At 44.8% G+C, this 72,089-nt stretch overlaps 1 protein-coding gene across 1 annotated transcript; it reads right to left on the reverse strand.

Annotated features, from left to right (window-relative positions):
- Window positions 1–32,087: 32,087 nt before the first annotated feature.
- On the reverse strand, window positions 32,088–60,128 carry LOC147093043 (NACHT, LRR and PYD domains-containing protein 3-like). Its single transcript, XM_085976368.1, is given in 14 exon segments — window positions 32,088–32,174; window positions 32,347–32,390; window positions 32,393–32,505; window positions 32,647–32,817; window positions 32,959–33,137; window positions 33,268–33,430; window positions 33,572–33,742; window positions 33,884–33,970; window positions 36,099–36,459; window positions 36,462–37,835; window positions 52,052–52,117; window positions 52,218–52,389; window positions 55,522–55,688; window positions 60,083–60,128. Coding segments are annotated over 14 exon segments (3,165 nt in total). The 5' UTR covers window positions 60,093–60,128.
- Between the last annotated feature and the right edge of the window lie 11,961 nt (window positions 60,129–72,089).

Raw genomic sequence — 72,089 nt, forward strand, 5'->3', positions numbered from 1 at the left:
AACCCGGGCGTGTCGAAGTTTATTACATCTGGGCTTACTTTCTGTTCCTTAATTTTAATGGACGGATGTTAGTGGATTTAGGCGCATTACTTCCCGTTCATGTTCCTAGGCAAGTTGAAGCGAAAAATCTCACCTTGCTGTCAAGTGACTTTAATTAATGCCAGTAGTGTATAACTTGATTTTCTCACTGTGGCACCGACTGTTCTATAAAGGCGTAATATTTACAGGACTCAGCTGCACCCCAGTCGAAACAATAAAATGCGGTCAGATTTTAACTTTTCTTCTAAAACTAGTGCAACCAATAATTCTACAGACTGTTCCAGCAATCCTTTGTGTTCCCGATAAATCGAGTAAACGGCTATTTAATAGGTGCAGAATATCGTTCCATGTTGATCTCTGTTATATACTGTAATATATTAACGATTTAATATTTTCTTAGCTTTTTAACAATAATTTATATCTTACTCTAAAGTCTGTCTCACTAGTTCTCCAGTGTCATGGAGAGAAGTGCTTGATATCCTCATGCAGTTAATGTAACAGACACAAACACAGGTATTCGTTCAAAATCAACGTGCAGGGGGCCACACAAAGATAAACATAGCCAGAGATACAGAGAGTATCGGGGAACACCGGGAAATAGACAAGAGATATTGACAAAATGCTTTGCTGTCTGAAAATTGCCTGAACCGCTGTGGTCACTGAATGGTTTAATGGATGACTTCCTAATACACCATGGAATTCAGGAGCACTTGGTTCGTGATTTATAGAACAAGTTGAACCCCTGGGGCGGAGACAACAGCCACCTCGCTGTAATACGCGACAAGAACACAGAATTTGATCAGGGCCAGCGAGAGTCGATAGAGCATCAGACACTTAATTTCAGATCGTTGGGTGAATGCTTTTTTAAAACTTTCATGTTGCGTTCATGGGCAACCCTTGACTCTGAATTCCTGCCGCAGTGTCACCACGCTGAAAATGGGTCTTTGCCCGCAACTTTTGCTTAATATTATATTTGGTTTAAGATTGAAAACTGGCATCCCCTTCACTTTAACTGCCAGAGACAACATTGTAGGTGCCACCTAATCAGATAATTATAGAATGATACAGCAGATGAGAATACCATTCGGTCCATCGTGTCTGTGCCGGCTCTTTGGCAGAGCTCTCCCATTAATCCCACTTCCCTGCTCTTTCCCCATAGCCCTGTATTAATTTATCTTCAAGTGATGTAAAATAAATGGTAAAACTGTATAAGCTAACAGGTAGTGCTCGTGATTCAGATGCACATACATTTCTGACGGGCCTCAGATTCTCTCAGAGGTTACAACCTCCCCTGTTATATTGTCCTTCGTGAGGCAGGTGTGATGTTCCAGTCAAAACTCTGTCCGAACAAAACTGGCTGCAGTCACAGAATTAGAATGGCCACGTCCTGGGGACCGAGAGCAGCCGGTCCACATCGAGGAAGAATAAGAGGCGATTTTTTTTATTAGCGAGTTGTTGTAATGCGGAATGCACTATCTGAAAGGGGGTGAAGGCAGATCAATAGTAACTTTCAAAGGAGAACTGGATAAAGAATTGAAGGGAAAATTTTACAGGGCTATGGGGAAAGAGCAGGGGGCTAGGATGAATGGGATAGCTCTGTTAACGATCCGGGACAGGCATGATGGGCCGAATGACCTCCTTCTGTGCTGTATCATTATATGATTCTATGATTCTGTTAAAAGGATTCCATCGAGAATTATCTGATTCACGAGATTAGGCGAAGACAATTAGCGAGCTCCTTCAAACCGATAATCACTTAAAACAATTCCTGTGTAACTTGTCTGGTTTCGATCAGTGAAAAGTCTGTAAAGTCAATGGAGGAGAAGGATTGAGAGGTTTCAGTGTGAGATAGAAGTGATGTTGTTTAAGGTCACTGAGCCTTCCGGTATTTACAGGCGGACAATGAGTGACACCTCCCCTGGGCATCTGTAGGGATATTCCGGCAAATTGAGCAGCCGTGCAGTGAGTGAGGATGGCCGAGCGGTGAAAGGCGCTTTGTTCAGGTTGCGGTCTTCTCTGGAGGTGTGCATTAGAAACCCCTTTTTAACATGGCAATTGCTTCACTTTTCCGTGTGATTGTATTTTCTGGAATTAGCTGCCTGGTCAGCCCAATGTATTTGTTGCGATCAGCATACACACTCTGGGATTGTTCTCCTTCGAGCAGAGAATGCTAAAGGAAGACCTAATAAATGTATTCACAGTTATGATAGAGCAAGTATGGAGAAACGGTTTTACTGGGAGATTGGATCGGCAACCAAAGGGCATAGATTTAAAATAATTGCCAAATGATCTACAAGCGACATTCGGGGAATTTTTTTTCACACAGAGGTTTCTAGAATCTGGAACACATTACCTGAAAAGATGGTGGAATCAGCTTCCATAGAAATATTCAAACGGCAATTGAACATGTTTTTGAAGAGAAATAATTAGCAGGGTTTGGGGAGAAAGCTGGGGTGTGGGCCTAAATTGGAGAATTCTTTCAAAGAGTCGGCACAGGCCGGATGGGCCGAATGGCCTCATTCTGTGTTTTAAATTTTATATTCCTCAGGTTCTATGATTTTATGACTCCGGCTTCTTGTGTATCCCACTTCCTCTTCACTCTACAAATCGTCTGCCATAACCTGTGCCTCACCCTCTGGAATTTGCTCCACAAGCCCTTCCGTCACGTCCTTTAAGACACTCCTTAAAACCATAAGCTTTGAGGAGATGCTTGACCACACGTCTGAATAGCTCCTTCTTTGGATTTGAGTGCCATATTTTTGACCAGACCTCTATGCAGTGCATTGGCAGATCCCCTGGAACTGGGGAGGAAAGCTGTGCGGAACTCTTTACTGAACACATGTGTTTGTGTCTGTTTGTTTCATTAACCAAATGAGGGCATCTGGCGTTTCTCTCCTTGGCACTGGGAAATGACTGAGACAGACTTTATAGCAAGGTTCTGTTTATCATTGAATAGCAAAGGTAATATTCTTCCGGAATTATCCAGGCTCCAATCAACGCTAAAAATAGTGCTGAGCCTGACCTGATTTGATTTGATACATGCAGCTTTCAGATCTGGAGTCAGACACACTATCCTTGTGCCACGAGGACTCGAGTTGGATTAACATATGAGATGTTTCTATACAGCAATGTTTCTCAAACACCGTTTCATTCTCCCACAGATCACCACATCACAGGAAAATAAACCAGGAAAAAGCTCAAAATACACAAGAGGTAGAGCAGCTTCTGAAAAATAATTAATCTTATGTCCTGTCGACATTTGTTAGAAATGCTATCAAGGCCGTGTGAAAATATACAATGTGAGTGTATATATAGAATCATAGAAACTTACAGCGCAAGAGGAGGTCATTCAGCACGCCGTGCCGGTGCTGGTTTGGAAAGAGCAGCCGTGCTCATTCGCACCCCCCCCCCGCTTTTTTCCGTAACCCTGTAAGTTTTTCATCCTCAAGTATCTGTGAAACTCCCTTTAAAATTATTGGTGGAATCAGCTTCCACCACCTTTTCAGATCGAGCGTTCCAGATCCGGACAACTTACAAAATACATTTGGAATGAATACAGATACCCCCCGATAAATGAATCAATATCACTGATAAAGGGGAACACATTTGGAATGAATACAGATACACCCCGATAAATGAATCAATATCACTGATAAAGGGGAACACATTTGGAATGAAGACAGTTGCCTAAATAAATGAAATAATATCCCAGATACAGAGAAACACATTTGGAATGAAGGCAGATGCCCCAATAAATGAATCAATATCACCGATACCGGGAAACACATTTAGAATGAAGGCAGATGCCCCAATAAATGAATCAATATCACCGATACAGGGAAACACATTTGGAATGAAGATGGATGCATCAGTTAATTAATGAATATCACTGATACAGGGAAACACATTTGGAATGAAGGCTGATGCCCCAGTAAATGAATCAATATCACCGATACAGGGAAACACATTTGGAATGAAGGCAGATGCCCCAATAAATGAATCAATATCACCGATACAGGGAAGCACATTTGCAATGAAGGCAGATGCCCCAATAAATGAATCAATATCACCGGTACAGGGAAACACATTTGGAATGAAGGCAGATGGCCCAATAAATGAATCAATATCACCGGTACATGGAAACACATTGGGAATGAAGGCAGATGCCCCAATAAATGAATCAACATCACCGGTATAGGGAAACACATTTGGAATGAAGACAGATGCTCCAATAAATGAATCAATATCACAGATACAGGGAAACACATTTGGAATGAAGACAGGTGCCCCAATGAATGAATTATTATCACAGATACAGGGGAACAAATTTTTAGCAGTTGAATCAGAAAATGTATTTACATGTACAAAAAGTCAAAATAAGTTTGCATCAAAAAGGGAGAGACCCAATTATATTTAAAATTATCGCAACGATTTGTTGCAGCGTTTCCTGATGGTCTAGTGGTTCGGATTCAGCGCTCTCACCACCGCAGCATAGGTTGGATTCCAGTTGAGGGGATTGACTCTTACAGCAGTTGTTTATTAAAATCCTTATCAAATTAATTATATATATCCAATGTGAAAAATGTTGTAATCGCCATTAATTACCTGATAATGTTCGTTTACAGAATGAAAGCAATGCTATCATGATTACTGAGGGACAATCCAAGCCTTAATAATTTATTCTGACCTTTGCATGGGATGAAGTGTTATCCCTATCATATTTTACACCTTGTATTTTGGAACCTGGTTTGAAATGCTCTGTGGTTATGACTCCAGGAATCTGGTGAAATATTTGTTAAGTTTAACAGGATTGGCTGTTTCTCAGAAAAATTCATTCTCTCACAAAATGTTTTTATAAAATACACTGACTTATCTTTCTGAGGTCCAAAGTGGATGATCTGAATGATCAACTCCATTAATCACCGTTTTGCCCACTAACGTAATCCATCGATGTCCCTTACAATCCACTGCTCCCATCTACACTGCTTACTGTGCTCTCAACTTAGTGCCATCAGAAATCTTGGATATCCGGTTCTATGTTCCTTCATCTAAGTCATTTATCAATATAGTGAAAAGCTGAGGCTGCAGTCCAGATCCCAGGGGACACCACTAGTCACATCCTGCAAATTGAAGTACATGCCCATTATCACTAATCTGTAACTCCTACTTCCTAACCAATCCCCTACCCATGTCAATACGTTGCCTCAAATTCCATGTGCTTTGGTTTTTGCTCACAGCCTCTTGTGAGGAACCTTATCAAATGCCTGCTGGAAGTCATCATATTAAATCTTGGAGGTCCCTCCGTATGCTTTCGTTTTCGTTTTCTCCATATTTCTGGTAGTTTATCCTCTCCCTCTACTTTGAAGACCGATACAATGTAATGGATTAGCATGTCTGCAATTTCATTATTTTCAATTACAATGCCGCCTGCGCCTATCCTGAAAGGGCCAGCATTATCCAGAGCCACTCTGAGACCGAGAATAATTATGTTGATTTCCATCAGTAAAACCATTACTTTCTGTTGCAGAATGAAGGAAATGCTAATAATTTGCCGAGTGACAGTGAAAATTTAATAGCTTTTCTGCTCTGCATGTCCTGAACATTTACCCTTCCCGTTATGCGCACTGTATTTTAAGGGTTTGGTTAAAAATGTTCAGTGTTTATGAAACCAGGAATCTGCTGCAGCCGTTGTTAAATTTAAAGGATTGCAGCCCACTTCACACGAGAAGCAACGTTCCTGAGGAGAAGTTTCAGCCCGGGCATAAAGAAAGTTTCCCTCACTCCGGTATCTGTAAATGCTTTTCGAAGGCTGAGTGGTCGGCATATAATCTCCCCGCCTTTTTGGAAGCCTGTGCTGGGTGTACGGGGAAATTTGGTCGTGGCAGTTTGCAATCCAAGGATGGGCAATAACCCGCTGATTGAGGCGGCATTCGCCGCTTTCCGCTGGCAACGGGTGATTGGAGAGTGCGGGACCAGAATGTTGCTGCTTGTCCCGGCCTCACTGACTCTGGAGATGGGGAACAGCGAATCATTGATGGGCTTGTTCCCGGGTCTGAAATGCGGCTTTAACTGCTGCTGTTGACCGAGGCAGCACTGCAGGATCCTTGAATCATCTCTCTCAATTCAACTGATATCAGCCGGAATGTGCAACTTTGAGAGGGGCTTTCTGCGCCGTCAGTACTGTTCACGGGAGCGAGTGAGAGAGCAACGGAACATAGGAACAGGAGGAGGCCATTCAGCCCCTCGGGCCTGTTCCGCCATTCCAAGAGGTCATGGCTTATCTGCGACCTAACTCCATATATCCTCCATTCATATCGCTTCATACCTTAAGTTAACAAAAAGCTATCGGTCTCAGATTTAAACTTAACAGCTGATCTAGCATCAAATACCATTTTCAGAAGAGAGTTCCACAATTCTACCACCCTTTGTGTGAAGAAGTGTGTCCTAATGTCACTCCTGAAATGACTGTCTCTAATTTTTAGACTATGCCCCCTCCTCTCAGAATCCCCAAGTAGCAAAAATAGGTTATCGATATCTACCCTATCTGTTCCGCTTAATATCTTGAAACTGCGATCAGGTCATCCCTTAGCCTTCTAAACTCTATTGAATACAACCCTAAATTGTGTAACCTGTCCTCATATCTTAACCATTAAAGTCCGGGTCTAATTCTGGTAAATCTACGCTGCAGTCCCTCCCAGGCCAATATATCCTTCCTAAGGTGTGGTGCCCAGAACTGCTCTCTGTACTCCAGCTGTGGTCTCACCAGGGTTTTCTATAGTTGCAGCGACACTCCATAGAGAGATATAGAGACACTGTTGAGTTTGAATGTGTACAGAACAGAATAGAGAAACAGCAAATGTAACACAGCTCTGAGATAACGTAGCTTGTTAATATCTAAACACAAATGTGAGTTATTCTATTTTCTAAATATTTAATTGGACACATTCTCAAAATACTTCTGTCCACTTCTGGAACAGAGACATTTCCTGTGTTAAGCAAACATGATAACCACTGAACTACGGAAATATGGCAGCAAGAATGGTTTTAGGAACGTGCAGCACTAAAGGAATTATTTTTACGGAAATAAAATTTCGGTGCTCTATTGAGGAAGGCTGTAGAGAATGGCAGAATTTGATCTGTTAGTAGAATCATAGAATGACACAGCACAGCAGGAGGCAAATCGTCCATTCTGCCTGTGCCGGCTCTTTGAAAGGGCTCTCCAATTAATCCCACTCCCCTGCTCTTTCCCAAAAGCCTAGCACATTTTCCCTTTCAAGTAATTATCCAATTCCATTTTGGAAACTGAGAGTTTGGGAAAACATTATTAACAGAGGTGCTGGAGCCTCTGAAGTGTCGTTGCACAGTGTGTGGTGATTGACAAAATTCCCTGATCCAATGACACTAAAACTGGATATGGGGAGTCTTAAACAGTTTCTTTAAGAAAATAATTTGTGGAATTGATTTCAAATCAAAATTTTTAAAGAATTTATTCTGGTCAAACGAGTGCTTATTTTGCCGACTTGGTATATACAATCCAATCACACGAACTGTGTAACCTGTTACAGAGGCAGGTTTACAAAGGGGAGTATTGCTACAGCTGTACAAAGTCCTGGTTGGACCACCTCTGGAGGACTCTGTACAGTTCTGGGCACGGCACCTCAGAAAGCTTTGACATTGGCCTCGGAAGCAGTGCAGCACATATCCACCAGAATGTTTCCAGGGTCCAATGGTAAGATTATGAGGGGAGATTACATAAACTAGGCTTGTGTTCCTTGGAATATAGAAGGTTCAGCGCTGATTTCATTGAGATTTTTAGAATTATGAAAGGAAATAATAGGGTTAAAATAGAAGAAACATTTTTCACTTGATCATTGTGGACACGACCCTTACTCAGAAAAATGATGGATAACCTTCAATGACGTTGAAGTATTTTGTTGTCCTATTCCACACATTATGTCATCAGTCTATATTCTGAAAGGCATTGAAAGTGTCTGGGAGCACAGGTGTTGTACAAACTCCATGTGTCATTATAGAAGTCGGTTGCTTTACACGTGGTGCATTGTCCTCTCTCTTGAAATGCGAGTCTCTTCAATATCCAATACAAAGTGAATTGCAAACTTGAAGGACAAGCATAGGAATAAAAGTTACTAGTGAATACAAACCACATGGTGCCCATTTTCAAAGTCATAGCAGTCAGTTTTTATATAAAGTGTAATAAATGTGCATTGATAAGATTTGGAAATAAATGTTACTTTTATTTATGTCTTTTGTTGTTCTTTTAATTAATCTTTCTGGCTTCTGATTCCCGTTGATTCTCTTCTTCCTCTATTTAATGAGAAAGGAGGAGTTTGACGTTGACCAGACCCACAATGCGCCTGATATTTGTGAGCTCATCTTTATATTTATTGTTTTATGCCCCTTTAATCGGCGTCAGATTTAGCTCATTCTATTATACAAATATGGAACTTGTAAGAGGGGTGACTCAAACTGCTCAACGCCTTCGGCTTTAAGGATGGTCTGCAGGGAGGTGACGATGGGGTAAATGTGGAGGGGTTTAGGCAGGGATTTCCAGATCATGACGCCTACACAAATATTGCATCATGTTCGCATGTGCCTGCTATCAGACCACAGTTTTACATTGAAAAATAAAGTTACTAGATGCAGTTAAATTATCATTAAAATAGCCCAGCCAACGTGTTTTAAATAGTTTTCCCTAATATCAGCTTTACGATAGCCACACATTCCATGTAGCCACACATGGATTGTTCCAGTTCGAAATATGTAGATACAGAATCAATTTCCATCAATTTATTTGAACCCAACTACTTAATATATTACTAACCGGTTGGAGGGAGGAACATGATCAATCCACATGTTTTTATCATTTGATTGGCAATGAGTACTCGTAAAAGTATTTGGGTGGGAACTTACTAGATAACAGCACAGCTGACAATGTGTGCGGAATATTTTCCTGCAGAAAAAGCACACATTGAAAACCTGGAACAGTGCAGCGAAGAATCATAAAGGGAGAAAACAGCTAAAATCTTCGTCCCTTAATAGAATTGGAACCAGCAACCTTTCGGTTAACAGGGGAACACGTTAACCGATTGCGCCACAGAGCCGACTGAATGCGCTTTTGTAAGATTCCCTAAACCCGGGTGTCAGCGATTAAAGTCACACATTGCTGCGACCGAGGTAGCAATTGCCCACTATCAGTTTTACATTTCCAATTAAAGAATGGGACATTCATTGTGGACACATGGACACTGTCTGGTCCACACACGCCAGACAGATACATGTCACGGTGAACCAGCTCTCCTGTGAACGATGCAGTCTCCCTTCCAGCCTGTATCAGCTGCCAGAGAGCTGACTCATAAACCTCAGCAGTATAAACAAGGGAGGTTGGAGTGCAGTTTGTCACGGAGTGCAGCTTGGTGCAGAGTGAACAACCTGGGAGTTTAGTAAGTGTTGGAGTTCGGTGTAGTGGGGGAAGGATGTGCTGCTTTGTCTTGCTTTTCCTAACTTCTCCCACAGAGCGTCGGCGGACCTGAGCGTTAGCAGACCGAGGCATGAGTGCGTGGATAAAAGCAGCAGCAGACCAGCAACAACAAGAGAAAACTACAGGTAAGGTAGGCAAGTGATATTTATTTTTAATTCGTTTTTATGGGATGTGGGCGTCGCTGGCAAGGCCTGCATTTATTGCCCATTCCTAAATGCCCTTGAGAAGGTGGCGGAGAACTGCAACTTGAACTGCTGCAGCCCGCGTGGTGAAGGTGCTCCCATAGTTCTTTGAGGGAGGGAGTTCCAGAATTTTGACACAGCGACGATGAAGGATCGGCGATATTCTTCTAATTCAGGATGCTGTGTGACTTGGAGGGACACTTGGATGTGGTGGTGTTCCCTTGCGACTGCTGCCCTTTACCTTCTAGGTGGAAGAGGTCGCAGGTTTGGGAGTTGCTGACAAAGAAGCCTTGGCAAATTGCTAAAGTGCATCTTGCACACTGCAGCCACGATACGCCGGTGGTGGAGAGATTGGATGTTTAAGATTGCAGAGGGGGTGCCAATCAAGTGGGCTGCTTTTCCTTGGATGGTGTCGAGATTTTTGAGTTTTGTTGGAGCTGCACTCATCATGACAAGTGGAGAGCATTCCATCAAACTCCTGACTTGTGCATTGTAAATGGTAGAATGGCTTTGTGGGGTCAGGAGGTGAGACACTCGCCACAGTATACCTAGCCTCTGACCTGCTCTTGTTGCCACAGTAGTTATGTGGCCGGTCCAGTTATGTTTCTGGTCAATGGGGACCCCCAGGAATTTGAAGGTGGAGGATTCGACAATGGTAATACCGTTGAATGTCAAGTGGCAGTGTTTAGACTCTCACTTGTTGGAGATAGTTATTTCGTGGCACTTCTGTGGCGCGAATGTTACCCGCCACTTAACAATGCAAGCCTGAAAGTCGTCCATGTCTTGTTGCATGCGGGTATTCACAGAATTTCACAGAAACCCCACAGTGCAGATAGAGGCCATTTGGGCCCATCGAGCCTGCACCGACACATATCCCACCCTATCCCCGTAACCCCACGTATTTAATCCCCCTAGCACTAAGGGTCAATTTTATCATAGCCAATCAACCTAACCCGCACATCTTTGGACTGTGGGAGGAAACCGTAGCACCCGGAGGAAACCCACGCAAACACGGGGAGAATGTGCAAACTCCACACAGACAGTCACCCGAGGCCGGATTCGAACCCGGCACTGAATACTGTGCAGTCATCAGCGAACATCACCATTTCTGACCATATGTTGGTGGGAAGGTCATTGATGAAGCAGCGGAAGACGATTGGGCCTGTGTGCTAAGTGGTAGTGACTGTGGGCTAAATTTTAATTGAACATATACATGTAATTAAATGTTTAAAACTTAATTTAATTTAATTAATGCAATAAACTAAAGGAGGTAAATAATTTGATTAACACGGAAACAAAATCAAATTATAAACAAAATAATGGGAGAACAGGCAATGTGTTGCTGTTGCTATTTTGTGGACATTTGTGGACATTTTGGTCCAGGGCGAATATCTTCAGTATGTGCCTGCGACTTGAGGAAGTTCGGCTCTGAGTTGAGGAGCTGGAGTCTGAACTGAAGATATTGCGAGACATCAGGGAGGGAGAAAGTTACCTGGACCTTTTGCTCCAGGAGGCAGCCACACCCATTCGATTAAATACTTGAAAAGTGGCACGTGGTCATGGACAAGAGGGTATGTCTGTGACTAAGGCTGATAAGGAGATCCAGAAGGTAGCATTGCAGGAGCCTCAGTCCCTGCAATTGTCCAATACATTCGAGGTTCTTGCAACACTTGTGGACGAGTGTGGGGACTGTGGGGAGGTCGAAAAAACTGACCATGGCACCGTGGTAAGAGAAGCCGTTCAAATGACGGGAGTAAAAAGGAAAGTGGTTGTAATAGGTGAGAGTATAGTTCAGGGGATAAACACTTGTCTCTGCAGCAAGGAGCGTGAGTCCCGAAGGCTATGTTGCCTACCTTGTGCCAGGGTAAAGAACATCTCCTCTGGGCTGGAGACAAACTTGGAGTTGGATGGGGAGGATCCAGTTGCCGTGCTCCACGTAGGTACCAACGACATAGTTAGGACTAAGGAAGGGACTCTGCTGAGAGAGCTTGACCAGCTAGGGACCAAATTGAGAAGCCGAACCACAAAGGTAATTATCTTTGTATTATTACCCGAGCCACGAGCAAATTGCCATAGGGTCAATTGGATCAGGGAGATGAATCCATGGCTCAAAGATTGGTGTGGGATAAGTGCGTTTCGATTCGTGGGGCACTGGCGCCAGTTCTGGGGAAAGAGAGATGTTCCGTTGGGACGGATTACACCTGAACCATGCTGGGAACAGAGTTCCACTGAATCTAATAACTAGGGAGGTAGACAGAAAATTAAATTAAATAAGGTCGGGGGTGGGGTGCAGAATGGTTCCGGTCGAGAGCAATCTGCAATGCTAAAGAGAAATAACAAGGAAGCATTGCAGGAAGGTGATTGGGCTAAGGATAACCAGATTGTGTCAGGAAGGGACAGACCGTACAAATAAAAGAGAGCACAAACTAACATGGTCTGGATAAGAAAAAATGGTAAGACAAACATGGCCATAGTACAAAAAATGTTAAAAAGACATATCTAAAGGCAATGTATCTGAATGCATGAAGCATTCGTAATAAGTAGACAAATTAACAGTGCACATAGATGAACATGGATACGATATAATTGCAATTATGGAAATATGGCTACAGGGTGACAAAGACGAGGAGCTGAATGTCCAAGGATATTCGATTTTTAGAAAGGACAGGCAAAAAGGAAAACATAGAAACATAGAAATGGGTAGGACATTTGGGAATGAGATGAGGAGAAATTTATTCACTCAGAGGGTGGTGAACCTATGGAATTCTTTACCACAGAAGGAAGTGGAGGCCAAATCAATGATTATACTTAAGAAGGAGATAGGTGGATTTCTAGACGCAAAGGCGTCAAGGGGTATGGGGAGAGAGCGGGGATGTGGTGTTGAGATAGAGGATCAGCCATTATCATATTGAATGGCAGAGCAGGCTCGGAGGGCCGAATGACCTATTCTTTTTCATCCCGTCCTGTGCAGCAGAACCACCCTTCTGAAAGTCCAAGTATACCACATCCACTGGTTCGCCCTTATCTATTCCCCCTCCAGAATGCCCTGCAGCCGCCCCGAGACATCATTGACCCTTGCACCAGGGAGGCAGCATACCATCCTGCAGTCTCGTTTGTGGCCACAGAAACATCTAGCTATTCCCCTTACAATAGAATCCCCTATCACTATAGCTTTCCCATTCTTTTTCATCCCGTCCTGTGCAGCAGAACCGCCCTTCTGAAAGTCCAAATGTTTCTATATTTCTTTCGGTGCCTTGTTTGTTACGAAGTATCCTGATTGTCCTGAACCCAATGTTCCATTTGATTCCTGATCTGCAGTAACGAGAATCCCTTAAATGTCTCAGAGCAGTTAATTTCAGCGATAACATCAGAGATAATGTTCCAGCTTCTTAAACCAGGGAACGGTGTCTTGACTGCCTCTGGTCAATCGGGCAGTTCGCCCTTCATTCTACTCTGATTCCGTTTACAGAAGCGGATCTAAAGTTTTGCTAAGTTGGTGACTGTTTATAGTTCTTTGGTTCCTTTCGAACTTTACCGGTCCCAACTGGCAATATTTTCCAATCCTCCGCCTTGCATCATGTCCAGGGTGGAGGGAATTCAGTAATTTTGGGAAACTATAGAAGTGGACATTGTTCTCCTTAGAGCAAAGAAGGTTAAGCGGAGATTTTATAGATGTGTTCAAAATTATGGGAGGGGGTTCGTGGGAGGGGCGCAGGAGTGGGCAGATAGAGTGAACCTGTTTCCACTGACAAGAGGGTCGGTAACCAGAGGTCAGTGATTTAAGATAATTGTTCAAGCGGGGATGGGGATGGTGGTGTGGCGAGATCTTTTTTACTCAGCGAGGTTATCTGATCTGGAATGCATTAATTCAGAGGGCGGTGAAATAGATTCAATAGTAACTTTAAATAGGGAAGGTAAAATGATAAGCATATCAGTGCTATGGGGAAAGAGCAGGGAGTGGCCTCCTCCTGTGCTGTGTGATTCTATGATTCTGTGTCCCAACCTTCACAGCAGCCTCTACCCGCGATTTCCCACCTCTGCCATGTTCCTATTCTTGCCTCAATGGAGCAACCGTGAACTCACACTCTGGAACACTCACACCATCCAGAATGCTGGAAGTGCAACTCGAAAATGTCATTCTAGAGTTCGATGCGATTTTCGGCAATAATCGAAAAAATAATGCAGAATTTCAACAAAGTCGGTCTAAAAGTTGTATATAGCAAAGATAAGAGCAAATGCCAATATGATAAAGGAACCTATGCGTGTGGATCAGTAAAGATACAGTTGAGCTGTGATCTAATTAAATGGTGGAACAGGCTCGAGGGGCTGAATGGCCTCCTCTTATATACCTAACAACAACAACTCGCATTCACAAAGCGCCTTTAACACAATGGAACCATCCAAATCGCTTTCCATGAGCTTATCAAACAAAATTTGACACTGAACCACGTGAGTAGGTATTAGGGCAGATGAGCAAAATCTTTATCGAGGAGGTAGGTTTTAAGGTGCGTCTTTAACGAGGAAAGTGACGGCTAGAGAGGCGGAGAGGTTCAGGGAGGGAATTCCGGATCTTAGGGCCTTGGCATAATGAAGGCATAGCCACCAATGGTGGAGTGATTAAACCGGGGATGCACAAGAGACCAGTATTGCAGGTGCGCAGAAATCTCAGAGTGCTGTACGGCTAGAGGAGTTTACAGCAATAGGGAGAGGCGAGGCAATGGTGGGATTTGAAAATAACGATGATAATTTTTTTATCAAGGCATTGCTTAACCGGGAGTCAATGTAGGTCAGCGAGCACAGTCGCAATGGTTGAATTCATCACTTAATCGCTCGGTCCCACGTTCCAAACAAACATTTACACCACCTGCATGTGCACAATATTACTGAAATTTAAATGTTGAGTTTCAGTGTAGCAAAATCTTAAATAATCTTCTTCACGCACAAGCCTTCAACCAAACCATTGATAAAGACCCACTCCACCTGGATTGTGATTCGATTAATCAAGTGAGAAACACTTTGATTTGAATTGCCATTAATATAAGAGCGGATGTTATATTTTTATGGCATTTAGGAAAATATTTGGGGAAAGTGGGTGTGGAAACTGAGAAGCTGTTGTGAGTCGGTAATTGAAGGTGTGTGATTATTTTATTCACAATCTGAAGGTCAGACCTTTCTTAAGTGGGAATAGAAGAAAGTAGGATAATACAAAAAACCACAAAACAATACCAGAACAGATGTCTGGTTCAGACTAGCTTTGACTCAGTTCCAGCCCTCTCCTCTCCACTTCAGAATATCATTGAGTGAATTTGGTCTATGCCAGCAGTGAAGCGGCGGTAAACATGAGGACAGATGGTGCCTGGAACCACTGAACAAGCATCACAAGTTGATGAAGTTTGTACGAGGGAATACCTGTGCTGTATTACACAATATTTACTGCAGGGAAACAGGCCATTCAGCCCAACAGGTCCATGCCCATGTTTTTATTCTGCACACGAGCCTCATCTTCACCTAACTCAGCAGCATATTCTCTACTCCTTTCCTCTCATGTTTTTGTCTAGATTCCCCTTAAATGCAGCTGTGCTATTCGCCTCAATTACTCCTTTTTGTAGCGAGTTCCAGATCCTAACCGTTCTCTGGGTTAAGACGTTTCTCCCAAATTCCCTATTTGATTTACTCGTGATGATCTTATCATTTTCGCCCCTAGTTCTGGTCCCCCCGCCCAGTAAAAACATCTTCTCTACGTCTACCCTATCAAAATATTTCAAAATCTTAAAGTCTTCTATCAGGTCACTCCACGTTCTTTTTTTTTCTAGAATAAAGAGACCTGGCCTGTTCAAAGTTCCCTGATAAGTATAACCTCCGAGTTATGGTATATTTCTAGTAAATATTTTCTGCACCTTCTTCAGGGCCTTTGTACCCTTTTAATAATAAGGAGACCTGAACACGTCACAGTGTTCCAGGTGTCGTATAACCAAAGTTCTATATGAGTTTAAGATAACTTCTCTGTTTTTCCAGTTATTACTTAGCAGCAAACTCACCATTGCCCGCAAATGCCTGTATGATGGATCAGTACGCCAGTGGGAAAGAGGATCGTGATTTCAAGTTGTTATTCGCCAGTTTATAGTTGTACAGGGCCTTGGTGAGACCACACCTTGAGTATTGTGTGCAGTTTTGGTCGCCTTACCTGAGGAAGGACGTTTTTGCCATGGAGGGAGTGCAGCGAAGATTCATCAGGCTGATACCTGGGATGGCAGGAATGACGTATGAGGAGAGATTGTGTCGATTGGGCTTACACTCACTGGAGTTTAGAAGATTGAGAGGGGATCTCATCGAAACCTATAAAATTCTGTCAGGCCTGGACAGACTAGATGCAGGAAGGATGTTTCTAATGGCCGGGGAGTCCAGAACCAGGGGTCATAGTCTAAGGATAAGGGGTAAGCCATTTAGGACTGAAATGAGGAGGAAGTTCATCACCCAGAGAGTGGTGAACCTGTGGAATTCTCTGCCACAGAGGGCGGTGGAGGCCAGTTCATTAAATAAATTCAAGAAACAGTTGGATATATTTCTTAAGGCTAAATGGATCAAGAGATATGGGGAGAAGGCAGGGACAGGGTACTGAATTTGGATGATCAGCCATGATTGCATTGAATGGCGGAGCAGGCTCGAAGGGCCGAATGGCCTACTCCTGCTCCTATCTTCTATGTTTCTATGTTTCTATGTTATTTGTCAGTAATTTTCCCCTTAGCTGAAAATAAGATGAGAAAAAATACAAGCAGATCCAACGAACAAGTCTGTAAGGCTATGCAGCAACTATAAAGTTGTCGCTTGCGCTTACACTGAAGTGAGGGCCGGTTTTTATTCTTGATCCACCAACATTACGACTAACGTGTCGGAGAAGGACTAGATCTCAGTGTGGTGACATTAAGTCACAGTAAAGTGCAGTTGATTTGATTGCCGAGTGGCTAGCTGGTGGATTTGCAATTCGTATACGGCTGCACTGTGAATTTTCATGGTTAAACGGAATAAAAAAATCGTGGCCCAGAAATTCGGGTCAGGGGCTTCCCGCGGGTGGAAGCCCCCGATCTGCAGTTAGCTTGCGCGCTGGTCGTTGAGCTCTGGGCCCCCGTGGAATTCTGATCTGGGGACCGGTCCAGCTGTCGGCATGCAGTGGTTGCGTATCCCAGGGGCGTAGTTAGTTCGATGCATCCCCTGGGATCACGGGGGCCATGGGGAGCCAACCGAGGCAGGGAATGCTCCATTCATAAGTCTGACAGGAAGTGCTTTCAAGACTTATAAATACTACAGCCCCAAAATAGCACTAAATTTTCAAATAATTTTTTTAAAAATCACATTTTTTAAGTAAACTATAAATTGCATAAAATAACTACTTTAAACAATAATTTAAATTTTGGAAAAAAATAAATTTATTTTCTAACGGGGCTAAAAACAAACTTACCTTGCTTTAAATATTTAAAAATAATAAACCTGTGGAAAAAATGTTTTAATTTTAATTAATTCACCACTTACCTTTTAAAATGCAGGCCTTACGCCAGCTTTTTATATTTCTAACTTCTGCAGGCTTACGCTCGTGGGAAAACCTGTAAAAAAAAACTAAGTTTTATGCGCACGCGCAGCCTGTCCCGCGCACGTGTTAGACCTCTGAACCTCCTCGTTCAGAGGAACGGAAGTGCCGGTTTCCCACGCATGCGCAGTGCATGCAGGAAACCGGCACTTCCATTGGGCCTACGGGTGAGTGCCCTGTATGTACTCACCCGTGGAGACCCGAATTTCTGGGCCAATATCAAGCACTGCGTCTCCGTCCTGCCTCAGCAGTGAAAAACAGTTTGAGTTCTTTGTGCTTGCATGAAGATATAATAACCACATCAGTGTTTTAAAACGAGTTTGTTCCCTAAAAACGGGAATGGGCGTCAGTGCCACACTGTAGGGGTCATCTGGGTTATCAACGGGTGGGGCCATATGAGCAATAATTGGAGGGGAAATTATCGGCAATAATAGTGAAAGCTTCGTCTACGCTATCCCATCAAGCATACGCAGTTCAGGTGCGGCACGAGTAAAACTACCTACACTGTCCCATCAAACACTCTCAGGTCAGGTACAGCATGGGTTACATACAGTGTACAGCACATTCATACAGCTGATTAAAGATGCCGATGTCAGGCCCAGCACGGGGTAGATACAGAGTAAAGCTCCCTCCAAACGGTCCCATCAAAGACTGCCAGGTCAGGAACAGTACGTGTCACATACAAAGTAAATCTCCCTCCACAGTGTTCCATCCAACACGCACAGGGCAGGTTCAGCATGGGTTAAAATAAGAGTAAAGACCCCTCAATAATGTCACATCATACAGTCCCAGGACAGGTACACAGGAGTTCGATACATTGCAAATCTAACTGTATTATCGATCCTCAAGCACAGTGGACTCAGAAACAGCATGTGGCCAATGCAGCGTACAGCTCCTCTGACTCTACCCAATGAAGCTCACCATCACACGTACAGCATGGTATGAATACAGGACAGAACCCCCCGAACATGTAATCATCACGCACTCCCAGATGAGGTATGGACTAGCTTTACATACCAGTGAATCCACCGTCAAATTACTGCATCAAAGGCCGAGCCTTCTGCCAGAAATTAAACGGCTCCCAAAAGCTTGTCAGTCTCTCAAGTTGAAAAAATCCTGTACTGGTGCGATTTTCAGCCTTTCCAATCATCGATGAAGCTTCCTCTTTTATGCCGTCTTATTCAATGGGAGTCTTGGTCATGACAGATCTGTTCTGTGAAACTAGTCCCAGTTAGTTCATAAAACCAGCGTCAGTTCTTTATATTATCGGCCCGCACCACAGAAAATACTCCTGACCCCGCAAAAGGGCACGAGAGCCCCGTTAGAGAGATCGCAATGGGTCTGGTGTGGGGAATGAAACCACGTTGTATTGGAAAGCTCTCTGGGTCTGTTGCTGAGGTCCATGTGCTGACTTTGGCCGATACTACAATGGGGCTGGTGTGTGGAATGAAACCATGTTGTACTGGGAGTCTCTCTGGGTCTGTTGCTGAGGCCCATGTGCTGCCTTTGGCCGATACTACAATGGGGCTTGTGGGGGCAATGAAACCATGTTGTACTGGGAGTCTCTCTGGGACTGTTGCTGAGGGTCATGTGCTGCCTTTGACCGATACTACAATGCTGTCCCAGCAGAGTGTTCGACTTTGAAAATGACAACCCGGGAGATGCTGGGTAGATTCTATTATTGCAGAATGACTGGAACCAATTGAACTCAGTCCACCAGTGGGTGAAAGCCCTTTCCTCCGGGCTGCGAAAGCCAATCATTCCCCTGTCGGAATCACTGGCCATGGCGGGAGTGGCTCGGCTTTGCTCAGAGCGGCCGGAGATCAGTGAATTCGGTGAAGAGGGTCTGAGGCCCATTGATGCTGGGGCTGAACTTCCATCAATCGACACTGGACCTCAAGGTCCCATTCAGCTGTGGACAGACGCCAAGAGCTGTGCCCATGGGTCGGGGATTTCTGGGAATATCCCTTTGTGTCAGGAATGGTCTGTCCAGAATGTTTCCTCTCTTTAAAGAGCCGGGAAAGAATCCTTCAGTACCTTGCACTCGCTACAGCACGATCCGCTGCTGGGATCCAATACGTCATCTCATGGGAGCAGTCACAACCATCAAGGCCTTTCTCATAGTTTTACTCCTGACCACTTAGCCCCATAGATTTAACTCTACGAATAGTAAGTTCAGGAATCTAATTCTTTTTAATCAGTAGTATTTCTCTATTTGGAGTTCCAGCTCCTACTCACTCCCCTAGTTTACAAGGAGTTCACTGATCAGGTGTCGCAGTGTTTCTTTGCGATGCTTGTTATTTTCCCCATCGGTGATCCCCTGGTCTGCAGCAGCGTTCGCGATCTGTGGTTATAATGCTTTGTGTTACAGCTGAATTTTATGTCTGAATTCATGTCTTTCCAGTAATTGATTGTAAATGATATTGAATACAGCTGACATCAGATGCCGCTCCCGAGATCCCCCTCGCCAATTTAGCCAATGAGGTTAAATGTAAAATTCCATCGATTGCTCCCTGGGGCTGCTGTAGAAACTCATCAAATTGGCTCGGTGCATCACATGGTTCCAGCCTCATAGCGGGATGGTTTCAGAACTCCACACTGCAATGGAATGTGTGTTTGGATGTATGTAAGTGAATCCCCTTCTTTATTGACTATCAAAACGAACAAATTAAAGAACCATCAAAGCTTTCGCTTTAAGTGTCTTTTATCTGTAACTGCACCATCCCTGCGAGGTACTCCGGCTTGACCTAGGCCGCACAGTTAGAGTGTGAATGGAGGCTCAGTCTAGTGTCAGGAACGATAGTGATTGAACTGACAATCGGGAGAGATGTATGACGGTCGGCTGATCCACTGTCGCCGGTTTTATATTATCGCACAAATTTAACATCCGCCTATATCAGTGCCTGGGTGTCTGTGGTGCTGGGGAGCGCTCTCCGTGTCCAATCCCGATACAGAATCCGAGCGAGCCTCCTCCCCCGCCGCTTTGACAACGTCTGACTGAAGTATGCTGGAAGGATGGTCATTCTCAATCCCTCTATGCTGAGTGTAGAATGCTATATTTTTTTGAAGAAAATGTTGACAATGCTCTCCTATATAAAAATATAATAGGAACACAGCGCAACATTTCCCCACAATAAGCTGTGAGATTTATTTGAGTGTCTCCGTTACTGACCTCTTGTCCCTTTTTCTCACAGCGAAACTACTGACAATGGTGATTCTGTTCAGACGACTCTGCGGCCTTTCCAAATGTATTTCTGTCTACATGGTGACCATGACAACAGCTGATCTACTGGTCACGATCCGCAATGTAATAGTGTATCACATTTGTACAAATCACTTACCACGTTCCTTCCTGTCCTACACTGCCGTTTTTAAGAATATTACTTACATCAGTTCTACCAGCCTGGATATGTCGGTGTGGTTTACAGTCTTGTTCATATTTGGCCGATTTCTATCCTTATGTTGTCAGAGGTTCAAAACAAGTTATTGCAGAGTGAAAATCGCGGCTGTCGCCATAACAACGGTCTCTGCCCTGATCAATTTGCAAAGCATTCCAGATTTAATTGCCTATAAACCTGATCGAATAATTAACAATATTCATTGGGGTTTTTACCCCGGACTGGACTATTTTCCATCGCCTGCAGGTGTCGTGTTCTCCTGGTTACAAGGTATTTTAACGATTTGGATTCCTTTAGTTTTGATATTACTGTTTAATTGTTTGACAATCAGACGTATTTTACTGGCGAGGAGAGACCGCAGGGGCCTCAAGAGTCACAGTAGTGAGAATCAGAGCGCTCCAGAGATGGAGAGCCGGAGCAAACCCACCGTTTCCAAGACTGTCACTGACCTCATCTCCTCTGGATATCTTCCCCCCGCTGCCACCAACCTCATAGTTCCACAACCCGGCACAGCCCGCTTCTACCTCTTTCCCAAGATCCACAAACAGGACTGCCCTGGTAGACCCATCGTTTCAGCCTGTTCTTGCCCCACGGAACTTATCTCTTCCTATCTTGACTCTATCTTTTCTCCCCTTGTCCAGTCTCTTCCCACCTGCATCCATGACTCTTCGGACGCCCTCCGCCACTTTAACAGTTTCCAGTTTCCTGGCCCCAACCGCTTCCTTTTCACCATGGACGTACAATCCCTCTACAACTCCATCCCCCACCAGGATGGTCTGAGGGCGCTCCGCTTCTTCCTTGAACAGAGGCCCGACCAGTCCCCATCCATGACCACCCTCCTCCGCCTGGCTGAACTTGTTCTCACATTGAACAACATCTCGTTTAACTCCACTCATTTCCTTCAAATCAAAGGTGTTGCCATGAGTACCTGCATGGGTCCTAGCTGTGCCTGCCTTTTCGTGGGCTATGTGGAACAATCTTTGTTCCAGTCCTACTCGGGTCCCCTCCCTCACCTCTTTTTCCCATACATTGATGACTGTATCGGTGCCATTTCCTGCTCTCACCCCGAACTTGACAATTTCATTCACTTTGCCTCGAACTTCGACCCTTCCCTCACCTTCACATGGTCCGTCTCTGATTCTTCCCTTCCCTTCCTCGATTTCTCCGTCTCCATCTCTGGGGATAGGTTATCGACCAATATTCACTACAAGCCCACTGACTCCCACAGCTACCTGGACTACACTTCCTCCCACCCCGCATCCTGTAAGGACTCTATTCCATTCTCCCAGTTTCTCCATCTCCGCCGTGTCTGCTCCGATGATGCCACCTTCCACACCAGTGCTTCAGACATGTCTTCCTTTTTCTGCAACCGAGGATTCCCCTCTACCATGGTTGACACTGCCCTCGAACGTGTCAGTTCTATCTCCCGCACTTCTGCCCTCAACCCTACCCCTCCCTCCCTACCCCTCCCTCCCGGAACCACGATAGGGTTCCCCTTGTCCTCACCTTTCACCCCACCAGCCTCCACATTCAACGGATCATCCTCCGGCATTTCCGCTACCTCCAAAATGATCCAACCACCAAATGTATCTTCCCCTCCCCTTTCAGCATTCCGTAGGGACCGCTCCCTCTGAGACACCCTAGTCCACTCCTCTATCACCCCAAACAGCCCTTCCCCTTCGCCTGGCACCTTCCCGTGCAAGCGGAGGAGATGTAACACCTGCCTCTATACCTCCCCCCTTCCCACTGTCCAGGGCCCCAAACACCCCTTCCAGGTGAAACAGCGATTTACTTGTGCTTCTCACAATCTAGTATACTGTATTCGCTGCTCACGATGCGGTCTCCTCTATATTGGGGAGACCAAACGCAGATTGGGTGACTGCTTTGCAGGACACCTCCATTCAGTCTGTAAGGGTGACCCCAAGCATCCGGTCGCCTGTCATTTTAATTCACCGCTCCATTCCCACTCGGACATCACCATCCTTGGCCTCTTGTACTGTTCCACGGAAGCTCAACATAAACTCGAGGAACAGCACCTCATCTTCCGATTAGGCACTCTGCAGCCTTCCGGACTGAATATCGAGTTCAACAATTTCAGGTCATAACCTCGGCCTCTATCATATTTTTACTTGCAATATTTCCACTCCTTTCCCCCCCCCTTTCCTTTTGTTTCTCTCTCACACCTGGCAGCTATCTCTTGCCCTGCCAATACACTTCACACCTAATCTCAGCCTATTACCATCTCGTCTAGCTTCGAATACCTTTTATTGTTTCTTTTACTAATTTTGTTTCTTTTACTTCTTTTGTCCGATCGCAGCCCTGCCTTCGATCCATTTTATTTTCGTTCTAGTTTTGAAGAAGGGTTCGACACGAAACGTCAACTCAAATTTCTCTCCACGGATGTTGCCTGACCTGCTGAGTTTTTCCGGCATTTTCTGCTGTTATTCCACCATTTTACTGTTCAGTGTATCGGGCAGTTTAATGTTGTTGTGGCTGACATCTGCCGGAAGTTTTTTAACTGACAAACACCGCTCATCAGCCACCCGATTATACATCTCCTGCACACATCGCCACAGAAAGCAGGTTTATGCTCATGCATTTGAGTTCCTGTAAAAACACGTGTATTTATGCAGCTGCAGAAACTTAATTTAGGGAAGAGCTGAAGAATATGGTGAAATCTCCTTGAACATTTATTCTGATTTTGGTTAAATTAATGTAACATTAAAGCATAGCTTCCTGTCCTAACTAGAGTTATATTACAGCCCGTCTTCCATTTTGGAATGACCGTCTTTCTGTTAGGACGAAAGCCAATTTTTTTGTGAAAATGAGCAGGAATCAGGAAACGTTTCTTCCAATTTGTGCCGGGTGTTTGATGTCCGCTGCTTTCTCAGGTTGAACATAATTGATTCCCGCTTAAAAGGCGCCCTTCCCTCTCAACATTCAAACGGATTTCATATAAATGCAAGTTGTTTTTGTAGTCTAATTGATAAGAGATTGTTTGCTGAGCTCAGCCAATAACACCATTATCAACAATAACATGGTTCACAAGAGAGGCTGGTTAATAATGCCATAAAAAACAAACCTAGCCATAGTGGTTATTTCTAGAAGAATAGAGTTGCAAAGTAGTTATATTATGTTAAACTCGTATCGAACCTTGGTTTGACCACACTTGGAGTTTTGTGCACATTTCTGGTCTCCATATTAAAAACAAGGAAATAAAGACAATGGAGGATGTGTAAATAACGATTTTCCTGGATGATACGAGAACTGAGAGAGTATACATATCAGGAAAGATTGGACAGGCTAGGGGTCTTTTCCCCAAGAAAGAAAAGGCTGAGGGGTGACCTGATAGTGTTCTTTAAGTTTATGAAAGGGTTTCATTCGTAGACGTAGGGGAAATGTTTCCACTTGCGAGGGAGACCAGAACTAGGGACCATAAATAGAAGAGTCACTAATAAATCCTACAGGGAGTTCAGGAGAAACTTCTTTACCCAGAGAGTGGTGAGAATGTGGAACTCGCTGCCACATGAAATAGTTGAAGTGAATAACATAGATGTCCAAAGGGGAAACTGGATAGGCACATATGGGAGAAAGGGATAGAAGGATATGTTGATGTGGTTAGAAGAAGAGGGGTGGAAGTAGGCTCGTGGGGAGCATTAACGGCGGAATGAACCTGTTGGGCCGTATGGCCTGTTTCTGTGCTGTAAACTCTATGTTATAATCTGAGAGAACAGGCATGATGGAGCTTCAGCAGTGGAGTAGAGCATGAGGGCATTAGCGTTAACTGCCTCACACCGCGGGTACTGGAATGAGGCGCTCAGTTTAATTAACAGATAAAGTTTCTTTTAGTGTCGAAACAATGTGTTACAATGGTGGTTATCTATAATTCTGTAATCTCAGTGTGAATGTTGCAGACGCTGGACTCCCCATCAGCCTCCGTTCTCCATTGTCTCCTGGACCAATAGAACGGGGCCCTGTCTCCTGATCAGTGTCTAATGATGGAGACAATAGGAACTTGATTCGTCAATGTGACATTAGACATCTTTGTTCACAGATATTAACTGAAAATCTCAACTGGCCAACAGAATAGAGTGCTACGACAGGAGCAAAGGCTACATGAAACAACCAGTTCTAGGTTGTGTTTATCATCTGCCCTAACAATTAATTCAAATCAATTGACCTGCCCGGTCTCAGGATCACTTCAGCCTATTTTTATTCATCCATCTTTCGTTATTGAAAAGAATGATTAAAATAATTCCCCTCATAGGAAGTTAAATACTAACTCACTATTATTATGTAATAAAGAATTGTATCGATTTGCACGCAGCGGGAGTGAGAGCAATGTATAAAACGAGCTGTTTGTAATTAGAATGACATTTTTAAAAGCCTAAGATAACAAGCTCAGAACCGTAAACATTTGAGCTGACCAATTCTATTTAAGGCACGAGTCAGACAGCAGGCCGGGATTTTAATTCCATCAGTCAGCGATGCATCTGAACCCAGCTCCAATCATGAAAAGGCAATGTGTCATCAACCACATCATCTAATATCAACAAGTAAAATAGACAGCAAAGGCATGAACAAGTTAACCATTGGTGTTCAGGAAAGACAGGGAAGGAAAGAAATGAGGTGTCGCAGCGATATTGATTAAGGAAAATGTTAAAGTGCTGGAGAGAGGATGTCTTGGAAGGGGCAAGGACAGAATCTATTTGGTTAGTGTTAAGAAACAGTAGAGGTGCCATTACAGTACTAGGTGTATTATATAGGCCATCATCCAGTAGGAAGGATATAGATGGACAAATTTGCAGGAACATTACAGAGAGTTGCAAGAACTAAATAATAGTGATAATGGGGACTTCAATTATCCTAATATAGACTGCAATAGTAATATTGAAAAGAGGGGGAAGGATTTCTGAAGTGTGTTCTTTCTTGATCAGCACGCTTCTGGCTCAACAAATTAGGAGGCATTGCTGCATCTGGTTCTGGGGAAAGAGGTGGGTCAAGTGGAGCAAATGTCATTAGGAGCATAGTTAGAGATAAGTGGTTGAGATTAGATATGGAAAAGGACAGGGAGGAATCTAGAGAGAAAATACTTAATTGGTGGGAGACCAGTTTCATTGGGTTGAGAATTGATCTGGCCCGGGTAAATTGGAATCAAAGATTGGCAGGCCAACCTGTAATTGAACAATGGGCTGCCTTTAAATAGGAGATGTTTCGGGTCTAGTCGAGGTACATTACCACAAGAGGGAGATATAGGTTAACTAAAATCAGAACTCCATGGATGATGAAAGAGATAGTGAGTAAGATGAAGCAGAAAAAGAGTGAGCATGTCAGATGTTAGGTGGAGATTACAAGTGAAAAGGTAAATAAAACGGACAAGAGAGAATGTGAGAAAGACTGGCAGCCAACATTAGAATGAATAAAAATTCTTCTATATGCGTATAAATAGTAAAGGGTTCGTATGTGGAGTGGTGGAGGCGATTAGGGACATACAAGAAGATCTACGCATGGAGGCAGATGGCATGGTTGATGTACTAAATGAGTACTTTGCATCTGTCTTCACCAAGGAAGAAGTAGCTGCCAAAGTCATCGCGAAAGATGAGGTAGTTGAGATACTGGATGGGATAAAACAAAATTGTTAAAGTGGCGGTGCTAGAAAGGCTGGCTGTACTTAAAGTAGATACATCACCATGACCGGATGGATGCATCCTAGGATGCTGAGGGAATTAATGGTGGAAATTGCAGAGCTACTGGCCACAATCTTCCAATCCTCCATAGATACGGGGGTGGTGCCAGAGGACTGGATAATTAAAATATTACACCTTGTTCAAGGAAGGGTGTAAGGATAAATCCAGCAACTACAGCCCCGTCAGTTTAACCTCAGTAGTGGGGATGATTTACGAAACGATAATCCGGGACAAACTCAACGGGACAAGTGTGGATTAACTAAGGAAAGCCAGCACGGATTTGTTAAAGGCAAATCATGTTTAACTAACTTGAATGAGTTTTTTGATGAGGTAACAGAGAGGGTTGATCAGGGCAATGCGGTTGATGTGGTGTACATGGACTTCCAAAAGGCTTTTGATATGGTACAACACAGTTGGCTTGTCAACAAAGTTGAATCCCATGGAATGAAGGGGACAGGGACAGCATGCATAAGAAATCGGCTAAGTGACAGGAAACGGAGTAGTGGTGAACGGTTGGTTTTTGGACTGGAGGAAGTTACACAGTGGTGTTCCCCAGGGGCCAGTTGTAAGATCACTGTTTCCTTGATATATATCAATGACTTGGATTTGGGTATACAGGGCACAAGTTCAAAATTTGCAGGTGACACAAAACCTGGAAGTATAGTCAACAATGAGGAGGATAGTGATAGACTTCTTGAGGAGAGCAGACAAGCTGGTGGAATGGAGGGACGCATAGCAAATGGAAATTTAATGCAGGAAAGTGTGAAGTGGTACATGTTGGTAGGAAGAACGCGGAGAGGCAATATAAACTAAAGGGTACAATTCTAAGGGACTGAAACATCCTGGGGTTATATGTGCACAAATCTTTGAAGGTGGCAGGGCTGCTTGAAAAAGCGATTAAAAAGTATTCGGGATCCTGGGCTTCATAAATAGAGGCATAGAGCACAAAAGCAAGGAAGTTGTGATGAAACTTTATAAAACACTAGTCCGAGCTCGACTGGAGTATTGTGTTCAATTCCTGGCACCACACTTTAGGAAGAATGTGGAGGCCTTAGAGAATGTTCACAGAAGATTTACAAGAATGGCTTCAGGGATGAGGGACGTCATTTATATGGATAGACCAGAGAAGCTGGGGTTGTTCTCCTTAGAGCAGGGAAATTTGAGAGAACATTTAATATAGGTGTTCATAATCATGAGGGTTCCAGACAGAGTAGGTAGAGAGTAACTGTTCTCATTATTGGAAGGTTCGAGAACCAGAGGGCTAACATTTAAGATGATTGGCAGAAGAACCAAAGGCCACATGAGGAAAAAATTTTTACGCAGTGAGTGGTTAAGATCTGGAATGCGTTGCCTGAAATGGTGGTGGAGGCAGATTCAATCATGGCATAAAAAAGGAATCGTGAAAGAAAAAAAACTGCAGGGCCAGGGGGTAAGTGCGAGGGAGTGGGTCTAGCTGAAGTGCTCTTGCAGAGAGCAAGCACGGGATCGACGGGCCGAATGGCCTCCTACTGTACTGTAACCCTTCTATGATACGATGATTCTGTGATTCAACAGCTTAATCCCAGTTTGCCGGGAAGGTTCATCACTTTCTAGGAAGAGGGGATATCCCCAGACCAGAAATACACACAGGGGAGTATGGAGCAGCTGAGGGAGGGGGGAGGTGAACTCAGGCAAGGGAAAAACACAGGGAGTTTGGAGCAGGGGAGGGAGGGAGAGGATGTCCCCCGGTTTAGAATACACTCAGGGGGGTTGGAACAGGTGACAGGGGGGGACGCAAAGTCCCCAGACAAGGAATACACATAGGGGGATTTGGGGCAGGTGAAGAGGGGTGGGGGTTGGAGGCGATGTCCCCAGACAAGGAATACATACAGGGAGATTTGGAGCAGGTGACGGGGGGTGGGGGCTGGAGGCGATGTCCCCAGACAAGGAATACACACAGGGGGATTTGGAGCAGGTGACGGGGGGTGGGGGTTGCGGAGGCGATGTCCCCAGACAAGGAATACACACAGGTGGATTTGGAGCAGGGGAGGGAGGAAGTGGAGTGGATGGGGAAGGAGTCTGTCACACATCAGAATTGCTCCGTCCAGCCCGGTCCTTGTGGTTTGGTGTGAGCTGTGATCTGTCTCACCGGGTGATGTTCTTGGGCAAGCCCTGTGTATGGCCTGCGAGTGGGATCAGTGCTTAGGATTATATCAAACTGCAGTAATATTCACAACAAATATTAAGGTTTCAAATCAAAAAACAGGTCCCTGGAAAGGTCGTGGGCAAAGCAGTCCGAAACTGGACAGCATTTGTCCGGATTAACTAGAGAATGGGCAGAAAGACAGGGCATACACGAGCGATATACCAACCTGTCAAAGGCTCAGGGGAGGAGCTCTAGCATGCAGTATAAAACTGCTCACCTGGCTGGGTGAGTCCCAGTGTGGAGGATGTCTCGGTTGGTGGGTCTTTGGATGGGTTGGTCTCTGGGTGGTGTGGTATTGGGTGGATGTGTCTCTGGGTGGGTTGTATCTCGATTAGTTGGACCTTGGGTAAGTGGATCACTGAGTGGGGCAATATTTGGGTTGGTGGGTCCCATGAAGGGTTCTGTCTTGATTGGTGAGTAGCTGGGTGGGTGAGTTTCGATGTGGGCTGATGGCTGGATGGGTGTGGTCCAGTTTGGGGGCCCCAAGGGTGGATGAGCCCCAATTCAAACCAGCCCCACTCTGGAGGAAAAACCTCTCAGTCTTGTTTCTCCTGTGTCTCGTCAACGTCTTTCTTCTCTAGCATTCATTAATTCTTCAGTTCCTCTGGTTTATAACTGGGATTGGATGGTAAATGGTGTTTCTGAGAGATTGCCAATATAACTGAGTGAGAGAGAGGGAGCCTGGACCCGTGCTGTGTCTTTACAAATTGTACTTTGTTTTACTCAATTTAGTTTTGCCATCTAGTGCAGATTATTTTTGAAAATTGCCACGAAAAGATTTAGGGAATGAAAATTTTGGGCAAGAGGAATATTGGACAAGAGCTTCCTCCAGAGGAGCCTAACCGAGGCCTCCTCCAGCAGGGACTGACCGAGATCTCCTCCAGAGGGGATTGACTGAGAACTTCTCCAGAGGTGCCTGACCGAGCCATCCTTCAGAGGGGACTGACCGAGGCTTCCTCCAGAGGGGACTGACCGAGATCTTCTCCAGAGGGGACTGACCGAGCCCTCCTCCAGAGGGGACTGACCGAGGCCTCCTCCAGAGGGGACTGACCAAGACCTCCTCCAGATGGGACTGACTGAGAGCCCCCTCCAGAGGGGACTGACCGAGACCTCCTCCAGAGGGGACTGACCGTGACCTGCTCCAGAGGGACTGACCAAGACCTCCTCCAGAGGGGACTGACCGAGAACCCCCTCCAGAGGGGATTGACTGAGACCTCCTCCAGAGGGGACTGACCGAGACCTCCTCCAGAGGGGAATGACCGGAGACCTCCTCCAGAGGGGACTGACCGAGATCTCCTCCAGAGGGAACTGGCCGAGAGCTCCTCCAGAGGGGACTGACCGAGACCTCCTGCAGAGGGGACTGACCGAGACCTCCTGCAGAGGGGGCAGACCGAGACCCCCTCCAGAGGGGGTGACTGAGACCTCCTCCAGAGGGTAGTGACTGAGACCTCCTCCAGAGGGGACTGACCGGGACCTCCTCCAGAGGAGAATGAAAGAGCTCGCATCCAGAGGAGACTGACCGAGACCTCCTCCGGAGGGGACTGACTGAGATCTCCTCCAGAGGGGACTGACTGAGTCCTCAATGAGAGGGAGCTGACCGAGACCTCCTGCAAAGGGGACTGACCGAGACCCCCTCCAGAGGAGACTGACCGAGACCTCCTCCAGAGGGGACTGACTGAGATCTCCTCCAGAGGGGACTGACTGCGTCCTCAATGAGAGGGGACTGACCGAGGCCTCCTCCAGAGCGGATTGAACGAGGCCTCCTCCACAGGTTTTAGTAAAGGGGGCCCACCTATGTTCTGGCTGTTTATGACCTGGGGTTTATTTTCCTCTCTGGGACCTGGTATTGTTACAACGGGTTAACAAGTTGCTGTTTGATTGTGGCCCTTGTGTTTTGAAGACGTTAAAGACTGGGGTTAAAGTACCCAGGCCTGCAATGTGACAAAAATATGTTAACTCGGTGCGTGATGAACAGGGGCTGAGAGTAAATTTAAATTGGAAACGTGACCCCGTGGATGGACATTTCAAAATAATGCTTGTGCTTCAGAGTGATGAGACAACTTTGAGGGGACATGGGGGTCATTTGAGTGGTTTTGATAGATTAAATAGGGAGCAACTATTTCCAGGTCAGGAGGAAGGCTAACTAAAGGATCCAGGTTAAAAATAATTGGCAAAAGAACCAGAGCAGAGATGAGGAGGATTTTTTTTTCTGCAGCGAGTTGCAGATTGTACTTGTATCCTTGTAAAGACACAGCTTGCAGAGCTACGGGGAGAGAGAGGGACTAATTGGATCACACTTTCAAAGAGCCAGCACAGGCAGGATGGGCCGAATGGCCTGTATGATTTGATGATTTATAGCAGATTGATGGGGTCCATTTTGCTGCAGGGTGATGTTGACCGTTTTGCGGCAGGTTCATGGCGGCCATTTCCCTTTGCCCATGGGGCTCCATTTTTAGAGTCCCAGCTGCGCTCTTTTGCTGACACTCAGTCTCACCATCTTGTGTAAATTGTATATCCAGCCTCCCGTGAAAGACCACCCGCTTCATTAGACCGACAGGTCGCATCCAGAGTGTCGTTTGGAGAAAGTGAGATGTACTTCAGAGGAACCCTGATTTAATAATTTGATACAATGAAACCAGTTTTTTGAAAGTAGCGATGAAACCAGGTGCGAGCTGAAGAAAGCGGTGGATTTTTATTAACAAAACACAGGGAAAACAACAATAACTTGCATTTATAGAGCGGATTTAAAGTATTGAAACGTCACAAGACAATTATCAGAAAAAAATGATTCTGAGCCATATAAAGAGATTTTAGGACAGATTAACTAAAGCTTCGTGAAAGATGTAGGTTTTTAGAAGCGTTTAAAGGAGGAGGAGAGAGAGGTAGATCTGCGAAGAGATTCTGGAGGGAATTCCAGAATTTAGGACCCTGGCAGCTGAAATCATGGCGCCAATATGGAGCGATGAAAATCGAGGATGTGCAAAAGGTCAGAGGAGTGGAGAGATCTCGGAGGCTTGTAGGGACATTTGTTACAGAGTCCGACTCCACATTGGGAGAGACACTCACTGTACGCAGGGACACTTGTTGCAGAGTGCGACACGTCACTGGGAGAGACACTCACTGTACAAATGGACACTTGTTGCCGAGTTCGACTCCTCACTGGGAGAGACACCCAGGAATATTGAGTGCAATTGTCAGTGTCCCACTTCAGCCCAGACTGAGCCCCACCGTGGGTCCTTCCTATCTGTGCATTTCCCCAGTGTCCCACTGCGGAACATTCAGCCCCAGATATCCTGCAGAAGCAGTGCTGTGGGGCCGGGCGGCTGAGTCTCCTGACCCTATGGCTGGGCCTCTGACCTCACAATGGGAGATGACGCGAGCTGAACTCCAGCTGCAAACCCTTAAAGGGGCTGATAGGATTTAAACCCAGAGCATGGCCGCTTAAAGGGGAGGGGCAGAAAACTCGCCCAAAATGGCCACATAATGAGAGCAGCGATGGTCATCAATTGAAATGTTCAGACTTCCACTCTCAGTCCACGTCTGGATCCCCGTAGTGACTCGAGGTTTCTCTCTCCATGTGAACTGAAATGATTTCTCCACAGCTTGAAACAGATTAAAGATTAAAAAGGAAATAATCAGATTGCACAACAGTGTAAATCACATGCAGACTGGGGTTAATATTTCAATAATTACAGACAAATATTACCCATAAAATTGACTGAATCCCATCTACGCATTATTTTTTGCATTAAACATTAACAGAAACACTCACACGATACGCTCCAGACTTTTGCAGGTCAGTAAGAGGTGGCGGAGACAGATTTGTCTGTGAAGGACTTTGATCTCAGATCCAGAACCATCAGTGACCGGTTTGTACTGAGAGCAGAGGCGAGATCCTCGACACAAGAATCTGTGAGACCGACATCACCCAGGCTGGGGATCAGAGAGAGAAATAACATGAATCAAATTAAATACCTTGTATTTATTAATAACAAAATTACTGATTATAATAAATATCTAAAATTTCAGACATCCAGTTACTATAAACACAATCTCACACATTTTGGTAGTTACCTCAGTTGCTGTATTTTACAGTCCCGGTTACTCAGAGCCGCAGACAGTAGCTTCACTCCAGAATCTCCCAATTTATTATGGTTCAGGTCCAGCTTGGTCAATGACCGGTTTGTACTGAGAGCGGAGGCGAGATCCTCAGCACAAGAACCTGTGAGACCGATATTATCCAGCCTAGTGATCAGAGAGAGAAATAACATGAATCAGAGTAAATCCCCAACAAGTAATACAAACACTATTACTGACACTAATACTAATATACAGTGTCAGACATCCCGTTATTATATACACAATCTCACACAGTCTGGTACTTACCCCAGTTCCTGTATTTTACAGTCCTGGTTCCTCAGAGCCGCAGACAGTAGTTTCAGTCCTGAATCTCCAAATGTATTCTTGTTCAGGTTCAGAACCGTCAATGACCAGTTTGTACTGAGAGCGAAAGTGAGATGCTCGATACAATAATCTGTGAAACCGTTATTATCCAGCCAGAGATCAGAGAGAGAAAAAATAAGAGGAATCAGGGTTTATTAATAACCCTATTACTGCTACTAATACTAATGCACAGTGTCAGGCTTTCAGTTATTATAAACACAATCTCACACAGTCTGCTACTTACCCCAGTTCCTGTATTTTACAGTCCGGGTTCCTCAGAGCCACAGACAGTAGTTTCACTCCTGAATCTCCCAGTTTATTATTACTCAGTTTCAGAACCGTCAGTGACCGGTTTGTACTGAGAGTGGAGGCGAGGTCCTCGGCACAAGAACCTGTGAGACCGACATCAACCAACCTGGGGATCAGAGAGAGAAATAACAGAAATCAGTGTAAATCCATATTGTTTATTAATAACACTATTACTGATCCTAATAATAATTTACAGTGTCAGACATCCAGTTATTATAAACACAATCTCACACTGTCTCTTGCTTACTCCAGTTCCTGTATTTTACAGTCCGGGTTCCTGAGAGCCACAGACAGTAGTTTCAGTCCTGAATCTCCCAGTTTACTAAAACTCAGTTTCAGAACCGTGACTGACCGGTTTGTACTGATAGCGGAGGCGAGATCCCCAGCACAAGAGGCTGTAAGACCGACACCCCATAGACTGGGGATCAGAGAGAGAAATAACAGGAATCAGAGTAAATACCTAATGTTTATTAATAACAATATTACTGATAGTAATAATATTGTACATTGTCAGACATCCAGTTATGATAAACACAATCTCAAACAGTCTGGTACTTACTCCAGTTGCTGTACTTTACATGCTGGGTTCCTCAGAGCCGCAGACAGCAGCTTCACTCCAGAATCTCCCAGTTTATTTTCCTTCAGTCTAAACACACAGCGGGAGAAGCAAACTGCATGAAACCCTGGATCGGATATATTTTCTCTCTCGGATATTAGAACAATCACTGAGATTTCTTCAGGAAATAAATAACCCGGTTTTCCTGTTATTGACAATGAATCTCACTCTGTCCAACTGCACATATATTCAGGGACTGTCAGTAAATGTATTTATTGGGCAGAAATTCGGCTCTCCACGGGTGAGTACGCAAGGGGTACTCACCTGTAGGCCCAATGGAAGTGCCGGTTCCCTGCATGCAATGCGCATGCGCGGGAAACCGGCACTTCCGTTCCTCTGAACGAAGGGGTTCAGAGGTCGAACGTGTGCGCGGGGGAGGCTGCGGTGCGCCTCGAACTTAAATTTTTTTTTACAGGTTTTCCCGGTAGGGTAAGCCTGCAGAAGTTAGACATGTAAAAAGCAGGCGTAAGGCCTGCTTGTTATAAGGTAAGTGGTAAATTAATTAAAATTAAAACATTTTTTCCACAGGTTTATTATTTTTAAATACTTTAAAGCAAGGTAAGTTTATTTTTAGCCCCATTAGAAAATAAAATTACTTTTATCAAAAAATTAAATTATTGTTTAAAATAGTTATTTCATGTCATTTATAGTTGATTTTAAAAATGTGGTTTAAAAAATGTATTTGAAGATTTAGTGCTATTTTGGGGCCGTAGTATTTATAAGTCTTGACAGCACTTCCTGTCAGATTTATGAATGGAGAATTCCCTGCTCCGAATGGCTCCCCATGGCCCACGTGATCCCAGGGGATGCATCAAACTAACTGCGCCCCTGGAATACACAAGCACTGCACGCCGGCAGCTGGACCAAGCCCTGGAACGGAATTCCACGGGGGCCCAGAGCTCAACGGCCGGCGCGCAAGGTAAGTGCAGATCGGGGGCTTGCACCTGCAGGAAGCCCGCGACCCGAATTTCTGGGCCTTTAAATAAAGTACTGTCTGTGTGAAGCCTTTAAATGTCCCTCAGTCCGGTTTCATTCCCTCATGATCAGAATTAGCCTCCTTTGACCGGCCCCGTCATGCTTGGGGAAATTTGTTTCATTTCTGCTGCTCCTTAAATTCCAGTGTTTATGGGAAAGGGCCAATGTTCCCGGAATTAATTGATAAAGCAGTGATTCCATATACTTTATAGTCTGTGCATTATATTACTCTATATAATAACTCGGGGTGAGTTATATTGTGAAACGGCGCTAATTGCTGCCTTATAATCGGCACCCAGGATTTTATGTAACAAGCAAAATTTATTCTGTCCCGTTACAAGTTTTAAATGTCCCTGAGCCCCTAGTTTATAGGGGAGGGGAGACTCTTACTTTATTCCCCATTACACTGACTCTACATTTATTTACAGTGTAACTGGCCCGACAGTTCTGGGGAATTTCGGAAGTTCCCCCTCCGAGTGGGGCCGAATACCAAGGGGGCGGATTATGGGGAATTCCCAGGTTTACTGCCCCTGGTTTATCCCACTGGCCGGTGTGTGTCTGTACTCCGGGCCTACTACCACACAACACATAAGATTGGAACCTTTTTCCTGGCAGATTTAATATCCTGAATGTCATTCTTTTCTTAATATTCAGGATGTGAATAATTGTAAACATTAACAGCTGAAAGAATTCTCGTTTCCCAAATACTCCCAATCCAGGAAAACTCCCCGATGACAAGACACCTCCTAGACTCTATTGGATTAAATATGTAATTGTTAGTTGTTTAAACTTGGGTTTCTGTCCTGTTTCTGGTTAAAATGATGGATGTGGAAAATATTATAATTCATTTGATCTTTACTGCTGGCTTCTATTTTGTATTTGCATTCAGGCGTCCAACATTTTCAAATAAGGCTTATTGTAATTAAATTATCAGACTCTCAGTGACCTGTAATTGCTGATCGGATAAAGACTGTAAAATCCCGACTTGTTCACAAGGATCCATTTTTGATTTAACAGTACGTTGGGAATTACTAACCGATCCTGTTATTAATAGGCATATTTGTGTTGAACCTGCTTCTCTCAGGTTTAACTGAACTGCTCGTTTCCCTTCAATACGGAGCAACAACATAATCCGTGACTGTTCTACAATCCACCCAACAGTTAGAGACAAATTAACAGTTACCTCAACACCCGGCATTTGTGCAGTATGGGTCCCAATCGCTGGAGTCCTGAACACTGAATGGAGCAGTTCTCCAGATCAAGGTGTATTATTGTATCACAGAGTCCAATAACATGTGACAGGACCGCACAGTCAATCGGGGTCAATGTCAAGCCACTAAATGTAAGTGTTCCCACAGATCCCACTGTGATCCGAGCCAGTCCTGTATTCTGAGATTCAAACAGGTAGTGCAATGTGTTCAGGAGCTTCATTTTACCAGCTTCACTCTCCGTGTTCCCAATCTGGCCTTCAATCTTCTCCTTCACCCAATCAATCACTCGGCATGTGGTTTGATGAAGAAATGGACCCAAAAACTCCTCCAGTGTTGAGCTGCCTGTGGGGAGGAGAGACCAGCAACAAAACGGAGAAATATCTCAAATCGCCCATCTTCCTTGCTGTGGGCTTCAGTGAGCAGTTTCCGGATGTCCCCGGGATCTGGAGTCAGGAATTGTGCGAGTGTGGCTACAAACTCTTGGATGGTGAGGTGTGGGAATGTGTACACCACGCTCTGGACAGAAACATCTCTCTCCAAAAGTTCCATCATGAACCCAGACAGGAACTGGGAAGGTTGCAGATTGTATTTGATCAAATCTCCATTTCTAAACACAATCTTCTTCTCAGAGACTCCTGTGAAGGCCATCTCACCCATCTTCAGTAACACATCACGGGGGCTTTCAATCTCTCGGCCGTGGTTTTTCAGAATGTTGTAAATATAGTAGGAATATAGTTGGGTGATGGTCTTGGGAACTCGCTGCTGTTTCCTGCCTCCTTGTGTAAAGAAGGGACCCAGTGAGAGCCCGAGGATCCAGCAATAGGAAGGGTTGTAGCACATGGTGTACAGGATCTTGTTCTCTTCCAGGTGTTTGAAAACAACTGCTGCCACCGTCTGATCTTCAAAAAACCTGTTGAAATATTCCTTCCGCTCTTCACCCACAAATCCCAGGATTTCAGCCCAGAAACTGATCTCAGCTTTTTCCAATAAATGTAATGCAGTGGGGCGGCTGGTCACTAGCACTGAACATCCTGGGAGCAGCTTGTGCTGTATTAAACTGTACACAATGTCAGACACTTCACACCAGTCTTCGGGATCTGTGCACATGTGCTGAAGTTCTGTATTTCTCCGATTGTCAGCAAAATCGATCCTGTCCTTGAATTCATCCAGACCATCGAATATGGAGAGCAAACCCTCTGGGCTCTTCCAGACCTCTCCCAGAATATTCCCAAAGTAAGGATACAGATCCAGGATCAGAATCCTCAGGTTTATTCTACAGTTAATAGAGTTCAAATCCCGGAATTTAAAGCTGAAAACAAATTGAAAATGTGGGTATATTTTCCCAGTGGCCCAGTCATGAACAATCTTTTGTAACATTGTTGTTTTTCCAATCCCCGGGACTCCGCTCACTGCTCCTGAACTCCCAGATTTGGATTTTCTCTGGGAAAAACTGCTGTGGAACAATTGATCAGTTCGGATTTTTTCCAGCTCTCTCCGGAGATGTTCCTCCCTCCACTCTTCATGGTCTCGGCCTCTTGCCAGCAGTTCCGGTTCTACAAGTGTCCGATCTCGAACAGTAGAAATGACCGTTAGCTCAGCGTATCGATCAACCAGCCGGAAAATCTTAACCTTCTCCTTTATTAGGATAGTCTTCACTCTCAGTGTTTCAGTTTGTACCCGCAGTGTTTCCTTGTGTTTCTGTTGAACAGCTTCAATTAAAACAGCCGTAAATTTGTTCCTAATGTTAATTGATTTGACATAAAAGGAACTGCTCAATCCGATTCCACTATTCAGTAAACTGTTGCGAAATTTAATTCAGAGCTTCAATAGAGGTTTGTTTTGAAATTAAAACTCAGCTAATGGAAACTGCGCTTGAAAATGAACAATGGCGGATAAAAGTTTCAAATCCTCATTTAATTCTATATATTTACTGAACATGGAGATTCCTATGAAGGTGATATTTTTCGTCTGATGGTTAAACTATCCGTCCTGCCCTGTACTCTAGACATCTAATTACAAATACACCTACATGCATCTTTGGTTGAGAAGCTGAGCATGCTGTTAAAAAGCGTAAGGATCTTTGGTTTTATTAAAAGAATAGGGTAAAAAAGCCACAGTGTTATGTTAGACCTTTGTAAAACACTGGTTCGGCCTCAGCTGGAGTAGTGTGTTCAATTCTGAACATCATATTCAAGGCAAGATATCAGGGAGCTGAACAGTTTTATTAGAATGGAACCTGGGATGATGGAGTTCAGTTATGTGGAGAGTCTCGAAACACTGGAGCTGCTCTCCTTACAGCAAAGAAGGTTAAGAGGAGAATTGATAGGTGTTCGAAATAATGACGTTTTTTGATAGAGTAAATAAGGAGAAACTGTTTCCACTGGCAGAAGGGTCGGTACCCAATGGACACAGATTGAAAGTGATTGGTAAAAGAACCAGAGGCGTCAATTTTTAATGCAGTGAGTTATGATGATCTGGAATGCACTGCATGAAAGGGTGGTGGTAACGGGTTCAATAGTAACACTCAAAAGGGAATTATATACCTACTTTAAGGGGAAAATACAGGGCTATGTGGAAAGAGTAGGGGACTGGGTCTAATTGGAGAGCTCTTCAAAGAGCTGGCAGAGGCACGATGGACCAAATGTCCTCCTTCTCTGCTGTATCATACTATGATACTACTATAAAAAAGTATACTATTATTGTATCAGACCGTGGGCAAGTTATCTGGGTTATTGTGTTCACTGGGAGAGGGGCAGACTGTTATTGGAGAGGAGTTTCACCGTTATTGTATGGGAGCGTGGGCAGGGTATCTTGGATATTCTATGAAGTTCTAGTCAGCTGACCACAGAAAGAGTTTTTTTGCAACATTGATGTTACTGAGGAGAATTAGAAATATGGTTATATATGCCAGGAATTAAGACAGAGGAAAGGGCGTGAGAGTTGGACATGTATTGTTTGGGGGATGAGATATAGGATGTTGACATATTGATCCAAACATTGAACAGAATACAATAAACTAATGAAGGAAAGAGACTCACAGTCTACAAGTATTTAATAACGGATCAACTGAAGTTCTGAAGTGAGGATTGAGAAGGGAAATCAGGGTGAGATTTTTCATCAAATGTAACAGAGAGGGGTTTATTTACCAGGGAAGGACACGGAAGGGGCCGTGTCAGTGGGGTCCAGAGATTATTGAACGAGTTCGGGTGGAGACACTGAGAGGAGCTGTAGGTGGGTAGCATAAAAATGTAAAGAATAGGAGCAGGAGTAGGCTATTCAGCCCCTCGAGCCAGCTCCGCCGTTTAATAAGATCATGGCTGATATGATCTTGGCATCAACTCCACTTTCCTGCCTGTTTCCCAAAATCCTTGACTCTCCTGTAGCTCATATAACTGTTTATCTCAGCCTTGAATATATTCACTGACTCAGCCTCCACAGCTCTCTGGGGTAGAGAATTCCAAAGAATCATGACCCTCTGAGAGAAGAAATTCCTTTTCATGTCCGTCTTAAATGGGCGTACCCTTATCCTGAAACTATGTCCCCTAGCTATGGATTCTCACACGAGAGGAAACATCCACTCAGCATCTACCCTGTCAAGCCCCCCTCAGAATCTTATATTTTACTATAAGATCACCACTCATTCTTCTAAACTCCAATGAGTGTAGGCCCAACCTGCTCAACCTTTTCTCATATGACAACCGTTTCATCTCAGGAATCAACATAGTGAACGTTCGCTGAACAGCCGCCAATGCAAGTGTATCCCTCATTAAATAAGGTGACCAAAACTGTGCGCAGCACTCCAGATGTTGTCTCACCAATGCCCTGTACAGATGGAGCAAGACTATCCTAGTTTTATACTCCATCCCCCTAGCAATAAAGGCCAACATTCCATTTGCCTTCCTAATTACTTGCTGTATCTGCATGCTAATCTTTTGTGTCTCATGTACGAGGACACCCAAATCATTCTGTACCGCATCATCCTGTAGTCTCTTTCCATTTAAATAATATATTGCTTTTCTATTCTTCCTACCAAAGTGGATAACCTCACATTTTCCACATTATACTCCATCTGCCAGATTCTTGCCCACTCATTAACCTATCTATATATCTTTGCTGACTCTTTGTGTCCTCCTCACAACTTGCTTTCCCACCTATATTTGTATAGTCAGCAAATTTGGCTACACAACACTCGGCCACTTTATCCAAGTAATTAATATAGATTGTAAATAGTTAAAGCTGATTTCTGTGGCACCCCACTAGTTACAGTTTGCCAACCTGAAAATGACCCATTTATCCCGACTCTCGGTTTTCTGTTAGTTATCCCATATTCTATCCATGCTTATGTATTACCCCCAACAGAGTGAGCACTTATCTTGTGCAGTAATCTTTTATGTGCCTTTTTGAATTCCAAATACAATCATCTACTGTTTCCACTTGAACCACTCTGCTCGTTACATCCTCCAAGAACTCATAAATTTGTGAAACATGATATCGCTTTCATAAAACCATGTTGACGCTGCTTGATTATATTATGATTTTCTAAATGTCGTGCTACTATTCGCTTTATAATGGATTCCAACATTTTCCCAATGATAGATGTTAAGCTAACCGGCCTAAAATTTCCTGGCTTCAGTCTCCCTCCTTTCCTGAATAGGGGCGTTACATTTGCGGTTTCCCAATCCACTGGGAACTTCCCAGAATCAAATTAATTTTGGAATATCACAACCAACGCATCAACTTTCACTGCAGCCACCTCTTTTAGGACCCTAAGATGCAGGCCATCAGGTCCACGGGGCTTGACAGCCTTTAGTCCAAATAGTTTGTCTCACACATTTTCTCTTGTTATAGTAATTGTTTTGAATTTCCTCCCTCCCTTTTGCCCCTTGATTATGTACTATTATTGGGATGCTTTTAGTATCTTCTACAGTGAAGACCGATACAAATTTTTGGTTCAAAGTCTCTATCATTTCCTTGCTTCTCATTATTAATTCCCCAGTCTCATCCTCTGAGGGGCTAACGTTTACTTTATCTAGTCTCTTCCTTTTTATATACTTGTAGAAGCTCTTACTGTCTCTTTGGACATTTCTTGCTAGTTTACTCTCATAATCAATATTCTCCCTCATTATAATTTTTTTGTCATCCGTTGCTGGTGTCTATAAAATTCCCAATCATCTGGCCAAGCACTAATCTTTGCAACATTGTACACCTTTTCTTTCAATTTGTTACCATCCTTAACTTCCTCAGTTTGCCACGGATGGTCCTTCTGTCTCGTAGATTCTTTCTTTCTTAATGGAATATATATTTGTTGAGAGTTATGAAATATCTCTTTAAATGTCTGCCACTGCCTATCTACCGTTTTACCATTTAATCTATTTTCCAAGTCCACTTTAGTCAACTTTTTCTTCATTCCATTATGTAAGTTTAAGACACTAGTTTCAGACTCAAGTTTCTGATCCTCAAAGTGAATGTGAAATTCTATCATGTTATGATCTCTTTTCCCCAGAGGATCCTTTACTATGAGATCATTAATTAAGCCTGTGTCATTATACTTTACCAGATCCAAGACAGCCTGTTCCCTGGTCGGTTCCACGACGTACTGTTCTAAGAAAGCATCCCAAATACAATCTATGACCTTGTCCTCAAGGCTACCATTGACAATTTGATTTGTCCCATCGATATGAAGATTGAAATCGCCCATGATTATTGTAGTACCTTTCTTACAAGCCCCCATTATTTATTGATTTATACTCTGTCCTACAGTGTAGCTACTGTTAGGGTGCCTATAGAGTACTCCCACCAGTGACTGTTTTCCCTTTCTATTCGTTATTTCCACCCTATTTGATTCTACATCTTGATCTTCCGAGCCAAGATAATTTCTCACCATTGTACTGATCTCATCCTTTATTAACAGAGCGGCCCCATTTCCTTTTCCTTTCTGCCTATCCTTCCTGCTGTGTGCCCTCGACTCACAGGAAAATGACAGAACCTTCAGCTAGTTATGTTAGGTTATCTGTGCTCCGCCAGCTCTATCCTATAAACTGTCAGAAAAGTGGTGGGGAGATATGGAAATAGATATTGGAGGACCCCAAACAATAGGTCCAATGTAGCACAGAATATAAATCAGGAAATTGGAGGTGCATGTATCAATGGTAATACAGTAATCATGGGTGAATTTATTCTACATACGGACTAGGGTAAACCAAATTTGCAGTAACAGTGTGGAGCACGAGTTCATGGAATGTATACAAGATAGTTTTCTTGATCAGTATGTTGAGGAATCAACTTGGGAACCGGCTATTTTAGATCGATTATTGTGCAATGAGAAGGGGTTAAGTAATAACATTGTAGTAAAGGGGTCTTTAGGGAAGAGTGACCATAATATGGTTTTAATTTCATATTGAGTTTGAAAGTGATTTAGTTAATTCCGGAACTAGGGTCTTAATCTAAACAAAGCAAACTGCGTAGTTATGAGAGGCGAGTTGGCACAAGCAGATTGGGCAACTACTTTAAAAGCTATGATGGTAGACAAGCAATGCTGAGCATTTAAAGAATTAAAACATAATTTACAGAAAAATATAAGTTCTGCCTGTATCTCTTGCCAAAAATATTAAATATGTGTGTGCCCTAGTCCCTGTACCATCAACTAGTGGGAACAGCCTATCTCGGGCTAGCCTATCCAAACCCGTCATAATCCTGTACTCCTCTATCAAATCACCCATCAGCATCGTTTGCTCTGATGGAAACAAATCCAGCTTCTCCAACTTGTCCTTGTAGTTGAGATCCACCATCCCCGGAACCATTCTGGTAAAATCTCCTCAGCACCCTCGAAAGGACCTTCACATCCTTCTTATAGGGTGGTGACCAGAACTGGACGCAATACTCTAGTTGTGGCCTAACCGGCGCTTTATAAAGATTCAGCATAACTTCTCTACTTTTGTACTCAGCATCTCTATTTATGAAGCCCACGATTCCATAAGCTTTGTTAACCTCAATATATCTCAATATCTCAATCTCATTATATCCTGCCACCTTCAGGGACATTTGCACGTTAACTCCCAGGACCCGCTGTCCCTGCACACTCTTTCAAACTGTGCCATTAAATGTGAATTGCCTCTCCCTGTTCCTTCTGACACAATGCATCACCTCACACTTCTCTGTATTAAATTCCATCTGCCACTTGTCATAGAGTCATAGAGTTATACAGCAGAGTAAGAGGCCCTTCGCCCCATCGTGTCCGAGCCAGCAATCAAGCCCTGTCTATTCTAATCCCATTGTCCAGCGCTTGGTCCTTAGCCTTGTATGCTATGGCGCTTCAAGTGCTTATCTAAATGCTACTTGATTGTTGTGAGGGTTCCTGCGTCTACCACCCTTTCAGACAGTGAGTTCCAGAATCCAACCACACACTTGTTGAAAAAGTTTTTCCTCAAATCCCCTCAAAAGCGCCTGCCCCATACCCTGAAACTATGCCCCCTGGTTATTGACCCCTGTACTAAGGGGAGAAGTTCCTTTCTATCTAACCTATCTATGCCCCTCATAATTTTGTACAACTCAATCAGGTCCCCCTTCAGCCTGCTCTGCTTTAAGGAAACAACCCCAGCCTGTTCAGTCTCTCTTCATAACTGAAGTGCTCCAACCCAGGTAACATCCTAGTGAATCTCCTCTGCTCCCTCTCCAATGCAATCACATCCCTAAAAGTAGTTTGGTGACCAGAACTGCACACAGTATTCCAGCTGTGGCCTAAATAGCGTTTTGTACAGTTCCCTCATAACCTCCGTGCTCCTATATACTATGCCTCGGCTAATGAAGGCAAGTATCCCATATGCCTTTTTAACCATCTTATCTAACTGTCCTGCTGCCTTCATGGATCTATGTACATGCACACCAACGTCCCTATGAGCCTGTCCTTCCTAGGGTCCTACCATTCATTGTGTATTCCCTGGCCTTGTTAGCCCTCCCAAAATGCATCACCTCACACTTTTCAGGGTTAAATTCCATTTGCCACCATTCTGCCCATCTAAACATCCCGTCTATATCGTCCTGTAGCCTGAGACTTCCCTCCTCGCTATTTAACACTCCACCAATTTTCGTGTCATCTGCGAACTTACTGATCATACCTCCTACATTCATATCTAAATCATAAATGTACACTACAAACAGCAAAGGACCCAGCCTTCGACCATCACCCTCTGCCTCCTGCCACTAAGCCAATTTTGGATCCAATGTACCAAATTGCCCTGGATCCCATGTGCTCTTAACTTCCTGACGAGTCAACCATGTGGGACATTGTCAAAAGCCTTCCTGATGTCCATGTAGACTATATCAACTGCACTACTCTCATGCACACACATAGTCACCCCCTTTAAAAATTCAAACAGATTGGTCAGACATGATCTCCCCCTGACGAAGCCATGCTGAATATTCCTGGTTAATCCCTGCCTCTCCAAGTGGAGATTAATTCTGTCCCTCAGAAATTTTTCCAATAATTCCCCAACTACTGATGTTAGGCTCACTGGCCTGTAATTCCCTGATTTATCCCTACTACCCTTCTTGAACAATGGTACTACGTTAGCTGATCTCCAGTCCTCTGGCTCCTCCCCTGTGGACAGAGAGGTTCTGAAAATTTGTGTCAGAGCCCCTGCAATCTCCTCCCTTACCTCACAGAGCAGCATGGGATACATCCCGTCAGGTCCTGTAGATTTGTACAATTTTAAGCCCGCTAGAATAGCTAGTAACTCCTCCCTCTCAATACTAATTTGTTCAAGTATATCACAACCCGCCTGCCTGATTTCTATGCCTACATCGTCCTTTTCCATAGTGAACACAGATGCAAAATCTTCATTTATAACCTCACCTACAACTATTCCAACTCTACACACAGATCGCCACTTTGGTCCCTGGATGCACTTGAAGAATTCCACACCCTCTAAGCCTTTCACTCTGACTATCCCAATAAATATTGGGGAATTTGAAATCACGTACTATTATTACCCTTTTATTTCCCTGGTTATCCTCTTGCCCTTTATATATAAACGGATCATTCTGTCTGTCTACCTGTCTGTCCTTCTGTCTGTCTGTCCTTCTGTCTGTCTGTCATCACGTGTGCGTCTGTCCGGCTATGCGCTAGAAAGTTATAGAGCGTACCTACGCGTGCGTTACGTCGAAAGAAAGCTTACCTCTCCGAAACGGTCGTAAGGGTATTTACGTTTTGGCCGGACAAAAATCGCGCCCGCGGTATCCGAAAAACGTTCAAAATTCGGCTCATTAGCATCTCATTATCCGCTCATTAGCGACAGAGTGACCTCGAGGTCGACCAATCATATGCCGGGTCCCTGGCGCGAGCGGCCGGGCCCTCCTACGATCGAGTGACGGGACGATTGACCAATCCTACGCTTCGATGACCTGCCGGTCGACCAATCGGTGCATGTGTGGGCGGGCCTTATCGGTCTGAACCGCCATCTTGATTCCAAACTTTTCCTTTCTTTTTCCCGCTTTCTGCACCTTTAAAAAAAAAGTTGCTTTTAAAACACATATTGTTTTTTAAAAAAGTTAATTACTTTCTAAATCTTTTATCTAATCTCATTAATTTTCCTGCATTTCCCCATTTTTCCAGGTAGGCCTCGAAGCCTCGGCCTCTCCTCCGCACCCACGCCCGAGCTAGGCACCTCCCGGCCCCAGTCAACAAGCGGCCCCCGATCGCCGCAATCTTCGTGAAGGCTGGAGGGGCGGGCCTCAGCCGAGCGCCACTATCGCCGCCATCTTAGTAAAGGCTGGTGCGGCGGTGGCGGCATGGAGCTCCGCGGAGCAGGAGCGCGGCAGCGTCTAACTCTCTCCCCCCAGTCTGTCTCTCTCTCTCTCTTCCCCGTGCCTCCTGAATGCGCGGGGGAAGAGGCCCGGGTCACAGTGGCTGCTTTCGGAGTCATCAACTCCATGACAGGTGAGGAGGGTCTTTGTTCACGTTAGGCAGCGGGTGGTTTCCCCGGGTGCTGATTCCTGCCGGTGTGGGTGTGGGGCCGGAGCCCGGCTCTTACCTTGCCCCGGAGAGTGGGCAGATGGCGGGGCCTGGAGTAGCAAATCGGGCACCAGCGCCAAGATGATTTCTATACAGAGCCTGAGCGGCCGGCGAGCTCGCAGAAAAAAAACGGCAGAAGAAAAACTGAGAGCGGTAGAGGGGAACAGAAGTCAGAGAGACAGAGAAATAGGGAGGGAGGAGAGGGAGAGGGGCAGGGAGGGAGAGAGGAGAGGGGCAAGGAGGGAGAGGGAAGGGAGAGAGGGTGGGGGGAGGGAAGAGAGGGTGGGGGAGGGGAGAGAGAGAGGGTGAGGGGAGGGGAGAGAGAGAGTGTGGGGGGAGGGGAGAGAGAGAGGGTGGGGGTAGGGGAGAGAGAGAGGGTGAGGGAAGGGGAGCGAGAGAGAGGGTGGGGGGAGGGGAGCGAGAGAGAGGGTGGGGGAGGGGAGAGAGAGAGGGTGGGGGGAGGGGAGAGAGAGAGTGGGGTGAGGGGAGCGAGAGAGGGAGGGGGAGGGGAGCGAGAGAGAGGGGGGTGGGGGGAGGAGGGAGGGAGAGAGGGTTGGGGGGAGGAGGGAGGGAGAGAGGGTGGGGGGGAGGAGGGAGGGAGAGAGGGTGGGGGGGAGGAGGGAGGGAGAGAGGGTGGGGGGGAGGAGGGAGGGAGAGAGGGTGGGGGAGGAGGGAGGGAGAGAGGGTGGGGGGAGGAGCGAGGGAGAGGGGGAGGGAGAGAGAGGGTGAGGGAGGGAGAGACGGGGGAGGGAGAGAGAGGGTGTGGGAGGGAAAGAGTGAGGGGGTGGGACATGGAGGGAAAGAGTGAGGGGGTGGGACCGGGAGGGAGAACTTTCCTTCTTCCTTCCTTCGCAGGGGTCCATCGGGCCACCTTCCCCACCAGTCGCTCTCTCTCTTCCCCCCAGTCGCTCTCTCTCTTCCCCCCAGTCGAGCTCTCTCTTCCCCCCTAGTTGCGCGCTCTCTCTCTCTCTCTTCCAACAACAACATGCCCTCGAAAGAGCCTCGGCACCGCCGGGCACTCCAGCTAGTATACTTATAAATCTCCTTGGGATTTTCCTTTATTTTGCCCGCCAGTGTCTTTTCATGCCCCCTCTTCGCTCTCCAAATTTCTTTTTTAAGTACCCCCCAGCACTTTCTATACTCCTCTAGGTCTTCCACTGTTTTCAGTCCTTTGTATCTACCAAAAGCCTCCCTTATTTCCCAATCAATTCTTGTATATCCCTTGACATCCAGGGTTCCCTGGGTTTATTGGTCCCACCCTTCACCTTTACAGGGATATGTTGGCGTTGTATTCTCTCTATTTCCATTCTGAAAGTCTCCCACTGCTCTGATGTGGATTTTCCTACAAGTAGCTGATCCCAGTACACTTTGGCCAGATCCTGCCTTATCATATTAAAATCGGCCTTCCCCCAATTTAGAACCTTAATTTCCAGTCGTTCTCTGACCTTTTCCATGACTACCTTAAATCTCAGTGAATTATGGTCACTGAAACGTTTACCACTTGCCCGGCTACATTCCCCAGAATTAGGTCCAGTACCTCCCCCTCTCTTGTAGGACTTTCTACATGCTGGCTCAAAAAGCTCTCCTGGATTATCTTTAAGAATTCCGTTCCCTCTAAGCCTTTCACACTCTGACTATCCCAGTTAATATTGGGGAATTTGAAATCCCATACTATTATTACCCTATTATTTCTACACTTCTCATAGATTTGCCTACATATCTCTTCCTCTATCTCCCCCTGATTGTTTGGGGCCCTATAGTACACGCACGACAAAATGCTTGCCCCCTTTTTGTTTTTAAGTTCTACCCATATGGCCTCATTAGAGGGACCTGTTAAGATATCATCCCTCCTTACAGCCATAATTGACCCCTTGATTAATATTGCAACACTCCATCCTCTTTTACATCGCCCTCTCTCACGCCTAAAGCTTCTATACCCCGGAATATTGAGCTGCCAGTCCTGCCCCTCCCTCCACCATGTTTCTGTGATAGCAACAATATCATACTCCCATGTGTTCATCAACACCTTCAATTCATCTGCCTTAATCGCAAGACTCCTTGCATTAAAATAAATGCCATCCAGCCATGCCATACTCCATTGTGCCATTACATGTTTGCTCTGCCTTGCAGGCTGACTTGTTTTTTCCTCTATATTTGGCTGTGCATCACCCCCTTCTATAGCTTCACTCCGTATCCCATCCTCTGCCAAGTTAATTTAACCCACCGCCCCCAACAGTACCAGAAAACCTTCCCACAAGGATGGTGGTCCCGTTTTGGTTCAGGTGAAACCCGTCCGACTTGTACAGGTCCCACCTACCCCAGAAGCAGACCCAGTTACCCAGGAATCTAAAGGCCTCCCTCCTGCCTCAACTCTTTTGCCATGCATTCATCTGCTCTGTCCCCTTATTCCTATTCTCACTAGCATGTGGCACCGGGTGTAATCCAGAGAGTACAAGCTTTGAGGTCCTGCTTTTTAATCTGCTACCTAGCTCCATAAATTCTTGTTGCAGGACCTCATCCCTCTTTCTACCTATGTCGTTGGTTCCAATGTGAACCATGACCTCTGACTGTTCGCCCTCCCCCTTCAGAATGTCCTGCAGCTGTTCAGTGACATTCGTGACACTGGCACCAGGGAGGCAACATACCATCCTGGAGTCAAGTCTGCGGCCACAGAAACGTATATCTGTTCCCTTTACGATAGAATCCCCTATAACTATTGCCCTCCCACACTTTTTCCTCCTCTGCTGTGCAGCTGAGCCACTCGTAGTGCCACGGAATTGGCTCTTGCTGCATTCCCCTGCGAAACCATCTCCCCCATCAGTATCCAGAATTAAAATTCTGTCAGAGAGCCAGATGCACCCAGAGGACTCCTGCACTACCTTCCTAGTTCTTTTACTCTGTCTGGCAGTCACCCATTTCCTGTCTGCCTGTGTACTCTTTACCTGCGGTGTGACCACCTCGTTAAACGCACTACCCAAGTGTATCTGAGCTTTCTGGGTGCTCCACAATGACTCCAGCCGCAGCTCCCGCTGCGAAGCGCGGATTTCCAATAGCTTCAGCTGGAGACACTTCCTGCAGATGTGTTCACCCTGGACACCTAAAGTGATCCTGACTTTCCACATAGCACAGTAGGAGCCCTACATGCAGCCGAGCTGCCCTACCATGTCCTATACTTAATTTACTCCTCTTACTTCCTTTAAATTAAAGAATATTAAATACACTAGGGACCTTACTTCACTTTAATCAATACTTACTCGAAACTAGCGACCATACTTTGACTTTTACGTCTGGACGGTAGAAGTACTCACCAGGTCCTACTTAGCACTTTGCTCCTTCCCTGGTTGCGACGTCACTTTAGTGGTTTTGCAGTTGTTGTTGTTTGACTGCTCCCGCTCTCAGGCTCTTACCTTGCTGTAAATGTCTGATTATTCTGCTAGACTTTCTAAGTCCTGTTGCAGTAGATTGATATCATCATCACTGTTTGCCGCACCCCCAAGTTGGTTGTCATCGGCAAACTTAGAAATGAAATATTTCAATATCCAGGTCATTTATGGATGTATAAAAAAAAGCAGTGACGCCAGTACTGATTCTTGGGGAACACCACTGTCTACCATCCTTCAATTTGAAAAACAGCCATTTACCAAAACTCGCCGTTTCCTGGCCTTAATTAAATTCCTTATCTAAGCAGCCACTGACTCACACTATTCCAAGAGCTGCAATTTTGTTAACCGGCCTTCTATGTTATACTTTGTCAAATGCATGTAGACAACATGCATTTCATTCCCTACATCAATCATCTCTGTTATTTCATCAACCAATTCAATTAGATTACTCAAACAAGATTAGCATTTTACAAATCCGTGTTGGCTCTCTTTAATTATCTTAAACCTCTCCAAGTGCCCTTTAATTTTTTCCTTAATTATTGTTTCTAAAACTTTACCCACCACTGATGTTAAACTGACCGGCCTGAAGTTACTAGGATTGTTCTTACACCCTTTCTTGAACAATGGTGTCACTTTTGCCAATTTCAAATCCTCAGGCACCTCCCCTGCATCTAGGGAAGATTGGAAAGTTATGGCAAGCACTCCCGCTACCTTCTCCTCAAATCTCCTTAGCAACCTGGGATGCAAACCATCTGGACCAGACGACTTGTCCACTCTAAGTATACCTAGCCTTTCCAGTACATCCTGTCCATCAATTTTCACCCCTTCCATTGCTTCTACCTTTTCCACTACTACCGATATTATGTCAGCATTCACCCCCTTAGTAAACACCGATACAAAGTACTCATTGAGTATTCTGGCCTTGCCCTGCACTGCTAAGCACATATCTCCTCCTTTTTCTCTAATAGGCCCCACCCCACCTCTTACTACCCGCTTACTGTTTACATGATTGTAGAATATTTTTGGGTTCCCTTTTATGTTTACCACCTTTCTATTTGGATTTTCAAAAGGGATTCGATAAGTTGCCACACAAGAGTTTATAACACAAAATTAGGACTCATGGGATTGGGGGTAATATATTAGCATGGATTGAGGATTGATTAATGGACAGAAAACAGAGATTAGGAATAAGCAGGAACTTCTTGGGTTGGCAGGCTGTAACTAACGTGGCACCGCATGTCTCAGTTCTCGAGCCTCAGCTATTCACAATCTGTATCTATGACTTATTTGATAGGATGGAGTGTACCGTATCCACGTTTGCTGATGACACAAAGTTAGATGCGGAAGTAGGCTGTGAGGAGAATGCAAAGTGGTTGCAGTTAGATATAGAGTAGGTTGACTGAGTGTGCAAGAACCTGGCAAACGGAATAAAATGTGTGGAAGTGTGAAGTTATCCCTTTATGTCAGAGCAACAAAAAAGCTGACTATTTTTGAATGGTGAGACTGGGAAATCTGTTCATTCATAGGTATTTTTGTGTCCTTTAAATGTATCACAGAAAGTTAACAGGCAGGTACAGCAAGCATTTAAGAACGCAAATGATGTTAGCTTTAGTTACAAAGGGATTAAAATATAAGAGTAAAGAAGTCTTACTACAATTAGACAGGACATTGGTGAGGCCACACCTGGAGCACTGTGTATAGTTATGTTCTCCTTAGCGATGAAAAGACATACAAGCATTACAGAGTGTGCAACGAAGGTTCAGTAGCCTGTTTCCTGGGATGAGGGGATTGCTCTATGAGGAGAGATTTAGTAAACTGGGCCTATAGTCTCTTGAGTTTAGAAGGATGTGATGTGATCTAATTGAAATATATAAAGTTCTTAAGCGGCTTGACAGGGTCAATGCTTGGAAAATGATTCCCCTGGCTGGGGAATCTAGAACACGGTGTCACAGTCTCAGCATAAGGGGTCGGCGGTTTAGTACTGAGATGAGGAGACATTTCTTCACTCAGAGGGTGGCGAATCTTTGGAACTCTCTATCCAAGAGAACTATAGATGCTCAGTCACTGAGGTCGACAATTGTTTGGGAACTAAGTGAATTAAGAGTTATGGGGCTCGTGTGGCAAGATGGAGATGAGGTAAACAATCAGCCATGATCTTGTTCAATGGCTGAGCAGGCTCGAAGGGCCAATGGCCTACTCCAGCTCACATTTCCTATGTTCTTATGGCCCTGCCAGGAGTGTGAGCGATTTCACAGTATATCGAGATCCTGCAGTTATGTACATAGCTGGATTAACGAGTTGGATACAACACTTGCAAATTTACCAATTATTCCAAAATCGCAGGGCATTGGAACTTAAATTTAAGCAGAACATTTGACCATTAAGCACAAATACAAAATAAGTTCAATTGTTTCCCCAGCCTGTGAACTTCTGATTCCCGGATTCTGACAATCTCGAAACAAACGGCTGCATTCAAACATTCAGATTCTCAGGAGTGAAATAAACTGTTTGAAATATCCATTTCCTCACTTACCTTTCAAGTGACTGGGAACTTCGGATAAACCTCGTGCGATGTTCAGGTAAGCAAATGGATCAGAACCTGTTTAAATCAATTAACTTTTATCAGATGCGTGTAATATTATGGTAAAATCAGAATTGCTTAAATCTGATATTGAATTCCAGGTGTGATTTCTGCACACCACGTTCCTGAATTTCTTTCAGTATTTTGTTCAACTTTGGTAACCTGTGGCGCATTTTCACAAAGGATTCCCACATCACCCTTTGGGCCCGAAAGCCTTTCTCCATCACCAGATTTAGGAGAAGTTTGGAACTGTCTGCCCGGGTTCCCTTCTCTGCAAGCTCAGTGACTTTCTGTAAAGAATAATAATGCATATATTGAGGATTGGAGTAAATGACAAACACTGAGATTGTGAAGGAAAGGATCTGCTTTTGCGATGGGATTATTATTTGAGCACAGAAAGACGTCACTGGGCCGGGTACTGATCCATTCTCAACAAGAACTGAATATTCTGTAAACATCATGATTCCCTCCTTCACGGCCATTGTATGAGATAAAACTAAAACAGAAATCAGGAATATATTTCTAGGAGAGTGAGGAATCACTGACAATCTGCACTAGTTTAAATTCGATTAGTTTTCTCTGTCCCTCAGTTTCCAACATGACATCCGATTACTAACTGACAATAAGATACACTAGCTTCAAACACATCCTTCCTGCTGTTACACTTCGGATTTATGGGGGTTCAGAGTCGAAATTAGACAATGGAGCTGAGCCAAAGTAAGATATACTGGTAGAGGTGACACAGATCGAGAGCAAAGGTAAGTTTTAAGGAGTTGAGGGAAGTGTAGAGGCTTATGGAGTGAATTCCAGAGCGTAGGTCTTAAGACAACTGAACGCTCGACCTCCAGTGTTGCTGTAAAGGAAGAGGATGCACAAGAGGCTAAAGTCAGAGGAACAGAGAATTCCAAATGGCACGGGACGGTTGTAGGCCTGGAGTGAGTTAAAGAGTTAGTGAGGGGCGAAGCTATGAAGGGATTTAAACAGAAGGATGGGAATTTTAAATTGGAAGAATTCTAGAACCAGGAGCCGCAATGTGTGAGTGAGCACACATATGATATCGGAGCGGGACCCGGGGAGGGACAGGGTACAGGCAGCAGAATTTTGGACCAGCTGAAGATTACAGAGGGTGGAAGGGGGGAGGCCAGACAGGGGAGCATTGGAATACTCGAGTCTGGACTTGACAAAGGCATGGATGAGTGTTCAGCAGGCTGAGGCAGTGGGAGAGATTGGCAATGTTACGGAGATAGTCTGTGATCTTTGTGATGGAGAGTATTTGGTGTTGGGATTACAGTTCCAGGCTCGACAAGGAGATTGTGGACTATCTGTTTCAGCCTCAGACATTGCTGGGGATCGAGTGGCATGGATAAGGGGTTGGTGCTGGGGTTAGAATACGATGGCTTCAATCTTTCCAGTGTTGAACTGGAGGAAATTTCAAACTAAAGAAATAACAGGATCACAAAGAATCATACAATCTAAACTGGAAAATAATATAAAATTGTGCAGCTATTAATATTTCACCTCTCCGTCATTCTATCTGTATCTAAAATGGAACAGAAATCCACCAATTACTATTAATTGAAGTCAATGGGAATCGGTGAAACTCTCCATTGGCTGGAGTCATACATAGTTCAAAGGAAGATGGTTGTGGTTGTTGGAGGTCAATCATCACAGCCCCACAACATCGCTGCAGGATTTCCTCAGGACAGTGTCCTAGGTCCAAACATGTTCAGCTGCTTCATCAATGACATTCCTTCCAACATAAGGTCACAAATGGGGATGTTCGCTGATGATTGTACAGTGTTCAGTTCCATTCACAACTCCCCAGATAATGAAGCAGTCCATGCCCGCCTAGAGCAAGACAAGGCCGGAATTTAGGCTTGAACTGAGAAGTGGCTGCTAACATTCGCGCCACACGAGTGCCAGACAATAACTATCTCCAACAAGTGAGACCTAATGACCGTCCCTTGATATTCAACGGTATTACCATCGCATAATCCCCCACCAACAACATCCTGGAGGTCACCATTGACCAGAAATGTAAATGGACCAGCGACATAAATTGTGTGGCAGCAAGAACAGGTCAGAGGCTAGGTATGCTGCTGCGCCTGGCTCAACTGATTACTGTCCAAAGCCTTTCCACCATCTACAAGGCACAATTCAGGAGTGTGATGGAATACTCTCCATTTGAGTGGACGAATGCTGCTGGAACAACATCCAATAAGCTCGACAACAACCAGGACAAAGCAGCCCGCTTCATTGGCCCCCCATCCACCACGTTAAACATTCAACACCTCCACCACCGGCACACCATGGCTGCAGAGTGTACCATCTACAAGATGCACTGCAGCAACTCACAAGGCTTCTTTGGCAGCACCTCCCAAATCTGTTAACTCTAACTCCTGTATGTTGTCTCTTGGCTCTCCTTTTCCCTACTAAAATGGTTTCCCTTTGTTTTCAATCCACACAAGAGTTATACCCCTGTCCTTTGTACAGAAACTGATGGATCCGCTGGATATTTTCAGCACTTCGCATCATTGTTTCAGATGCACAATATTTGCCGTTTGATGTATTTATTTCCTACTTTGCCGGTTGTTATTCTGTAATTTTCTACGATTTCAAGACTTGATATTGAAACAATTCTCAGTGCAGTGAGGAAAGTAAATCGATTTTTGAGATAATCCCGCTACTATATAAATCATTTGTCTGTTCACACTTCGAATACTGTGCACAGTTCTGCTTGCCTCAATAAAAAAGATTGTCACAACTTTTGAAGAGATCAACCAGAGTGATTTACAGGGTGGAGGGATTGGATTAGGAGGAGCTTTTGAATAAATTGGACATGTTCTCACTGGAAAAGTGAAGGTCGAGAGGTGATATTATTGCTGTTTCACTTTGTCCAATATACTAGAGACAGCACACATGGCCTGTGCTTGAAGGAGGGTAAATTCAAAACTACTCTGTGGGAACAATAATTCAGTGAGTGATTGCTCAATCTGGGGAACAGGCTCCCGAGGGAAATGGAGGAAGCAGTTTTTATTGATTCATTAAAGGGCAAATTAGATAGATTTATTTCTGAAAATATCATTTTGGGATGTAGTATATGAGTAATTTGAGATATTACATGTGGTAAGGGCAGCATGGTTGAGATGAACATGTGTATTTGGTTCAGTTGTCCCCAAAGCTCTCCACCACTGGGGGTTTCCTCACCTCATGTCTGTGTCTGTTGCAGACTAATCGATAGAGATCGATTAGCTAACAACTCCATTATCGTTGTAGCACTTGTCTACCAGGATGGTAGAAGGGGGCTTAATTAAAACTTGGTCTTGTCTCATCTAGTAATTCCTTTGTTCCTCTGTTAGGACATTCTGTCAATTCTATGATGTTAGAATAATCCAACCTCATTCAGTGTCCCTCTCACTTACTTGATACTCTTGTCCACTGAAATGGTCCTCGCCTGTAAAAAAGAGACCGACCCCCTCCACACCCTCTTGAACTGCCTGTTCCAGTCTGTTCCCGTAGAATTTCGTCAACTGGAACAGCTGGTAATCATCGCATTTTGCCAAGAACTCTCTGATTGTCGAGTTCGCATCTGTGAACAGAAATGGCCACATTATCAAACACCTTCTGAAAACACATATACATCGCACATGCAACATTCCATCGACCTGTATAGTCACTTCTTAAGAACAAGTATTGCAAATTTGTCAAATACGACTTGTATTTCTAGAGGGAGCGGGCGGCACGCGTATATTGTTGAAGCGGCTACGATGGAGGTTCCATTGTAGGTCAGTGAGCACAGGGGTGATGGCTGAACGGGACTTTGTACGAGTTAGGACACGGGCAGCCGATTTTTGGATGACCACAAGTTTATGTAGGTTAGAACAGCCAGGATAGTCACGTCTAGAGATAACAAATGCATGGAAGAAGGTTTCAGCAGTGGAAGAGCCGAGGCAAGGGTGGAGAGGGGCGATGCTACGGAGGTGGAATATGTGGTCTCAATTATGCTGCGGATATGTGTTGGGAAGCTCATTTCAGGGTCAAATGTGACACAGAGGTTGGGAACAGTATGGTTCAGCCTCAGACAGATCTTACAGAGTGGGATGGAGTCAGTGGCTAGGGAACTGAGTTTGTGGCAGGGACAGAAAACAAATGCTTTGATCTTCCAAATATTTAATTGGAGAACATTTCTGCTCATCCATTACTGAATGTCGGACAAGCAGTCTGAAAATTTAGAGACTGCGGAGTGGTCGAGAGAATTGATGGTGAGGTAGAGCTGTGTGTCATCAGCGTACATGTGGAAACTGATGCTGTGATTTCATATGATGTCGCCAAGGGGCAGCATGTTGATGAGTACTAGGACGAGCCTAAGGATAGACCTTGGAGAAACACCAGTGGTAACAATGCGGGAGTGGGAAGAGAAGCCATTGCTCGTGCTTCGCTGACTACGTAGGTAAGATTGGATCCAATCGAGTGCAGTCTCACCCAGCTGGATGGCGGAGAGTTGTTGGAGGGGGATAGAGTGTTCAAACGTGTCAAAGGCTGCAGACAAGTATAGAAGGATGAGGAGGGCTAGTTTAACTTTGTCAGAGTCACACAGGATGTCATTTGTGACTTTGGGCGCTGTTTCCATACCCTGGCAGGGGTGGAAATCTGATTGGAGGGATTCAAACATGGAGTTATGGGAAAGATTGGTACGGATTTGGGAGAGGACAACACGTTTAAGAACTTTGGAGAGGAATGGGATGTTGGAGATGGGGCACTAGTTTGGAAGGTTGGTGCGGTCAAGAGTTGTTTTTTGAGGAGGGGGTGATGACGGCAGATTTGAGGGAAAGGGGGGCAGTACCTGAGGGGGGTTAACCAATAACAATGTCAGCTTACCTGGGAGAAAGAAAAGGAATTTGAGTGGTCAGCAGTTTGGTGTGAATAGGATCGAGGAAGCAACTTTAGGGAAAATCAATGAAGATGGAGATTGAAAGCGATTTGGGCATTCGAGTGCATACATCCTTAAAGGTACATGAGCAATGCCATGAAGCGATAGCTTGAGAAAATAGGGTTTTGGTGTGTATCCATAGGACACTTGATTATAGAACGAGGGAGACTGTTTTGTCCTTGTACAACACTTTCATTAGGCCGCACTTGGAATACTGTGTGGAATTATGGTCTCCTCATATGGTGGATGATATTGAGGATTTGGAAGGGGTGCAGAGGAGGGACACTAGACTATTTCCCAGTCATAGCATTTTAGTTATCATGATAGGCTAAATGAGTTGGGAATGTACACTTTAGAGAAGCAGAGACTTGGAGGTGATCTGATTGAGTTTTAAAAGATAACAAAGGGGATAGGTTGTATTCCAGATGACAGTTTTTTCAATTACATATGTTACGGAGGACCAGGGCGTCAAAACTTAAGTTGCATAAGGCCAGATCTAGGTTAGATGTCAGGAGATGTTTCTTTTCCCAGAGAATAGTGGACCTCTGTAACAGGGTGCTATCTCGTGCGGTGTATCCCGATTTGCTGATTTCCTTCAAGCTAGAGCTGGACCTGTTCTGGCTGGGGCCGGGACCTCCTCTTACAAAAGGTAGGACCTGGAAGAAGTTCCGGGTCAGAGTGATTTCCTGGACTAGTTTGGATCGCTCAGATGGGCTGGGGAGGAATTTTCCAGATTTTTCCCCCAAATTGGCTGGAGTTTTTACCTGCTCCTTCCGCCTCTCCCAGGAGATGACATGGTTTGGGGTGGGGTGGACAGTGTATATATTGTGATACACAATGTATCGCAATTGTATGGGACAGGCTGGGTGAACCACATGGTATTTATCTGTCCGCCATTGGTCGTATAGAACCATTTCTTAATATGGGCATAGACAACTATTATTCTCTCCCCTCAAAATGTTCGAACCAAGAACAATTCCCTGAGTCCTGTGTCAACTGAGACCCTGTCTTATAGATACTAGATCACATCTCTCCTGCTTCTGATTTTCCAAATGATTTTGGAATGATTTGTACATTCACAGACACAACAATCAAGACTAACTATAATTTACTGGATGTTGACCCACTTTATTTTTTTAAATACCAAATAACTTTCTCTGACTAATCCAAAACCTCCTTCATCATTTCCTGCTAAGAACTTTACAATAGATCATAAATCTTCTGGCTCAACTCGAACAGCTTTAATAATTCCGCTCTCCAATCTCAGAATGGATACTTCCCACCCTCCAGTCACATCAGCTGATACCAGTCCCACTGCTCCATTCACCATTTCATAAAACTATTGTTTTGGTGTGTTCAGATCGCGGCCGTCCCTTCTCTCTGAACACACTGTACTGCCCCGAGAGTGTGAACCCTGCCCTCCTGCTCCAGCCCTGCCTCTGCACATTGACCTGCCTCCTATTTCCCTCCTTAAGGGAGGTTATGCTTGAGCTGTGTAAAATACTAGCTTGCTACAGCTGGAGTAATGTGTACAGTTCTGGTCACCACTTTACAGGAAATATGTGATTGCAGTAATGAAGGTACAGAGCAGATTTACGAGGATGTTGCCAGGACTGGAGAATGTTAGCTATGAGGAAAGATTGGGGTAGTTTTCCTTGAAACTGAAGAACCTGAGTGGAGACCTGATAATAAACATAAGAACATAAGAAATGGGAGCAGTAGTAGGCCATTTGGCCCTTCGAGCCTGCTCCGCCTTTCAATGAGATCATGGCTGATCTTCTGCCTAAATTTCATTCACCGGCCCTCTCGCCATATCCCTTGATGCCCTTACTAGTCAGAATTCTATTGACTTCTGTTTTGAACATACCCAATGACTGAGCCTCGACAGCCTTCTGGGGTAGAGAATTTCAATAAGTCACCACCCTCTTTGTAGAGAAATTTCTTCTCATCTCAGCCCTGAATGGCCGACACTTTCTCCTGAGGCTGTGGCGCCTGGTTCTGGACTCCGCAGCCAAGGGGAAAATTTCCCAGCATCCACCCTATCAAGCCCAGTAATAATTTAGTATGCGTCAATTAGATCCACTCTCATTCTTCCGAATTCAAGAGAATACAGGCTTAGTTTACTCAATCGCTTCTCATATGACAGTACTGCCATCCCAGGAATCAATCTCGTGAATCTTCGTTGCACTCCCTCTATGGCAAGTACGGCAAGATTGAGGTGTGTAAAATTATGAGGGTCCTAGATAGAGTGGATAGGAAGGACCTATTTCCACTAACAGAGAGTTCAAAAAACAGGGGGCATAGATTTAAAGTAATTGATAGAAGGATTAGAGGGGAGTTGAGGAGAACCGTTTTCACCCAGAGGATGGTGGAGGTCAGGAACTCACTGCCTGAATGGGTGGTAGAGGCAAAAGCGCCCATAAAATCTAATAGTGCTTGGATATGCACTTGAAGTGCCATCACCAAGGCTACAGATCAAGAGCTGGAAAGTGGGATTAGCCTGGATATTTCTTTGTCAGCCAGAACAGACATGATGGATTGAATGGCCTCTTTCCGTGACGCAAATTTACAAAGATTATATGATTAAGTGGCCCAGTGCAAAACAATCTGCAGATCACTACCATGTTGCCTGGGTTTAGTCTAAGGCCTCAGTCTTAATATTTCTTCTATAAACGTATTTATGGTTCCGACACTTAATATTTTCTGCACTCCTTCCCTTCCCAGAAGTGGTCCAACGCGTTCCAGGATGCTCTTCCGTCTGGCACCAGGGAGGTAACATAACATTCGGGGCCTGCTCAGGGCTGTAGAAGAGTCTGAGTCACTGCCTCTATCCACCATACAGTCCGCAATACTAGCTATCTATTGGACAGTTCCAGTACTCAGGGGCTCCCGCCACTTGTGACTGTGATGCCTCTCTAGATGGTCACTCACTTCCCCCTTTCTACAGAGCTCCTGTCCTGTTCCCTCTTCCTGTGTAAGCTGCAAGTTCTTGCTTAAGATCAGGACCCATTTTCAGGTCAGAAATTATATTTGAAAGTATTTTCTGAACCTACCTGTGTCCATTCTTTTTCTTTATGATGATGTTGAATCTTCTCCCCTGTTTGGAGCCATGGTGGTGTCAAACGTTCCTAGACGGTGCTGCTCTGCAATAAATATATTATTCATTGGGGGTTATACAGAAATATAAAAAGAATGAGAACTTTGCCTTGTCAATCATGATATGAAGTCCCTCCTCCCCCATAAGTACAACAGCTGTTAGCTCTGGGATTGAACATTTCTTGAGTGCAGGACAAAACCAGCCTTGTTTCTGAGGTAGGGAATATTATGGAGGGAAATATGGAGCGGGGTCATCATTGATGTATTAAATGATTCTTCACTTGGTTTTAAACAGTTTGTCGGTATTGTGCTATTTTAATACACAGATTTGTGTTTAATATTTTGGATTTGTTAAGTTTCGATATTAACTTACGGTAATTTATGAATATGATATCTATCCACACACAAAATATACAGCTGGGTGTAATTCCTCTGGTCTCTATGGGCAGTGACGTTCTCTGTGTGTTCATGGAGATGTGTCCTGGTTGGTGTTTCTATTTGAATGTATTCACCATATCTCTCATGTTGCCAGCACCTGACTAATGCACACTGTAGGAGGTGAAGACATTTACCGCTGTTCCACTAATATTAACACTAGTGTATAATGTTGTGAATGATGTAACTTTAAACAGTGAGATGTCTTTCAACATTGATTTGTGGAATATCTTTAAGGGTCTTACAATCTCAGAAATGACCATAAATATAAAAGCGGTAGATTTGCCTACTGTTTTACAATCATAATTCTTCACTTGTGTGTGTGTCTCGCTGTGTGTGTGTCCACGCACCTGCGTACAATGAAACTCTCAGTCAGTGTCCCTTCTTTTCCCCACTGGGGAAATGTAAAAGCGAGTCAGTCTCAGATCAATATTTCCTCCAAACTGAAGTTATGCTCCGGCATTCAATTATAACCAAGTTGAGACCTGGCAAATTTAATTTGTTTGTTGTTACACTCATGCTGCCATTAGTACAATAAACACACAGCAGCACCGATTTGCATTCATTACTTTAGAGTAATAAGACAAGATTAATTTGAAATTATATCTCCCTAAATATTGATTTTTAAATCTTCCTACCTGTTGGTAATTTAATCATTTGATAACATAACGATTAACCATTAGTATCATACTTTCTACGTGAAATGTGGTTCGTGCCCTGTGATCGGATTCCAACTAAAACATTCCTGAAGTTTGTTTCCCTCTAAAGAGAGCGGCTTCTCTGATTCTTGTTCAGCCAGTTTGACAATTAACCACCAGATTAATGTTAATTTGTATCAGCGAAACACAATTCCCTGCTCCATTCGCCTACCTAATTCACATCCGTTTCTAACTGACTGAAACTAATATTGCTGCGTTAAAATTAAGTTATCCTTCTAATTAATCAAGGACAAGTTTTATCTCTAGAAGTTGCTCCGATCACAGGACTCGGTCGCGGTCAGTCCGGCCTCAGGTAACCAGAGGCTGACATTCCAGTTGCTTGGCGGAGACCGATAATTGACCAGTGCGAACGTGTTAACCAGTTACTGAGCTGAACTGTGTGTTGGGTCTGAACTGCTGGTCCCGTCTTTGATCAGTTACATAAAAGAGTACTGGGCATCAAATAGTTCAGTGAGCAATACAGTAAAAAAGGTAACCCTGAATCAGAGGATCCAGGATCCAACCCGATTCTCGGAACTGGAAATTCTAACATGGAGAGGAGGCGCAGCTGGACCACAATTGGGTAAATCCCCAAAGTTTGTGTTCCAGCTTTCTATCCCGCAACCACTTTATAACGTGTCTGTGGGGAGACTGGTGGTGACCAAGATTAGTTTAGCCCTGAAACTCTGGGTGTAAAATGGATTGCCCTCAGTCACGGTCTGAACCTATACTCACAGAACAGCCGCAACCCACGCTGGATAACTTATCAGACCACGGGAAATAGGCTTTAGAAAGGAAGAGCAAAGGGAAAAATTAAACAAAACACCGAATTGAATTGCAGAAGCTATATTAACCTAACCCTGATCCCGCAAGTATTTTCTGTTTCTATTTCCGCGCAAATTTTGCAAGTTATATCCTTGTTACTACATTACAACAATCAGGTAGAAGTTCCTTTTTTTACTTTAGCAAGTCTCAAATTGTGAACTTGACCTGATCCTTGTTCTGAGTTTCAGGGCTCCACCCTCTCTTTTAAAGTAGCTGCCTGCCCGCAGGATGGATTTCAACTCAAACATTCCTCATTTGCTTCAGAACAGGGAGCGGCCTTTCTGGCCAATGCAAATCCAACCGTGTTGACAATTCGCTGTCACTTCACCTGTGTTATAATTCATTAGTTATAATGTTTACTTTATCTCCTCTTGTTCCAGGGACGTGCAGAAAAATCGGGAGATTTGCTAAAAGTCCCGTTGCCCTCCTACCTGTTGGTGACTTGATAAGTTACTTGTTATATAAAGATTTACTGAGCTGAACTATGTGTTCGGTCTGACCTGCTTGTCCCGCCTTTGTTCATTTCAATAAAATGTACTGCGTACCTAAAGGTTGAGTGAGTTATATATAAAAAAAAAATCAAGTTCAGCTCTCTGAATTCAATGTTACATTTACAGTGCGGATAAATGTTGGGTTTGCTGCAGCCGGTGAGCATTAATTGAGGTGTGTAAAATGATAAAAGAATTCGATAAAGTCGATACAGAGAGAGATATCCTCTGGTGGGAGAATCCAGAACGGGGAGTGTGGCGGGGGTGGGTGGTGGGTGGGAGAGGTTTGGGGGGGGGTCGGCGGTTGGGGGGCTGGTGTGCTACATTAAAATTAGAGGTAAGCTGTTCAGGCGTGAAATTAGGAAGCACTTTTTCACACAAAGGTTAATTGAAATATGGAATTAACTCCCCAAACATTGTGAATTCTGTGTCAATTGCTTTATTCAAGACGGATACATATTTTTATTAGTTAAGGCTATCAAACAAAATGAATCAAAGGCAGCTTCATGAGTTTAAGGTACTGGTCAGCCATAATCTCATTCAATAAAAGAACGGGCTCGAGGGCTGAATGGTGTCCTCTTCTTGTTCCTACATTTAATCAGCTCCTGAATAATGAATTCCAGCATTTGGTAAATGTGAAGCTTAACCGGAGTTTCCGGGGGCTTTTGGCAGATACAAAGGACTAAAGACAGAGGAAGCCCTAGGGGAGTATAAAAAGTGCAGAGGGATACTTAAAAAAGAAATTAGGGAGCGAGGAGGGGCCATGATATAACACTGGCGAGCAAAATAAAGGGAAATCCTAAGGTGTTTTATATAAGTATAATTAATTGCAAGAGGATAACTAGGGAAAGAGTAGGGCCCAATTGGGACCAAAGTGGCAAGTTGTGTGTAGAGCCAGAAGATGTAGGTGGGGTTTTAAATGAATTTTTTGCATCTGTATTCACTATGGAGAAGGACGATGTGGCCTTAGAAATCGGACAGGGGGACAGTGATATACTTGAACATATTAGCATCAAGAGGGAGGAGGTACTAGCGCTTTTAGCAGGCTTAAAAGTGGATAAATCCCCAGGCCCGGACGAGATGTATCCTAGGCTATTATGTGAGGCAAAGGAGGAGATTGCACGGGCTCTGACACAAATTTTCAGAACCTCTCTGGCCACAGGAGATGTGCCAGAGGACTGCAGAACAGCTAAGGTAGTACCATTATTCAAGAAAGGTAGTAGGGCTAAACCAGGGAATTACAGGCCATTGTGCCTAACATCAGTGGTAGGGAAATTATTGGAAAAATTTCTGAGGGACCGAATTAGTCTCCACTTGGAGAGGCAAGGATTAATTAGGGATAGCCAGCAGGGCTTTGTCAAGGGAAGATCATGACCGACCAATTTGATTGAATTTTTCGAGGGGGTGACTAGGTGTGTGGATGAGGGTAGTGCAGTGATGTGGTTTACATGGATTTCAGTAAGGCTTTTGATAAAGTCCCGCATAGGAGACTGGCCAGGAAGGTAAGAGCCCATGGGATCCAGGGTGCCTTGGCAGATTGGATTGAAAACTGGCTTAGTGGCAGAAGGCAGAGGGTGATGGTGGAAGGTAGTTTTTGTGACTGGTAGCCTGTGTCCAGTGGGTTACCGCAGGGATCGGTGCTGGCTCCCTTGCTGTTTGTGGTCTACATTAATGATTTGGATGTGATTGTAAAATGTAAGATCAGTAAGTTCGCAGATGACACGAAAATTGGTGGGGTGGTAAATAGCGAGGAGGGAAGCCTTAGGATACAGGACGATATAGATGGGTTGGTCAGTTGGGTGGAACAGTGGCAAATGGAATTTACCCTGAAAAGTGTGAGGTGATTCGTTTTGGACGGACTAACAAGGCAAGGGAATACACAATGATTGGAAAGACCCTAGAAAAGACAGTGGATCAGAGGGACCTTGGTGTGCATGTACATAGATCCCTGAAGGCAGCAGAACAGGTGGATAAGGTGGTTAAAAAGGCATATGGGATAGTTGCCTTCATTAGCCGAGGCATAGAATATAAGAGCAGGGAGGTTATGATGGAGCTGTACAAAACGCTGGTAAGGCCACAGCTGGAGTATTGTGTGCAGTTCTGGTCGCCACACAATAGGAAGGATGTGATTGCTTTGGAGAGGGTGCAGACTTGATTTACCAGGATGTTACCTGGGCTGGAGCGCCTCAGCTATGAAGAAAGACTGGACAGGCTGGGGTTGTTTTCCTTGGAGCAGAGAAGGCTGAGCGGGACATGATTGAGGTGTACAAAATTATGAGGGGCATAGATAGGGTAGATAGAAAGGAACTTTTCCCCTTAATAGAGTGGTCAATAACAAGGGGCCATAGATTCAAGGTAAGGGGCAGGAGGTTTAGAGGGGATTTGAGGGGAAACTTTTTCACACAGAGGGTGGTTCGAATCTGGAACTCATTGCCTGAAAGGGTGGGAGAGGCAGGAATCCTCACAACATTCAAGTAGCATTTGGATGTGCACTTGAAAGGCCATAGCTTACAAGGCTACGGACCAAATGCTGGAAAATGGGATTAGATTAGACAGGGCTTGATGGCCGGCGCGGATGCGATGGGCCGAAGGGCCTCTTTCTGTGCTGTATAACTCTATGACTCTATGACTATGGGAACTATGCAAATAATAGCGTAATAATAGTGGGGGATTTCAACTTCCCCAATATGAATTGGGATAGTCAGAGTTTGAAAGGCTTAGAGGTGCAGAATTCGTAAAGTGCACCCAGGAGAGCTTTTTGAGCCAGCATGTAGAAAGTCCTACAAGAGAGGGGGTGGTACTGGACCTAATTCTAGGGAATGTGGCCGGGCAAGTGGTAGAAGTGTTAGTAGGTGAGCACTTTGGTGACAGTGATCATAATTCGGTGAGATTTAAGGTAGTCATGGAAAAGGACAGAGATGGACGGGAAATAAAGGTTCTAAATTGGGGGAAGGCCGATTTTAATATGATAAGGCAGGATCTGGCCAAAGTGGACTGGGATCAGCTACTTGTAGGAAAATCCACATCGGAGCAATGGGAGTCTTTCAGAAAGGAAATTGAGAGAGTACAATGGCAACATGTTCCCGTAAAGGTCAAGGGTGGGACCAACAAGCCCAGGGAACCTTGGATGTCAAGGGATATTCGAGAATCGATTAGGAAAAAAAGGAGGGCTTTTGGCAGATACAAAAGGGCTAAATTCAGAGGAAGCCCTAGAGCAGTATAAAAAGTGCAGAGGGATACTTAAAAAAGGAATTAGGAGAGCGAGGAGGCGCCATGAAATAACACTAGCTTGCAAAATAAAGGAAAATCCTAAGGTGTTTTATAAGTATATTAAAGGCAAGAGGATAACTAGGGAAAGAGTAGGGCCCATTAGGGACCAAAGTGGCAATCTGTGTGTGGAGCTAGAAGATGTAGGTGGCGTTTTAAATGAATTTTGTGCATCTGTGTTCACTATGGAGAAGGATGATGTAGACATAGAAATCGGGCAGGAGGACTGTGATATACTTGAACATATTAGCATCGAGAGGGAGGAGGTACTGGCGGTTTTAGCAGGCTTAAAAGTGGATAAATCCCCAGGCCCGGATGAGATGTATCCCAGGCTGCTGTGTGAGGCAAAGGAGGAGATTGCAGGGGCTCTGACACAAATTTTCAAAACCTACCTGGCCACAGGGGATGCGCCAGAGGACTGGAGAACAGCTAACGTAGTACCATTATTCAAGAAGTGTAGTAGGGATAAACCAGGGAATTACAGGCCAGTGAGCCTAACATCAGTGGTAGGGAAATTATTGGAAAAAATTCTGAGGCACAGAATTAGTCTCCACTTGGAGAGGCAAGGATTAATCAGCGATAGTCAGCATGGCTTTCAAAAGGGCAGATCATGTCTGACAAATTTGATTGAATTTTTCGAAGGGGTGACTAGGTGTGTGCATGAGGGTAGTGCAGTGGATGTGGTATACATGGATTTCAGTAAGGCTTTCGATAAAGTCCTGCATAAGAGACTGGTCAAGAAGGTAAGAGCCCATGGGATCCAGGGTGCCTTTGCACATTGGATCCAAAACTGGCTCAGTGGCAGAAGGCAGAGGGTGATGGTGGAAGGTTGTTTTTGTGGCTGAAAGCCTGTGTCCAGTGGGGTACCGCAGGGATCGGTGTAGGGTCCCCTGCTGTTTGTGGTCTCCATTAATGATTTGGATGTGAATGTGAAAGGTATGATCAGTAACTTCGCAGATGACACGAAAATTGGTGGGGTGGTAAATAGCGAGGAGGGTAACCTCAGTCTGCAGAATGATATAGATGGGTTGGTCAGATGGGCGGAACAGTGGCAAATGGAATTTAACCCTGAAAATTGTGAGGTGATGCATTTTGGACAGACTAACAAGGCAAGGGAATACACAATGAATGGTAAGACCCTAGGAAAGACAGAGGATCAGAGGGACCTTGGTGTGCAGGTACATAGATCCCTGAAAGCAGCAGAACAGGTGGATAAGGTGGTTAATAAGGCTAATGGGATACTTGCCTTCATTAGCCGAGGCATAGAATATAAGAGCAGGGAGGTTATGGTGGAGCTGTACAAAACGCTGGTTAGGCCACAGCTGGAAAACTCTGTGCAGTTCTTGTGGAGACGAAGTCCCGTCTTCATGTTGAGGATACCCTCCACCTTGTTGTGTGGCACTACCACCGTGCTAAATGTGACAGATTTCGAACAGATCTGGCAACTCAAAACTGGGCATCCATGAGGTGCTGTGGGCCATCAGCAGCAGCAGAATTGTATTCAACCACAATCTGTAACCTCATGGTCCGGCATATCCCTCACTCTACCTTTACCATCAAGCCGGGAGATCAACACTGTTGTAACGAAGAGTGCAGGAGAGCATGCCGGGAACAGCACCAGGCATACCGAAAAATGAGGTGTCAACCTGGTTAGGCTACAACACAGGACTACTTGCATGCCAATCAACGGAAGCAACATGCGATAGACAGAGCAAAGCGATCTCACAACCATCGGATCAAATCAAAGCTCTGCAGTCCTGCCACATCCAGTCGTGAGTGGTGGTGGACAATTAAACAGTTAACAGGAGGAGGAGGCTCCAAAAATAATCCCCATCCTCAATGATGGTGGAGCCCAGCATGTGAGTGCAAAAGACAAGGCTGAAGCATTTGCAACTATCTTCAGCCAGAAGTGCCGAGTGGATGATCCATCTCGGCCTCCTCCTGAGGACCCCAGCATCACAGATGCCAGTTTTCAGCCCATTGAATTCACTCCACGTGATGTCAAGAAACGGCTGAAGACACTGGATACTGCAAAGGCTATGGGCCCTGACAACATTCCGGCAATAGTACTGAAGACTTGTGCTCCAGAACTAGCTGCGCCCCTAGCGAAGCTGTTCCACTACAACTACAACACTGGCATCTACCCGGCAATGTGGAAAATTGCCCAAATATGTCCTGTCTACAAAAAGCAGGGCAAATCCCACCCGGCCAATTTCCGTCCCATCAGTCGACTCTCAATCATCAGCAAAGTGATGGAAGGTGTCGTCGACAGTGCTATCAAGCGGCACTTACTCAGCAATAACCTGCTAACTGACGCCCAGTTTGGGTTCCGCCTGGGCCACTCAGCTCCTGACCTCATTACAGCATTGGTCCAAACATGGACAAAAGAGCTGAACTCAAGAGGTGAGGTGAGAGTGACTGCCCTTGACATCAAGGCAGCATTTGATCGAGTGTGGCATCAAGGAGCCCTAGCAAAACTGAAGTAAATGGGAATCAAGGGGAAACCTCTCCATTGGTTGGAATCATACCTAGCACAAATGAAGTTGGCTGTGGTTGTTGGAGGTCATTCATTTCAATCACATGACATCACTGCAGGAGTTCATCAATGACCTTCCCTCCATCATAAGGTCAGAAGTGGGGATGTTCGCTGATGATTGCACACTGTTCAGCACCATTCGAGACTCGTCAGATACTGACACAGTCCGTGTCCATAGGCAGCAAGACCTGGACAACATTCAGACTTGGGCTCACAAGTGGCAAGTAACATTCGCACCACACAAGTGCCAAGCAAGGACCATCTCCAACAAGCGAGACTCTAACCATCTCCCCTTGACATTCAATGGCATTACCTTCGCTGAATCCCCCACTATCAACATCCTGGGGGTTACCATTGATCAGAAACTGAATTGGACCAGCCATTTAAATACCGTGGCTACAAAAGCAGGCCAGAGGCTGGGAATTCTGTGGCGAGTGTCTCACCTCCTGACTCCCCAAAGCCTTTCCACTATCTACAAGGCACAAATCAGGACTGTGATGGAATATTCTCCACTTGCCTGGATGAGTGCAGCTCCAACAACACTCAAGAAGCTCGACACCATTCACGATAAAGCAGCCCACTTGATTGGCACTCCATCCACCACCTTCAACATTCACTCCCTCCACGACCGGCGCACTGTGGTTGCAGTGTGTACCATCTACAAAATGCACTGCAGCAACTCGCCAAAGCTCCTTCAACAGCACCTTCCAAACCCGCGACCTCTTCCACTTAGAAGGACAAGGGTGGCAGACACATGGGAACATCACCACTACAAGTTCCCCTCCAAGCCCCACACCATCCTGTCTTGGACCTGTATCGCCTTTCCTTCACTGTCGCTGGGCCAAAATCCTGGAAATTCCTTCCTAACAGCATTGTGAGTGTACCTACACCATATGGACTGCAGTGGTTCAAGAAGGTGGCTCACCACCATCTTCTCAAGGGCAATTAGGGATGGGCACTAAATGCAGGCCTAGCCAGCGAAGCCCACATCCCATCAATGAATAAAAAAAAAGAAAAATTATGGTTGCCACACTATAGGAATGATGTGATTGCCTTGGAGATGGTGCAGAGGAGATTCACCAGGATGTTACCTGGGCTGGAGCGCTTCAACTATGAAGAAAGACTGGACAGGCTGCGGTTGTTTTCCTTGGAGCAGAGAAGGCTGAGGGGGGACCTGATTGAGGTGTATAAAATTATGAGGGGCATAGATAGGGTAGATAGAAAGGAACTTTTTCCCTTAGTAGAGGGTTAAATAACAAGGGGGCATAGATTTATGGTAAGGGGCAGGAGGTTTAGAGAGGATTTGAGGAAGAACTTTTTCACCCAGAGGGTGGTTGGAATCTGGAACTCACTGCCTGAAGGGATGGCAGAGGCAGGAACCCTCACAGCATTCAAGAAGCATTTGGATGAGCACTTGAAATGCCATAGCTTGCAAGGCTACGGACCAAATGCTGGAAAATGGGATTAGATTAGATAGGGCCTGATGGCTGGCACAGACGCGATGGGCTGAAGGGCCTCTTTCTGTGCTGTATAACTCACAAGTATTTAATAACGGATCAACTGAAATTCTGAAGTGAGGAGTGAGAAGGGAAATCAGGGTGACATTTTTCATCCGAAGGTAACAAAGAGGGGTTTATTCACCGGGGAAGGACACGGAAGCGGCACTTTAAGTGGGGTCCAGAGATTTTTGAACGTGTTCATGTGGATATACTGAGAGGAGCGGTAGGTGGGTTGCATAAGAACATAAGAAATAGGAGCAGGAGTAGGCTAGTCGGCCCTTCGAGCCAGCTCCGCCATTCAATAAGATCATGGCTGATATGATCTTGGCATCAACTCCACTTTCCTGCCTGTTCCCTGTTGAGTCTGTGTTTTCAAATGTAGTTCTACAGAATCTACAGAATCTACAGTGCAGATAGAGGCCATTTCGGCCCATCGAACCTGCACCGACACATATCCCACCCCATCCCCGTAACCCCACGTATTTAATCCCCTAACACTAAGGGTCAATTTATCATAGCCAAATCAACCTAACCTGCACATCTTTGGACTGTGGGAGGAAACCGGAGCACCCGGAGGAAACCCACGCAGACACAGGGAGAATGTGCAAACTCCACACAGACAGTCGCCCGAGGCCAGATTTGAACCCGGGTCCCTGGCGCTGTGAGGCAACAGTGCTAACCACTATGCCACCGTGCCCCCCTTCAGTTATGCTGAATAACAGGACACAGACTACAGAAATAATTAAACAGGTCTTTAGTGATTGAGGGTCAGGGCTGAACTGGGATACACTTTGCTCCGCAGGGTTTATATACCAGTGTGGTCACCAATGGCACTACATTGTACAGGAGCCATCAAAAAGTAGTCCATCACCTTAAGGTATCCTCTTAAGGTGGTACAGGTTACATACACTACAATTTCTCCCCTTTTAGCTTAACAGTGTACACCCCAATTTAAACATTACATGGATAATATATATACCATTTTCACACAAAACTGTTCAAAGATTCAGTCTCTGAGGAGGCCTCCTGATCTGGGCCGGATAACGCCTTTCAGAGGTCTCTGGTTCTCGTTGCTGGGGTGACTCATCCATTTGATCTCCTATGGATTGAACATCATCATGTACGTTCGAGTCTGAGGTAGATGCTACAGGCTCAATAACTTCTTCAACTGGTGTCTCTGCCGTAGACATGTGGTCGACCCTTGTTCTCGATTCCACAAGCTGGTCAGCATGACGTCGTATTGCGTTCTCTCCAACGTCTACCGTGTACATCAAGGGTCCTTGTCGGGCACGAATTGTTCCGGATTGCCATTTATCATCCCTATAGTCCCTGGCCAACACTGGTTGTCCTATTTCGAAACTCCGAGTGGCCTTGTTATTTGCGTGCTGGAATTGCTTGTTTTCGACTTCCCTTCGCACATTGGGTTTTAACAAATCCAACCGGGACCGCAACCTCCTGTTATAGAACATTATGGCAGGGGTTCGATTTGTCACTGCATGCGTGGCGTTTCGATATGCCATCAGTAAATTGTCCACCTTGTGTTGTAGTGGAATATGATCTTCGCTCATGGCCTTTATCGCCTTTTTGAACGTTTGTACAAATCTCTCGGCCAACCCATTTGTAGCCGGATGATATGGGGCAGATGTATAGTGTTTCACCCCATACATTTTCATGAATTTCTGGAATTCTTCTGACACGAACTGTGGTCCGTTGTCTGAACATATTTGTTCCGGCAACCCATTCCTTGCAAATATGGTTCTTAGAACTGCGATCGTCTTCTCTGAGGTAGTGGTCGACATCTTAATCACTTCTGGCCATTTAAAATATGCGTCTACTGCTTTCAAAAACATGGAATCCATGAATGGACCTGCAAAGTCGATATGCACACGTTGCCATGGGGTTGAAGGCCATTCCCGCGGATGCAGCGGTGCAATTGGAGGTGCATTTTGAACTTTTTGGCACCCTGAGCAGCTTTTAGTCAGATCCTCTATTTGTTTGTCGATACCTGGCCACCACACATAAGCCCTAGCAAGGCTTTGCATCTTGGCTAGCCCCAGATGACCTTCATGCAATTCCTTCAGAACTCTCTCTCTTAATTTAGGAGGAATAATCACCCTTGTTCCATACATCAATGTTCCTTTACATACAGACAGCTGTTCTCGTCTGGCTGAGAATGCTGGTAACAGTGGGTCGCCATGTGCTGGCCATCCCTTCAC

The sequence above is a fragment of the Somniosus microcephalus genome, unplaced genomic scaffold, assembly GCF_052327205.1.
Source record: "Somniosus microcephalus isolate GS21.2 unplaced genomic scaffold, FLI_Smic_1.0 unresolved_chr2, whole genome shotgun sequence".
NCBI lineage: Eukaryota > Metazoa > Chordata > Chondrichthyes > Squaliformes > Somniosidae > Somniosus > Somniosus microcephalus.